We start from the raw sequence: 72,089 nt of genomic DNA, 5'->3' as shown, positions 1-72,089 counted from the left end.
GAAAGCTTTTATAAATGCATCACAAAATTTGGGGCCGGTTTGAGAGTCAGACCTGGGCTGGGATCCCAGTTCTACCGTCACAGCTGTACGGCCTTGGGCAAGTGACTCAATTTTTTTTTTCTTCAAATTTTAAGTCAATTATTATTTTTTTATTTATTTTTATTTTTTTATTTTTTTTATTTATGATAGTCACACAGAGAGAGAGAGAGAGAGAGAGGCAGAGACATAGGCAGAGGGAGAAGCAGGCTCCACGCACCGGGAGCCCGATGTGGGATTCAATCCCAGGCCTCCAGGATCGCGCCCTGGGCCAAAGGCAGGCGCCAAACCGCGCCACCCAGGGATCCCTGACTCAATACTTCTATGCAAGGGGGTCGTCTCCTGGAAAATGGAGATGGTAACGTGCCTCGGCCTGACACAAAGTAGGTCCTCTCCTACATGTTCACTGCTTCTTTTGTTGTTTGTCTTGACTTTGTAGTTTTCCCTAATTGTAGGCCCCTACTGCAAATGTCACAGATCGAGAGCACACGGGCAGAACAATAGATAAGCAGTCAGCACCGCCTTGGCGGCCGAGTTCACTGGCGATGGAACTACATTTTAGCGTCACAAACTTTGATTTGGCAAAGACCCACCACTTAAGCCCGGCGCATGACAGACACTCAGGAAGGAAAGACTCTTCCTCTTCTTTAAAGCTCTCAGGCGGTTCTACATTTCACGGCCCTCAGCAAAACAGCACTTTGAAAGCCATGTCATCCCGGATTAGCCAACATCTCCTCAGCACCCGGGAGGGACCTGCTTTGCCCTTAGTCCGAGGGCTACTCTGTGTTGTCTGTCCTCCACGGGCCTAAGGCAGGGGCCCCCCCCACTGAGGGTCCGACTGTTGGTGAGAAACCAAAAGGCTCCTTCCCCCCAAAGCAGGGGTAGATGCTGCTGAGTTCACCTGCGCAGGCTCCACCCAGCTGACACCCGCCCTGTCAACCCCAAACCCAATAGGATACTTCCGGAACACGGCTTCGACGCGAGGGGAGCAAGGCGGCCACTGCCTGCACATTCATCCAGGGGGCTGTGGAAACGTGGTGCTGTCAGGTGACGGAATACGGCTCGGCCATCTAAAGCGACCGTGACACAGGATGATGAAGAAAGATGCCCAAGATAGACTGAGACAAAAATCGGGCTAAAAATCGTTTGCACCGGGATCCCTGGGTGGCGCAGCGGTTTGGCGCCTGCCTTTGGCCCAGGGCGGGATCCTGGAGACCCGGGATCGAATCCCACGTCGGGCTCCCGGTGCATGGAGCCTGCTTCTCCCTCTGCCTGTGTCTCTGCCTCTCTCTCTCTCTCTCTCTCTATGTGACTATCATAAATAAATTAAAAAAAAAAATTTAAAAAATCGTTTGCACCGTGTAATGCGGTTTGAAAGTTTCAAAAAACCCCTTCCCACGCATATGTGTTTCCATATCTAACATCAAAAACAGACTGAAGAAGACCCACCAAGGTGTTCGCAGGGGCAATCCGTGCGTGGCGGAATTAAAGGCAAGTATCTCGTTCTAGGTTTTTCTCATCAGCGGTGTTTTCAATGACGCCCATGCATTACCCTGGGGAAGCGGAGGAAATTAAAACGCCCCCCTCCCCCCAGTCTCTCGCCGGCTGGGTCACATCTCAGAAGACATGAAGGCGCACATGCCCACCGAGTTCCTCAAACTGGTCTCTCCCCGCGCGTGCCTGTGTCCGCGCGCCTGCGTGCGTGCGGGTGTGCATAGGCTGCACGTGCCTGCGGGTGGGTGTGCGTGCGTCTGCACGTGCCTGCGTGCGGGTGTGCTCAGGTCTATGCACGTGCCTGTGGGCGGGTGTGCGTGCGTCTGCATGTGCCTGCGTGTGTGCGGGTGTGCATAGTCTGTGCGTGCGTGCGTGTGGGTGTGCGTGCGTCTGCGCGTGCGTCTGCACGTGCCTGCGGGCGGGTGTGCGTGCGTCTGCATGTGCCTGCGTGCGTGCGTGCGGGTGTGCATAGGCTGCACGTGCCTGCGGGCGGGTGTGCGTGCGTCTGCATGTGCCTGCGTGCGTGCGGGTGTGCATAGTCTGTGTGTGCGTGCGTGCGTGCGGGTGTGCGTCTGCACGTGCCTGCGGGCGGGTGTGCGGGTGTGCATAGTCTGCACGTGCCTGCGGGCGGGTGTGCGTGCGTGTGCACGTGCGTGCGTGCGGGCCCCCGGTGTTCCTTCTCAGGGACGGAGCCGACGTTTGTCGGCGGCAGAGCAGGCCCGTCGGGGCCAGGACCGTCCTGGCAGGAGTCCCTTTCTAGCACGTCCCGACATGTGTTTCCAGTAACGTTGTTTGTGGCCCCTTTTTTTCTCTTATCGCTCCTCCCGTGACCTTTGCTGGTTACAGGCTTACTGGCTGGAGCCAGGTGGATTTGTTTGATTTTTGTTGATGGTTATTAGGAAGAGGAAGTGCCAGAAGGGATTACCTCAAGTTTAAACCTATTTCCAGCAGAGTCCCCGGGCCTTTAATTACACATCTCGGGTCTGTTTGGTAAAGAAGTGGTCAAAGATGTGCTTTTTATCTCCCTCGGAATCTCCTGCGACTGGCAGCGTTCCGTTTGTGCCTGGCGTTCCTGTAAACTCAAGCCACAAGCCCCCGGTGGGAGGAGGGTGAGGGTGGAGAACGGGATATGAAGCTGAAAGCTGGCGAGAGGCATGTCTGAAGGCGCCCTGCTCGGGAGCCCTTGCGCAGGCCGCAGGCCGCGGGCCGTGCCATCCCGGAGGGCGGGGCGGCAGGGGGAGACTCGGAGCTGCAGCCCGGGCGGCCGGAGGCTTGTTTTGCGGAACAGACCACTGCAGCTCTGCCTCTCCCAAGGAAGCGTCCAGGGGCAGCCACTGCTGAACTACAAGGATGAGGACAGTGGCGTGCTAAATGCTCAGCCCATTCCAAGAGCAGGTTTTTCTCTCTTGCAGACTACCCCACCCCACCCCCCCGCCCCGCACATCTTGGTACTGAAACGCTTGGTAGCTGGAATCACTGCGTCTGGGCTGATCAACATAGCAGATCAACTGTGGGGCAGACCCAGGTCACTTTTCTGCTATGGGTGGGTCTAGTCCCACTGTCTGATTTCTCCAGGCCAGTGAAAGAAGACAGACTCCAGGACTCTGCGCCCCTCGAGGCAGGAATATGCTGCCATCCTTTGTCCTACTTGTTGGTTAGAGAGATTGCCAAATTACAAAATCTCCAAAAACCCAAGACTGGGAAGTTTGACACATAAAATGCAACTTTATTGGTGCAAAAAAATTGTGGGTGCTTGCTTACTTAGGGACTGAGCCCACTTTGGGTATATAGAGTGACGTGGGGAAATTAGGAATTTTTCTTTAGCTGCTTGTATTAAAGACACAGCAATATAGGTCAAGTGCACACACAATTTCAGACAATAAGACTCCAAATCTCCTTTTAATTTAGGCCCCAGAGGCGATGGAATTTAGGGAGGAACATTTGGTTAGGATGGAAATAGGAAGAACCAGAGTTTAGTTAGAGGTCTCTTTCATCCTCGACTGGAACCCCTTACCACCCAAATTCTGCCCAAGGCAAGGCTGTGTCTTTCATAACCCCCAGTATCCCAGCAAATCCCTTCAGCAGGAGCAGGCAGCAATGGAGTACAGATTCTTGCCCCATCCCTGGTATCCTTCAACTCCCCCAAAGCTAGCTAAATAGTAGTCGTTTTTTTGTTTTTTTTTTTTTCCCCCTGTTGCTGTCTTATTAGAGCCCTGGAAGAGAGTGTGGTCTCCACCAGAAGAGTGCCTTCTGTGAGGGTGCCCAGCCCCTTCCTGAGGCTCCCAGCACCACTCCCCATGAGGGTCTCAGGGCCTGGGCAGGAAGGCTGCCTGGGGTGGAGATGTAGAATCTATTTTTAGTTTGCCCACATTTCTGTGGCAGTAGAGACATGCAGCCTTTACATCTTACACCAGGACTGTTGAATGTACGGTACCAATACACTGATGGTGCCTTCAATGATGCTGGTGGGTCATAAATTTTTCATTTTGATGATTATGTACTTATTTTAGTGTGAACTCGAGAAAAATGAGATTAGTACATCAATGGTTATTTCATGGGTACTGTTTAGGCTGAGGCTAAGTAATAAATTTGATAACATTTAATAAAACATTTTTAATTAAATAGTAATTTAATAATATAGGCAATATACAAAAAGGGCAACATGCATGAAACTGATTTGTAGATGGGTGAAGTTTGGGACAATTCTGTGCCAGTTAGAGATAACCAACATCTACGAAAAGCTCAGACGTGTGTATTAAAACACCAGAGAAAGTTCACAGTGCTAAGATCTCTGGAATCAGAAAGCCCAGGTTCAGATGCTGGCTCTATCTTTAAGTTGGCTGTGTGACTTTGGACACACACACCTTTATGCTCAGTCTTCTCATCTGTAAAATAGAAATAACAACTCTTATGAGATTGTTCTGAGGATTAAATGAGGTAATACTTCTAAAGTGGCTAGCAGAGCACTTGGCATAGGGCAAATTCCTAGAAAGAATGATGATTATAAGTGGAAAGCACTCATTTCTTTTTTTTTTTTTTTAAGATTTTATTTATTTATTCATAGACACAGAGAGAGAGGCAGAGACACAGGCAGAGGGAGAAGCAGGCTCCATGCAGGGAACCCGACATGGGACTTGATCCGGAGTCTTCAGGATCACACCCCAGGCTGCAGGCGGCGCCAAACCGCTGTGCCGCCAGGGCTGCCCAAAACCACTCATTTCTAAAGCAGGTTGCCCATATATGTCCTGGAGATTTCCCTCCAAGAAAATTTAGCTCAACAAGTACAGGAACATATAGCCCTTTGGGTCATGGATCCGCTCCCAGACAAATGTACACACACGCCTGCAAACACCACAACTGTGTACAATTTTAGGTATTCGCAGTTGACTCCTCCTTTAATCACCTGCTGAGCTGACTACAGACCTGGGAAACAGATGGAGCCAGGGTAAAGAAGTATCTCCACTACTTCTGCTGCAGGGAGGCCTGGAGTCATCCTCTAAAGCAGGCTTTGGTTCTCTTTTGTGTCCCTTAATACACAGGCCACCACAGCTTCATTCTCTACATGGACAGAAGGCAAATAACGTTCTGAGAACCCACACAAACCCCTATACTCAGTAACTGGCTTATTCTTGTTCTCCTTGTTGTACAGCCTGGCCTTGCAATTTTTAACTCAGCGCTGATGGGGCTGGGTAAACTCAAGTGACTAGTAAATGTACATGGAAAACCATGGGCCCCGATAAGCTGCTGATACGGTGTGCCTGCGCTTCCGCCTGTTCTATTTAAACACTGATAGACCCTTCGGCAAACAAGAAACCTTTTGTGCTCTGATCATCCACAACTGCCATCCGGAGTCCGTTCTGGACGTGGCCAAGGCTTAGAGTAGGCAGGGTGGGGGTGGCAAACAGGCACACTTTCCCTGCACTTTAGCAGATAAATGCACACAGCCAGGACCACGCTGCGTTTCATCCCTGCCCCCTGCCACACCTTACAGAGACCTCTCAAAAAGTGAGATTGAGAACGTGTTTTTCTAGAAAGTTTACTGCTTATCCTTCAAGTGGGACATATGGGCTGGTTCAAGCTATGACCCCCACACACCACACTAGTGTAAGAGATGAATAACTCAGTTGACAAGCAATGAGGGGAAAGCCAGAGATTACTGCATGCGCTAATATAAACCAAAAAAGGAGTCAAGGTCAGACCCCAGAAAACTCCATGAAAATCAGAATGCTATGGAGCCTGAGGACAGGGATTGTTTCTAACCATTTGAGTTTTGGGTTATTTAGTAAACAGCTTGTAAGGCAATAAGTTGACTGAATTTCTTTCTTGAGTATTAAGTGATATTAGAGCACTATTCCTTGAAGTGCAGTTTTTCTGGACCAGCTGTGTGGGCATCACCTGGAAGCTTTTATTTTTATTTTATTTTAATTTTATTTTATTTATTAGAGAGTGAGAGAAAGCACAAGCAAGGGGAGCAGCAGAGGGAGAGGGAGAAGCAGACTCCTCACCGAGCAGGGAGCCTAATGTGGGGCTTCATCCCAGGACCCTGGGATCATGACCCGAGCTAAAGGCAGATACCCAACAGACCAAGCCGCTCAGGTGCCCCTGGAAACTTGTTATAAATGCAAAATCATAAGCCCCAGACTGGACTTCCTAAACAGAACCTGCATTTTAACAAAATCCCTAGGAATTCATGTGCATGTTACAATTTGAGAAACACTGGGTAGAGAATTTTTAAAGCCTCTATAAAGGTCTATGAAAGGATAGTCAAAGATCATAGATTGTTTCCTCTTACATTTGCAGGAGAACTTAACCTACATATCAAGTATTAAAAATTAATGTTTCATTTCAAAGGATGAGATTAATAATAGTAAACCTGTTAATAAATTTTGCTTTCAGTAATCAGTTCTCAAATCTAAGTGAAGAAATATTTCTCATAAATAACTATATATATATATATATATATATATATATATATATATATATATGACATCACTTGGGCAACTTAAGACACACTTCTCTGACAGGAAGACAGAATTATTCTTAGCAGTCCAAGACTACATATTCTTCTCATTAAGGTTCACAGCCATACACCTGAGAAATAGTGCCACTTTTTTTTTTAAAGATTTTATTTATTTACTCATGAGAGACACAGAGAGAGAGAGAGAGATGCAGAGACACAGGCAGAGGGAGAAGCAGGCTCCAAGCAGGGAACCCAACGTGGGACTCGATCCCGGGACTCCAGGATCATGCCCTGGGCCAAAGGCAGGCGCTAAACTGCTGCACCACTCAGAGATCCCAAATAGTGCCACTTTTAAGAGGTTAAAAAGTACTCCAGATTTAGCACTATTGACAGAAGGCAAATTTTTAAAAATCAACATTGAAATAGTTCCATAATGAACAAGGATTACCTTTGGAGGGGGGAAGAAGAAAGGGGAAGAAGTATCAAATAGTGGTTAAGAGTGTCTTGCACTATCTATTGTGTGACAATACCCAAGTTACTGGACCTCCCTGAGTCAGCTCAGTCAGTATAAAATGGAGGTAAAATCTGTTGAATTTTTGTAGGATTAAAGGATGTAATATGTGACAAGCACTATAGCAGCATTGACACAAAAATGCTGAATAAATGTAAGCTATTGATAGGAAATTCGTAATGAAATATTGTCTCAAGATGTCATTTTGCCTAATTGGAGAGAGAAAAGACCCCTGGATCTTGTTATAAGAGCCTGCAAAATCATTTCATTTGAGGTATGGCTAGAAAGATTCATATCCTCAGCTAGGCCTGCTTCATTGGCTTAAATGGAGAATAAAAATGTCTCTGTTACAAGCTGGGGAGGCTGAGGTCAAGGTCAGCATGGGGGATCAGTGGATATCTCAGGCAGCTGTGGAAGGGTGGATGTTCTGTGCCTCCAGGCCAGAATCCCTCCATTGCCACCTCCAATAAAGTGGAAGTTGGCAGACTAGGAGCCCTGGGGAAAAAGAAAGGAATAGTGGATCAAAAAGGAGCAGGAAAATAAAAAGAGGGGACAGAGAAGCAGGTGCACTCACAAGAGGAGCAGGTTTTTTTTTTGTTGTTGTTGTTGTTTGTTTTTTTGAGGAGCAGGTTTTACATCACCATTTGGAGTTCATGCTCTGACAGCACAAACCAAATTAGTCTCAGCCTCCCTACTTAGGAGCTCTAAGGGGCATGTCCATTAACCTCCCTGAGTCTCCTTTTTTAAAAGTAGAAAATAAAAATAAGGATAATAGTACTATACCTCAAAGGTTTAGGATGGCAATTAAATGAGGTAATGTGCATAAAGAATGAAGCAGCATACTCTGCACATGGTAAATGCGCAATACATGATACCCGTTACTGTGTGTCTGTGGTAGGCACCTGTGGCACAACAATATGCATATTTACTGTAAGTTTAATCCCCGGAAAAAAAGAATTTGATTTGATGTGAATTTCAGATGTACAGAGAACTAGATCTCTTTTAGACACCCTATCAATGAAAGACAATTAAGTGTATAGGAAGCCTTTATTTTAGTTGTTGCAAAAGCCTGGTTACTTTCCTTAGCAACAGAACAGTGGAAAGAAGTATTAGAAGCTGGCTTAAAAAACACTGTCATGTAGGATTCATTAGAACTAGTTGAAAGGGACGCCTGGGTGGCTCAGTGGTTGAGCGTCTGTCTCTGGCTCAGGGCATGATCCCGGGATCCAGGATTGAGTCCTGCATTGGGCTCCTTGTGTGGAGCCTGCTTCTCCCTCTGCCTGTGTCTCTGCCTCTCTCTTTCTCTCTCATGAGTAAATAAATAAAATCTTAAAAAAAAAAAACAAAAAACAACAAACCCTAGTTGAAAAGCAGGAAAAGGCAAGAGAATCTTCAGGACAGCAAAAATTTAATGTATGACATAAGCAGAATGGCTTAATAAGTGACTTCATCTCACTGGACTGTACTAGGCTAGAACTATACACTATGTCAAAGTGATAAATATACAAAAACAAGACTGAAAAAGAAAAAACAGTTGATTTGTGGGGGGAGGGTAGTGGAATAGAGGTGACTTTTAGATTTTTTTTTTTTGGCTCTTTTTTGCAAAATCAAGGTTTTCTGAAACCCCTGTACAATCAAGGGAGAAAAAAAACAGTATTGTGGTCCAACAGCTTCAGGCAAAGTGAGAGATGAGCTGGGGTGCTCATCTAGGGCAGTGGTTTTCCAACCTTTTCTTTCAGCTAGAGAACCTTTTTGTAAACAAAATCTTATTGATGATCCCTGGGTGGTGCCGTGGTTTGGCGCCTGCCTTTGGCCCAGGGCACGATCCTGGAGACCCGGGATCGAATCCCATGTCGGGCTCCTGGTGCATGGAGCCTGCTTTTCCCTCTGCCTATGTCTCTGCCTCTCTCTCTCTCTCTCTCTGTGTGACTGTCATAAATAAATAAAAATTTAAAAAAAATCTTATTGATACTCCAATCAATAAAGCAGATAAAATAGTTGCTTTTATTCAGTTCATTTATAAGTTCAATTTTAATCCTTGCTCCACTTAGGTCTGCAAATGAAAGCATAAATATCTACACAGGTTGAAGACACATTTGAGTAAGGATGTTTTATTATTTTTTTAATGGTTAAAGGTATTTTTAGAAGATAAAATTCCAATTAGAAGCTTGCAGGTGTTTCCTATGAGGTAGTTCAGAAACATCGACAGGATTCTGAAAATTGGGGCTAGCCAACTATCAGGTGCTTTTCCATACGGACCTAAAGCTCACCACAGATTCCCACAGAAGTCATTTCTGTTCCTGCAAAATGAGGAAGAACAGTGAGCAGAGGACATCTCATTGTCTCCTATTTAGTGACAACCCAAACTCAAACAGAAGGGATAGGAGAGTTGAGCCCATAGTTATTGTGACCTGGGCCACATCTGTGAGAAGCTCCCCAAATCCCAAATAAGAGGAAAAGACGGGTTGTACCTCTGCTGCCCAGGGGCGTTCAGGAGGGAAATTAAAGCCTGTGACTGTCTGGTTATGTGGGGCACGGGGGGGTGCGGTGGGGGGGTGGGGGGGTAGGTGGGGGAGGTAGGGTGGGGGGGTGGGGGGAGTGAGGGCCAAGGAAGGCAAAAAGCAACTAGCGTTGCTGTGGCCCAGGCGAGATGCAGAGAAAAGGAGGCAGGAGATAGCTACAGAGAAAATGGCCCTATCTATGGTTGTAGAAAAGAGATATGTAGGAATCCAGGGCCGGAAAAAGCCAAGAAGTACTAGAAAGCTTGTTGGGGGAGGTGCAGGGAAGCAGGCAGAGAATATGTAGAGTGGGGAAAGTAGCGAAGAATTTAAGGCAAGTGCAGAAAGAAACAAGGAGAAGGATAAGAAGTTCAAAGGACACTTTGAAGACCCAAATCCACACAAAGATAATGAATGGGAAATCTTGAAATATAATACAAATGGCCCAAGAAGAAAGGAGGCCAGAATCTCAGCCTGTAGAACTCAAGAAAGAAAATGAGAATCAGAGTTTATTGGATTTATAGAGCGTTTTGACGTGACTGTTGAAAGATTATTTGCCAGGAGGAGGGAGGTTTTGGTTGCTTGGTGGTAAAGAACACCCTTTTATGGTAATCTGTGAGGATCAAATGAACATGTATACAAATAGAACGTCCTACATAAACACATGATGGTTATTACCAGAAAAGCAAGGCTAAGTCATATTCTCATCTGGGCAGCAGGAATTTAGGAGGAAGAGTGGTCTGAATTATCAGGGATGGTCTAATGACAGCCTTGAGGAAAGAAAGAGTGAGGAAAAGCAGAACTTAGGGAAGCCACGTGGCCCTGAGAAGAGAATGAATGCCCTTGGTTTGAATTATAGGTTTGGGTTTTCCATGTCCTGCTCTTGGTTCCAGTGCCGTATCTGGGTACAGAGCTGCCAGGCATTTTACTACATTATCCCATTTAAATCTAAAAAGAGCTCCTTGAGAAAATACTCCAGAACGCAGGTTAGGAAAAAAAAAGCTTGGCTAGGGCAACCGAATGACCTAGGTTACACAGCTAGAAAATGGGGAGTAAGGGTTCAAGCCATGGCCCGGTGGATTCAAGCCTGCACCTCCCTTTGCAGCTGGTTTTCCAGGCCTCTGAGATGCACCCCTCACCCCTCCATCCTTGTCAGTTCTTTGGGCATCAGGGCTTCCACGGTGGCAGTAATCTCTCTTTCCTTGGAGAACATTTGGTTTTGTGAAGATCTTTAATGCCCTACTGTAAAAAGAAAACTAGAGGCAGGTTAATGTAATTGAAAAGTATAGGAAACTTCTTCCACCACTATACAAGTAAGGCAGAGAAACTTATGATGTATTGAGATTCCTGGACAGGAAAGCACTGTCTTATGTCCTGCCCAGCCCTTGCCCTCAACCAGAAGTTCCTAGCAGCTAGGGGCTCTCTTCTACAGAACTTGCACATGTGACAGCCAGTCATACGCATCATAATCAGCTAATAACTTCTTTTTTAAAGATTTTATTTATTCATGAGAGACAGAGAGACAGAGAGACAGAGAGAGAGAGAGAGAGAGAGGCAGAGACACAGGCAGAGGGAGAAGCAGGCTCCATGCAGGGAGCCCGATGTGGGACTCGATCCCGGGACTCCAGGATCACACGCAGGGCTGAAGGCGACACTAAACCGCTGAGCCACCTGGGCTGCCCCAGTTAATAACTTTTTACCAAATGAAGCCTGAAAACATCTATATCCAAGAAGCCAGAGCAGTTCAGCTATGCAAGATGAGTAAGTCCTAGCAATCCATTATACAGCATAGTGCCCAGAGTTAACAACACTGTATTGTGCACTTGAAATTTTGGGAAGAAGGGAAGTCTTGGGATCCCTGGATGGCTCAGTGGTTGGGCGCCTGCCTTTGGCTCAGGGCGTGATTCCGGAGTCCTAGGATCAAGTCCCACATCGGGCTTCCTGCATGGAGCCTGCTTCTCCCTCTGTCCGTGTCTCTGCCTCTGTGTGTCTCTCTCTCATGAATAAATAAAAATCTTAAAAATATATATTTAAAAAAAGGTCTTATGTTAAGTGTTATCACCAAAAACAAAACGAGACCAAAAATCCTCACTCCAAAACCAAAAGATGATGATGATGATGATGATGAGGGCAAGAAGAAACTTTGGGAGATGTTGGATATATTTAGATATAGATTAAAATAATAGTCGGGCAGGAAGAAACTTCTGGAAGTAGCGGATGTTTACGGCATCTGAATGACCCCTCTCCAAACACTAGTTGCATACATTAAATATGTACAGCTTTTTGTATGTCCATCATATCTCAGTAAAGTGGTTTACAACAAAAAAGTAAGGGCACAAGTATTTATGGAATATAAAAGTAGAATTCTTCTTTCCAAATGCAGCTTTATTACTTCAGACACAGGTGACTATCTGAATTTCATCCATCATTCTCTGAGAGGGGAAGAGAACACTGTAGACGGAGGTGAAGCCAAGGCTGCTTGGAAAGTGAAGACGCAGGGAGGGTGTCTTGGCTTCTCTTCAGCTCTCTCATGTCACCCAAAGCAGAAGGCCAGCTTACAGAAACTTATGACCTCTGTTTGGCCTTGTGTTCCTAAAAATTTTATGGGAAGGTCACTAATAAACTAAGTGTGTAAATGCTTCACCATCTAGTTAAAAAATAATAACTGCTACTGGGACTGACTTACACTACATATTTTTCGCCGAACACATTTATTTACCTTTCCTTCTAATAAAATACACTTGGCAATAAATAAAAGGCAGTAAAAGTATCCACGGCTTGCTATTAAAACTTGATATGTTTTAATGACAATTTTTAGTATACTGTTTTTGGATGGATAGGTATTACTTGAAAAAAAAAGTACCTAATGAGGAAATGATTGAGATTGGCACCAAGATGCAAACACAATAATTTGTCCTAAGTACAGTGTCTGTAACTTAAATTCTCTGACATTTAAATTGTCTCCCCCTGTAAGATCAGATTGCACTTTAAAATGGTCAATATACTTCTACCAATGAGTCACCTGCATAAAAATGCCACCATAAAACACATTAGTCTTTTTTTTTTTTTTAAATGTAAACTACAGCCTAGTGAATTTAGTTCATCACACTCTTAAAAAGAAGACTACAGTGAGGGGGGAAAGAGTCTCTGGAATTTCAGGGCCTTTCTTCTTTTTTGTAAAGAAAACCTCTCAAGAAGGGTATCCAACCACTTGAAGACATAATCATATGTAAAAAAAAAAAAAAAGTGACCCGAATAAAGGAGGAATTTAAAAAAATCCTTAGTCACTCTTTAAGTTTATTCTTCAATTTAGGCCAATCTTCTTTTATAGGGGGCTCCTAGCAAATTAGCTAGCAATTTTATCCTGTGAGTCTAAAGGATTAAAGCAGGACCAAAGGACAAAAGGAACTGATTTGCCACCCTCTTCCATCAGTCCTTTCTTAACAAATCAGACTTCATTTCCTCTAGGGACCTCCTTACCCACCTAATCTGCTTTCTTTCTTCCTCCAGTGGTCCCTTAGGGGCAGGATTCAGAAAGGTAACATTAGCTAATGCCACCTAAACAAGATTCCTTCAGAATATACAGAGGTTTGAAAACAGCTTCAGAAACTAGAGGGTGCTTTGTTTTCTCATTTTGGAATTCTGAGTGAAGTGTGACTTTTTTTGATCACTGGATCTTAAAATAAATGTAGTAGTAGGTAATAAGCCTCCCAAATGAGGTTTACCAGAGGTTGACACATTCCTTTGCCTCTTGCAGACTATTCAGGACAATGCTCCCATAAGATCATCACATTAAAATGAGCACGGCCTGGGAGTGGCAGATGTGACATCTGCCGAACTTACCGTTGCATCTGTCACTGATGTGGGCCACGTACAAACCTCTAGAGCTCTTGGGGATTTCAAGGGGCCTGTTAATCCATTCCTTTCCCTTTATCCTTAAACCATTTCAAACAGATGAGGATCCACTCTATTTTTAAAGACCTCCAAGGAAGAGGCCACTCATTCTTAGTCAAATATTTAGAAATTAATTTCCCTATGGCCTTTCCCTGTTGCTCTGCAAACACACTCGTTCCCATAGCCCTGCTCTAAAGAAGTATGGTAGCCATGAGCTTTGAGAAGACCTACAGACCTGTTTTGAAGACAAAATAATTCGTAATTTTACCCAGCAAACAATGCCCTGAAAATACTCTAATGGAAAAAAAAAAATCACCTCTTCATTTTAAATGTAAATATACAACTCTGCAAATTTCTTGTATCCAAACTTCCACGGAAAGTGAAGACTAGTGACGAGAAATTACCCATTACCCTTATTTAGAAGCTCCGAGGAACTGCTGCAGGAACCAAGTTTGACTATTTATAATTCTACAAAATGGATGTTAGAAAAACATTGTTTCAATGCTACATCTTGGGAACTGCTAAATCACAGAAGGGCTTAAAACCAAATACAGGTGGGACACCTACATACAGATTAAAACCCATTTCACACATATAGCCTCAGGGAAAATATATATAACCCCCCAAAAAGGTTTTTCTCCTACACATGATGGAAACACAGATCCAGAGTTTGAGAGTCAAACCTAGAAAAACATGGACTAATTTTCTTTAGGCTACCAGTCTCCACTTTTTAAAAACTACATAGTACCAAATGATGTAGCAATAAAAGGGTTTGTGAAGATATTGATACAATATACCAAGTGGCTCACTTACTAATTTATTATCTGCAAATCCAGTTAAAATGTGAACTGGAAATAAATCATTGCTGTAAAAATCCTTAAAGTTGATACTCAGAGAATGAATGTGCTCAAACGACCAGAATGATGTCTAAACCTAGCGCCTGCCAAATACAGCCTATGAAATGTCTCTTCAAAATAAAGACGTAAAATCAGAAAGCAGAGGGCAAAATTCTAAAACTTCACATAAAGGGACATTTTAGGCATTTCTAACTGTTGTGCAAAAGAAGGATGTTTCATCAAGTGTAACTCTAGCCAAGTTATGATAATAGGTTGCTCCAATCCTCTACTTGGCTCAGGAAGTAACTGGCTTAAATGGGGGAAGCAGCTCTCAGTAGGGGACATGAATGCAAACCCTAACTCTGCAAGGTGGAAAATCACTGTGGCTCTGGATGAATTTCAGAAAAGAGTCAGTCTGTTTCATGGTCAGAAGGCAGCACTTCCTTTGTTGTAGTTTAGTTGATAATGCTTTGTGTCAGGAAATCACATTTCCTATTTGAGATTTCTCATAGGTTTTTGACCCATTTTCTTGTTTCCCAGGCTGTATATACCATACCGCTCTTGAACTTCCCAAACAATGAATAACAATGAATACTGTCTTCTCAGAGCCTCTGCACTAATCTTTGTTAAGACTTGAAGGACACCACTTTTCTGATTTTTGTTGTCTAAAACCAGCAATCACATACGGAAAGGGAAAAGTTTGTGAAATGTTTCATTTTCCATATAAATAGTAAAAACTAATCCCTTTTAGAGCACGTTGAACAACACACACAGCAGGGTTGGGAGAGCTATTTTACGTAAATGCTTCTCAGTTTCTGACCTGGATGAAATTCTGCAAAATGCAAGAGAATTCTGTTTCACATATTCTATATTCAGGTTTAACAGATGTGCATTTAAGTTTACATCTTACTAATTTACTACTTGACCTTAAAGCCATCAAAACTAAGAAAACAGGGATCCCTGGGTGGCACAGCGGTTTGGCGCCTGCCTTTGGCCCAGGGCGCGATCCTGGGGATCCGGGATCGAATCCCACGTCGGGCTCCCTGCATGGAGCCTGCTTCTCCCTCTGCCTATGTCTCTGCCTCTCTCTCTCTCACTGTGTGCCTATCATAAATAAATAAAAATTAAAAAAAAAAACTAAGAAAACAATGTTTGTGAAGAAAGACTTTTTTTTAAAGATTTTATTTATTTATTCATGAGAGACACACAGAGAGAGGCAGAGACACAGGCAGAGGGAGAAGCAGGCTCCCTGCAGGGAGCCCCGATGTGGGACTCTGATCTGGATTGCGCCCTGGGCCAAAGGCAGGTGCTAAACCACTGAGCCACCCAGAGATCCCCAAGAAAGACTTTTAAGTAGAAACAGGTATTGAATGAAAACTTGAATAATACATTCTACAAGTTTCAAATTCTGAGAATAACTGGAGGGTTGAGGGGATCAAGATGCCATGCATTAGATGGTATTTCAAACTTATAGATAGGGAAACTGTCCTGGGAGGATAGCTTTCCATTCAGATTTCTGTTAAGAGCAGGTCTTTCTATAGACCATCAAGTTGTAGGTGAGACAGTGAACTGGCTTGTCAAAAAGGTTTTCTTTTTTTTTTTTTTTTTTAGTATCAGAGGATACAAAATCAGTTTCTGCAACTCTTTTCCTCCTGAAAACCTTTTACTGTCAACCTAAACCTTCTCTCCCCTTCGGGAGTTCCTGGTATATTTCTAAATAGCTGAAAAACAAGAGAAGATTCTGAAAATTACTAGAATACATTCTACATATGACTTACCGGTGTTCATCATTGGGATTTCACCAAGAACTAGATTCACATAGTACACAGGGATCCCAGGTCCTTGTTCACAAAATATTCCCACATACTTTACATAAATGTACAGTTCTGTGTCTAGTCTTGGCATGTTTGAAGTTAAAATTTGATTATCAATATTTAATGGAATCGGGGTCAAGTGCTTTTCCAGTATCTACCATGTTAACTGTCAAGGTTGGACATAGAGAAGAGATAATATGGTTGGATTCAAAGCTAAAAACACTCCATTTTGTGGGGTACATTTTTGTTGATTCTGACCTCAGAATCTTGCCACCTCAGCAACTACTTAAACTGAATTATCACTTTTATTAGCCCTGAAACTCCCTTTCAGTAGTTCTTTCTTCCTTTAAGCAATTTATAACTAAGTGGAATATATTCTAGTTTAAAAATATAGTGAAGGTCAAAAGACACTTCCTAGGTGCTACCAATGTCTCATGGTGGGCCATAGCCCAAGTGAGATAACTTACATTAACAAGAAAGTGAACAAAAAATTAAAAATACAATCATTTACTTCATTAAAATTCTTCTTTAAAACCCAAAACAAAATTGATCTTATTAGTAAAGATATTCACTCTTCTAATTTTTCTCGTTAGTAAAGATATTCACTCTTCTAATTTTTCACAAGTTTTAATAACATCTTATTCCCACACAAAGCAATCTAATTTTCTGAAAAAAGAAACTGCTACACAGAATCTTTTAAACATAGCTTGTATGATTCCACATGAACAGGCATGAGGTGTGAGGGGCCTCTGTGGTCATAGGTAAGCCCTAGTTGTTCCTTAGCTCAGGATCAAGGCCAGTTTATTCCGTAATGTTCAGTGAGTAACAGTGGTTCCTCAGTATATCCTTTCAAACAAACAATTATTCTTACTAATGAACCTACCAAAGGGAAACAGAAAATGAGAGAAAAATGAAAAATAACAGTATAGTGTAAATATTTCCATCCAAATAATAGTTAAGGACTCCAGCTAACAAATGAGACCAACTTTACACATCTGAGAAGACTTCACTATTCCAATTATTTTTATTATCTTTATTCCTAATATTTTAAAGGAAAAAGGAGAAATCACCCTTCAAAGTACTTAGCATGTCAGACTATAGGTTTACATGTGAGAAAGCCTTTAAGAACCACCAAATATGTAGAAATAGGAATTCTAAGTATTTCATTCTCTGAATATACAAAACCAAATCTAAAGAATAAACACAAAGTGAGTTTATAATGTTTCAGTTTATGTTATTAGGGCCCTTCTATTTTGTCCTGTAAGATAATATAAATAATTTTCTGTTGCATGTGTCCAAATTTATTCAGACTATTACTGGTCTTTAAATTTAGCACAACTGGGACAAGAATAGAAATCAGGAGGAACAAGTAATCTTTCACCTCAGCCAGGTGCTCATAGGACCTAAACCAATGGACTGTGTTTGAATGAGAAAAAGAGCAAAGGCAAGTAATATGCAGAAAATACTGGAAATAAATTAAGATTATGTCTAAAAAATGAAGCATAATTGGGAATTCTGGAATGATTTAAAATCTCTAAAACTCCTCTTTATTTAATCCATTATCTTTTGCAGAAGCAATTTTCACATGCATCTTTAGGAATGTACTGAGTATAAGAGAAGGGAACTTTTTGTGCTGAAAAAGAAAAAAAAAACTGGCTTCAAACCAATTTTTTTGTACTTCGTGAATGATTCTGCATGAATCTGTATGAATAAGGAGTAGAAAAAATTGCCCTGGCAATGAACAAATGCAAACCAAGAAATTAAACACTAATCTACAGCAAAAGTTGCTACACAAGAGACGTTTATTAATGTTCTGTTGTATTTACAGTTTTAACATAGCAAACCAAGGTGAATTACCACTTGGCAGAAAGCACATCATTCTACGTTTATAACTCATCGGTTCTGCTAACACATTGTAAAAGCAAGTAGTACTACTACAGTATGTTAGGGATCATCTCAAAAGTTCCAAACTAATTCTTTCTTTGCACCTTCGTACCTAATTTCCCTCCCTACTCCAGCCCCTGGCCTAACTATTAGGAGACCTAAAAAAAAGGGGGGGGGAGGGGTATGGATTCTAATCATACAGAATGTCAAGAATTGCATTTTAGTAATTAAGTTGGATTTGTCCTTGCCCTTTTTATTTTATACAGTGACACCACCTTTACAATTTTTTAGGTATATAACACAGAATAAGGTACTGCAAAATTTGGAATGCAGACTATAAAAAATTAATGCTTGTTATTTACCAATTCAGAACATATTCTTGAACACACTTTAAATGTATTTTGCACTATGATTTTGCTTCCAGGTGTTCACAGTACAAATGAATAAATTTCTAGATTAATTTCAACAGCAAGTCTGGATTATGTGCAGAAATGCAGTCATAACAAAAGTTTCAACTTTTGAGAAAACCCCTTTAAAATGGCCAGCATTATACATATCTTACACTAAAATACTTAATTCCAAGTTCATTTTGAGATGGAGGATGAATAAAGCAAGACTGCCCCCTACTGACTACAGGGACAAGGCTCATGCTATTTAAAATAACTACAAACCATAGATAAGGCATTATTAATACATCACATACTTGATTGAGAGAGCTTTTTCAAACATTAATCACTAATGATTCAATGATTACAGAATTTTGCATTAACTATTAAAATTTTACACCTAGTAACAAATAAAGAGAAATGATCTTTTTCAACAGTACTTTTTTTTTTTTTTTTAAAGCAGGTGATTATTCTTGTGTTCTGCATCTTGATTCACTTCCTGCAGGTGTTCCCTTGCTTCTTGAGAGAGAATTCATAAACGCAGGAAGGCCTTTGCCAGAAAACATCTGCCAGAGAAGGATATTGAATATTGAAACTCTAGTTAGCTTTTTATTTTGGCCAAGAGAAGGATGTAGTCACAAAAGGAGGCAGGATGTTTGGAGACACAAGAAGTACATTTTAACATAGCTTTAAGATTACTATACACTGACATCATACTATTCAATAAACATTAAAATTTTGGTTCCTAAAGTTACCAGGGACTCCAGAACTAGAAAGAACTTGACCACTTTCTCTAAAGCCCATGAGGTCCGGGGTTCCTCTAAACTTCCTCACAAAAGAATGAAATGCAAAGACCTCTTCCTTCACCCTGCACTTAGCCCCACAGTGATGACTGTAACGTGGAGGCCAAGACCCCGCAGAACCCAGTGCACAGGCCATTTTCTGACCCACCTGAAGCTACGATTTACTCTGCCAATTTTGCTAGATACCACACAAAGAAGATTTCCAATAAGGATGCCAATGATGTCATGCTGTACTCAGAGCACGGTAAAGATAAAGGACAACAAGATGAGGAAGGTATGTAATCCCCTAATTGATTAAAAACACATACTCGTTTTTAACCAATTAGGGAAAAAGTCTATTTATTTTAGTCAAAAACAAGTAAAAAAAAAGTCAATTTATCTCTGAAAAAAACTGATAAAACTATTATTTTTAAAATTTACTTATTTTTTAAAAAAGATTTACTTATTCTAGAGAGAGAGAGCGAGAGAGACAGAGAGACAGAGAGAGGCAGAGACACAGGCAGAGGGAGAAGAAGCAGGCTCCAATGTAGGGAGCCTGATGTGGGACTGGATCCTAGGTCTCCAGGATCACACCCTGGGCCGAAGGCAGATGCTCAACCACTGAGCCACCCAGGCATCCCAGTAAAACTAATTTTTAAAAAGGAACAGATGTGACTGAAATACTCAAAATAATGTCCATATGTTATATATTTTTTAAGTCCAATTTTCATCTAATACTCTGAGGCATTTCTATATTGGTGTAATTGTTTTGGTTTTCATGGAAATACTGGGGAAAAGCATAAGGAACTTCAGATATTTGTGCTAAAAAAAAAAAAAAAAAAACACTAAAGAAGGACCCCTGGGTGGCTCAGCGGTTGAGCACCTGTCTTCAGCTCAGGTCATGATGCTGAGGTCCTGGGATCGAGTCCCATATCGGTCTCCCTGCATGGAGCCTGCTTCTCCCTCCGCCTATGTCTCTGCCCCTCTGTGTCTCTCATGAATAAATAAAATCTTAAAAAAAAAAAAAAAAACAGTAAAGAGATATACACTTAAGTATTTGAGAAAGTACCTTGGGTACACCCTGCACCAAGGACAGTTGGACAGGCTCATATGCTGGCCCTAAGCTAAGCTCCCTTTTCACCTTTCAAAATTCCTGTAAAAGCTACAAGCACCCTTTTCTATCTCTTCTGACTAGACAACTGCATCAATCTTCAAAAGGCTGACATGACATGATGCACAGGAGCTACAACAATAGCAGAAATCAACATATGAAAAAAAACTTTTAAAAAATCAACATATGGTTTTTAAACTGTTAATACTCTCCCATATTCCAAATTCAGCTGGTATCCAAGGAAACCAGCACTACTGACACAAGAGCAACTTTTGTTTAGGTTGAAAGGCCTCAGGATGTGCAGGGACAAAGACATGCAAACATAAAGAACTCAAAAAACCAAGTAGCAAAAGGAGTATCAGCAGACCCATGTCAAAAGGAGGTTATCGCCAGGGGGCTGGACTTATTACAAACTGAAGTAACTTCAGTTTTATCAGTTTCCTTTAACAGATGAAAACTAATGTAATTGTTCCGATTCACCAAAACACTAGAATCTGCAGGAACATATGATACAGCCCAGATAACTATCTGGCCACTTTCCTTAGACCATGCTGCCTCCAGAGGTAAATTAGCTTTAGTAGATCCCTCAAAGTCAGAGCCACCCAGCAAACATTAAAATCCCATACACCTCGCTAGGTTAGTAACGGGTAATCTCAATTACCGTACAGACTCCAGATGAAAATGACTGCTAGAGAGGTGCTCACTGCTCTCTTAAGACTCAGAGGCCTGTTCACATGGACCTGATTCACAAGTTGTTACAAAAACTATGCTGTAACACAACTGGAGGAAAGAAAGGTTTTAGGGACTACAGACTTCATTACTGAATTGTAGATGAGATCACTTCAGAAACAAAAGGAGCCAAGAACCTACAGATCATTTACTTTCAAGAGGAAGACAACCCTTTTTTTCCTGAACATTATACAATTGTTTTAAGCAAAAATTCCACTAGAAACATTTTTACTATCTCGCTACTTTATAACACAGTCAATAAATCAAACTTTAACTTGAGGTGAACTTCCTTTAATAAATTAAGAGAGATATTAAGGAGGAGGAGGGGAAACTAGAAAGGGAAAAATCAAAGCATTTATCATCACAGGGGGGAAAAAATTAAATATCTGGTGTCTAACGTGTACAGCTCACCAGATCACAGGAATCATCTAAATATGAAGGGTCCTATTTCATTAATGTCAGGGCTTACAAAACTTTCTTTCCTGCCAGCACCTGACTGGCTCAGTCAGTTGACCCTTTGCCTTGGGATCAGGTCATGATCTCAGTATCCTGTGATGGAGCTCTGCATCAGGATCCCTGCTCAGTAGGGAGTCTGCTTATCAGACTCAGTAGGGAGTCTGCTTATCAGACTCAGTAGGGAGTCTTCCTATGCTTCTCCCCCACAGCTCATGCAGGTGCCTGTGTGTGCTCTCTCTCTCTCAAAAAAACAAAACAAAACACCAAAACTCTTTCCTGTTTCCTTTTTTTTTTTTTAAGATTTTATTTATTTATTGAGAGAGAGCAAGAGTGAGAGGAGGAGAGGTAGACTCCTCACTGAGCAGGGCGCCCAACTGGTGGTGGTAGTGGGGGCGTGATCCCAGGACCCCAGGATCATGACCCGAGCCGAAGGCAGATGCTGTTATAACCAAATGAGCCACTCAACTCAGGTGCTCCTCTTTCCTATTTCAAAAGTGGTTAAAATATTAGAATTTAAAGTCTATTGTGCTACCTATGAGCCAGTACTTTCAGAGTAGTGTTGGATACCAGTTAACTGTGTTACCATGTCCCAGCTCCTGTAGCTAAGCCCTCAACCACTTGACAGCATCAGATCAAGTGGTACTCCATATAAATTTATTTTCCAGTTAGCTGATAAATAAGAAAAAGCATAAACATTTTACATTTTGACCATTTTAGATAAAGAAGTTTCTTTTTTTTTTATTAAAGATTTTTATTTATTCATGAGAGACACAGAGAGAGGCAGAGACATAGGCAGAGGGAGAAGCAGGCTCCCTGCAGGGACTCGATCCCAGGACCCTGGGGTCGCGACCTGAGCCAAAGGCAGATGCTCAACCACTGAGCCACCCAGGTGCTCTAGATAAAGAGATTTCTTTTTTTTTTTAATTTTTTTTTAAATTTTTTTTTTTTTTTTGATAAAGAGATTTCTAAAAGGTATCTGTTTCTTTTTAAACAATATAGAAAGAGTATTTACATTTTATTCTTCTGCTTCCTGTACTCAAATACTTCTTGATGCCTCTGGGCCCACCTCTAACAGCTTCATTTGGCTTTTCTCACTGTGGCGTAGGAAACCAGATTTCCTTTTTAAGCTTAAATGAGCTCCCAAAAGGGAACCTGAAAGCAGCTCCTAAGATAGAAGTACATGAACTTTAGTGTGTGGCTTTTAACAACTGCTTTAACTGATTAGAAAGAGGCCTTCTGGGGTCATTTCAAGGTTTGTGTGTATTATATTTTGCGTCACCTGAAAAGTCACTATTCTTACACCTTTTTCTAGTAAAACGCCAGATCTTAGGACTTAATGGGCATTAAGTTATTTTTCTGTTATGGCAAAGCTATTTTCAAAGTCCCTACCCATGTCTTTCTGGCAAAAAGTAAGCCTACAGCTAGCTTTTAACCAGCCAACTACATTAAATGAAGTAATAAGAAGTCTCAATGAAAGAAAATCTTAATACCTTACAAGATGGTTTGCTAGCACAACTTCAAATTAAATAAATTTCCTCTGAACTAGAGAAACATTCTACATTTGGATCCATATGAACAGTTCTTACCCCTGTAATGGACAAAGGAAATTCAGTCCCAAGAGATATTATGGCTTTTCAGATTCACTCTAGGGATACTGACAATTATTAGGAAGTCATTAGAATTCTAAATGCTATTCTAAGTCCCCTAATTTAGAGCTCTGAATCCTCTGGGCATGTCAGAAATGATTTCAAATACTAGAATAGCAAAGTCAGATAGAAAAGTGAAGAAACCTTTTATGCCCTCCACTGGGGGATGCTTGAAGTTTCTGACAACTCAAAAAGCATGCTAAGGCTTCTGACTCCAAAATACAGAGAACAGTAGGCCTAATGTCCCTCACAGCTTTATCAGCATTAATACTAATGACTGTCAACTTCAATTCAGAACCTCAAATAAAGACACTTCACTTTACATTTAGAATACTCCTAATAAAGCACTTCAGAGTTGGGGGCCTGGGTGGCTTAGTTGGTTAAGCCTCTGCCTTGGGCTCAGGTCATGAGCTCAGAGTCCTAGGATCGAGCCCTGCACATCGGGCTCCCTGCTCAGCAGGGAGTCTGCTTCTCCCTCTCCCTCTGTCCTCACTTGTGTTCTGTCAAATAAATAAATGAAATCTTTAAAAAAAATTTTCAGAATTTTTAAGAATCCAAAGAAAACAGTAACAATTTTTATAAATAAAAACTCTTCTATCAGTCTCTAGCAATACAGGAAAACTGAGAAGTTCAAGCTTTCTCCCAATCTGGCTGATATCTGTTATGTATCAGAAACAAGATGAGGAAGGTATGTAATCCCCTAATAAATACCAAAACTTCCTTCTAAGTGAAGAATGAAGAGAAGAGACAGAGGTGCTATCTCAGTCCATTCAGAAATTCAAAGCTATCTTTTCTTTTAAAGATTTTATTTATTTATTCATGAGAGACACACACACTCACAGGCAGAGGGAGAAGCAGGATCCATGCAAGGAGCCCGATGTGGGACTCAATCCCGGGTCTCCAGGATCACACCCCGGGCCGATGGCGGCACTAAACCGCTGAGCCACTGGGGCTGCCCAAAAGCTACCATTTGACTAGACTGATGGAATCTATTATTTTTAAAAGAAAAAGAAGGGGCGCCTGGCTGGCTCAGTTGGTAGAGCATGCAACTCTTGATCTCAGAGTTATAAGTTTGAGCCCATCATTGTGTGCAGAGATTACTTTAAAATAAAATCTTTAAAAAAACCCCAAAAACTAAAAAACAAAGTCTTGCCTCATCTTCAACTAGCCTAGCCCCCTAGATGTAACTCAAAGTTCTCTTCCACAACCCACTCATCCCCAAAAGTCTTAAGGAGCAAAGAGAGAAGTCTAACAAGTCCTATTAGATCTTGTTACCAGGGATCCCTGGGTGGCGCAGCGGTTTGGCGCCTGCCTTTGGCCCAGGGCGCGATCCTGGAGACCCGGGATCGAATCCCACATCGGGCTCCCGGTGCATGGAGCCTGCTTCTCCCTCTGCCTGTCTCTCTTTCTCTCCCTCTCTCTGTGACTATCATAAAAAAAAAAAAAAAAAAAAAAAAAAAAAAAAAAAAAAAAAGATCTTGTTACCAGAGAGGTCTCTCTCTGGTGTACTCTTTCTCAAGATTCTACAGTTCTTCCTTTTTTTGCAGCTACTGATCTAAGAATCAGCTCTGGGGAAAACCACATAGGAATCAAAGAGGAGCCTCAACACGACCTAGACCTTTTATTCAAGGCAGGGGAATAGGCTCTTTCTCCTTCCTTAAGTTTGACCCTCCTTACCAGCAGAGTGTAATATCAGGGTATGTATGAACTTAAAGAAGGGCACCAGGAAAGTCTCCCTAATTTTAAGTGATGGAAGCCTTGGCGGGCTTGTAAGTAAACCAGGCAAAAGGAGATCCTGATACAGCCAAAGGTTTCTTCACACTGGAGCTCTGGGGCTTAGGGAATCTAATTAAAGCTCAGTGATTAGGCCTGAAAGTCTCCTTCCCAGTACTTTCCTCTAGAACAGTACAACATAAGCAGTGGCTTTAGGATTCAAGATTTAAAGATCTAGGACCTCATAGAGCCAAATATCCTAGCTCCCTGATGACTAAAGACCCCTGACTCTTTTGTATTGTCAGAACATGAGATAATGTTTTCTCCTGTGGTAGTTTTTCTAACTTGCCCTTTTCAACAGTTTTTTATGAAAACATCCTTACTATACTAGAAACTGCTAAAAGGCAAGGACTGTGGCTTCCTTACCTTCTCTGTATTTCCTACCATAGGGGGTAGACTCTACTCTGAACCTGAATAGAAATCTGCAATGTATCACATGATTATACTGGGTCTAGAATAAAGTTTTGTTTAATACCTTTAATAAATAAAGAGAACTCTGGTCCTGGGGAGATTTGAGAAAGTTTCTGGCATCTTCCGAACTTTTGCGTAATTGATAAATCCTCTGAGAAACAGGAGAAAGCCTGATTTAAAAAAGAAAAGAATGAGTTTATAATTTCTGTATTAAGTCCCTTCCCCAGAAATATCCGTCCTGATAGCACTACTTCATCATTTTTCCGCTAAAAGCTATGAAAACATAAGCAATTTTCTCCAAAATTTCCTAAGGATTTCCATTAAAACATTTCCAGTTCTCAACAGGAAAACAAAAATCTCAAGAGCCCAAATGAAAGGCTTTGCACATTAAGAATGCGATTGGTCTAAAAGGGAAATAAAATATAAGATGGAGTTAAATATGTACACGTGGCAACCTGAGAAGCATTATCAAAACCTACCTTCTGGGTTCAAAAAAAGTATTTCAAGATAATTAACTCCAAAAAAAAAGAGAGGGGTTATAAAATATTTTTCTCAAGTTAAAAAAACCATCCCTTGGCATGGCATTTTTTCCCTATCAACTATACACATGCTGTCCACTAGATGTCAGGATCCCCTTACCTATTACAATTCTTTTTTTTTTTTTTTTCCCTCCACACCAATTCTTATATTCTTAATTCTAAACTCTATTTCTCCATTCTTAAAAAATATATACAAGTAGGATACACTTGGCCATTTATTTACGAGGCACTAAGGGAGTAAGACTGATTCTGTGTGTCTACACCAGAAGCTAGCCGTTCACAGTTGACACCTGTTAGAACAATCCATGGGAAAGGTGATGTGCCCCCTAATTAGAAATAGCTCACACACTCCTGGGCCCTCCTCCTTTAGGGCTGGTCCCTGAATCTTAAGACACTTTTTAAAAACACTTTCATGGTGATATAATTCACATACCATGAAGTCCACTCATTTGATGTGTACAGTTTACTGGCTTTAATTTTAGTAGTTATGGAGCTGTACAACCAAAACTATTATCTTTATTTTGGAACATTTTTATCACCCCTAAAAAAAAAAATGTGTACCCATTCAGCAATCACTCCTCATTCCCTTTCTGTTTGGCACCAAAAGCAGTAAGTGACTACAGAGCAGAGGTCACCCCATGAAGAGCTGCGTCAGAGAATCCTAGTAAAGTGGAAAGCACACAGCCTAATAGGAGGGGACACCTGCAACAGCTCCCACCAAAAGGTGGGTGCCTTGGGGAAATATAGGCCTGTTCTGCTAGATATCCCAATTTTAAGAAAAGCAAACAAAATTCAGACATTTTATGTGGAAACTCTAGGTTTTTAAATGATGGCGGCTAATAAAAAAAACCTCTGAAAATAACTATGGAACAAACAGACTACAATTACAGGCTGGTTGTAGTTCATAGACTGTCAGCTTGAGAGCTCTGTGTGGGCCTGTTCCTTGCAACAAAACACAACCCCCAAAATTGGTTCTTTCCGCAAGAAAAATTCTAAAAATGACCCAAACACTGTGTCCAAACGCACAAATGATATCCAAAGCCTCACTGTTTTTCTGCTTACTAGTGAACAGTAAGATAGACAGAATGATCAATTAATTACAAGTATTATAAATTCATCTTCCATGAAACTTTAATATAGGAAGATAATTAAGTTTCTTTAAATTATCTATGCTGTCAACGATCAACCTGAAAATATGCTTAGTGGCTCTTTTTTCGGTCCATTCAGTATTTGGCTTGGGGGAAAAAGGAGAGGTAGCCTTTTTCTTAAAGATACAATTTTGTGAATAAGCAACCCAGAAACTATTCCTTAAAGTAACTCTTCTCTGGGCATTTTTATTATTAAGCATCTTAATAATTAAGGGTGGGGGGAAATCATGACTTCTCTTTCCGTGAAATTTCAATGACCATTATTAGCAGAGTAGATGATGCTGTTGGAGAGGTGGGGGCTGATATGATGTAAGACTTGTATTTTCCAATTAAATTTTATGTTCAGCAATGCATGGTCTATCACCACAGGCAAAGCAGGTAAGTCCTGAGTGTATTAAGCAACTACTGGACAGGGGTGTACACTGTACTAACCAGATCCATCAGCAGCATTGCCACCAGGGATCTTAATTAAGGAGGCAATAAGAAGGCCCTAAACAGGACACGGGAAAAGTGATATCAAAGAAGCAGGTGAGGCCATTATACCATCTTAAACAGCTACAGGATGGCTCTGCTATAATTCTGTAGAATACAGAATTACATACATATATGTATTCTATAGGCCTCATTGCAAAATCATTCTTATTCTCACCAAAGAATTCTGGAAACCCAATACTGATTCCTCCGGAAGTTCTGTCAAGCAAAGCTATACATTTTGTTTCCTGCTGACAGAGTCAACTGAAAATTGGCCACATAGACTCCTGAGTAGTTCAACTGGTTACAATCTTTTGTGAACCCTTTTATGGCAGTAATTATCCAGGAGAAAATAACCGATAGACTATAAAGTCATCTTATTAGTATGTCCACCGGTCACATGGGAAATCTGAGAAATATGTATGAATGGGTTAGGAAAAAAAAAAAAATCGACCACCAAGAGACGCTTTATTAATATAATAATGGTGATGGCAACCTAATCTTTAAGAAATATTTTTAAAAATTATTTATTAGGGTTGGAAGGAAGATGAGGGTTTACTAAAAGTAATTTTACTTCTAAAATTTAACACTATCTTTTCTCTCCACTGTCTATGTTAAAAGCACTTACCTAAAACCAGGAACACCCACCAGAGCCAGTACTGACCATCAAAATATCCAGGGAAATAGGTGGAAAACTGAAAAATAAAGCAAATAAGTTTGTTTGTTTATTTTTATAATGAGGTTAAAACCTCATTTTCTTTTTTAAAGATTTTCATTTATTCATGAGAGAGAGAGAGAGAGAGAGGCAGAGATACAGTCAGAGGGAGAAGCAGGCCCCACGCAGAGAGCCTAATGTGGAACTTGATCCCGGGACGCCAGGATCACACCCCAGGCCAAAGGCAGGCGCTAAACCTCTGAGCCACCCAGGGATCTCCCTAGAAATATGTTTTGATGAAACTTTTACTTTGCTTACTCAGTCCCAAAACTATTTGTTCTTGGTATGCCTCAACCTTGGAAGCTTTACTATGAATATCATAATAATCCCCCATTCCTTTGCCAAATAATGGCACATTCTGGTCATTGGGAAGTGAGGGTTGCTGAGGTTTTCTTGCACTTAGAAAAGAAAGAGAAGAAATAAGTTTTCTTTCTTCTGCTGAACACAGCTGTGCTTCTGATGTGATGCCTGAAACTGCCATAGCCATTTGAATCCTGAGGGAGGAGCACCTCTACCAATAGGACAGCAATCGTCCCTAATGATGTCACTGAATAAGCAAAACAGATATGGTGATCCTCCATGTCAGGACTTGTTTTCATGGGAAATAAATTTTTCCCACTGTTTTCTAAGCCATTTTGAGCTCAGTTTTCTATTACTCAGACAAAGCCATCCTGATACAAGTTGATTCATTCAATTCAGTTTTAACATTTTAGTCAGCTTAGTGAAACTTCTGGTTAAAAAAAAAAGACTGCTAACTAATGTTATCTGTTTTCTATTGGGGGCTTTATTATCTGAAAATTTAATGCAGTTTGAGCATTAAAATACAGTATTTGGGCAGCCCGGGTGACTCAGCGGTTTAGCACCGCCTTGTCGGGCTCCCCTCCATGGAGCCTGCTTCTCCTGTCTCTGCCTCTCTCTCTCTCTCTGTCATGAATAAATAAATAAATAAATCTTTTTTAAAAATCCTTTAAAAAAATACAGTATTTTATTTCTTAATAGGAATAACAATTTAAGATTTAGGGAGGGAATGAAAAAGCTCTTTAGTGCTTGGGTTCTTCACCTAAGTCCATGTCTTAGATGAGTATGTATTAGCTGCTTGGGGGAAAAAGTTCCTAACTCCTAAAAGATTCTCAAAGGAACTCAGAATCCTAAAAATGTTAACAACTGGTCAGAATAAATACATATGAAAAAGTCCAGTGTCCAGTCAATACCCAATAATTAGTTAATAATGACAATTAATGATGAATACATTGATTTTATCTATTAAGTTGACAAAAGCAATAAACTTACCTGAAATCACAATATATTTTAAGAGATTAGATCTTTTAAAGTATAAATTACTTCAGTAATTTGGACTACCTGATAACTCCCAAATCACTGAAGATTTCTAATATATTTTAGAGATAAGGCCCCCCCAATGGAGTAGCACTTGTAAACAATTTCAGTTCCAAAACATTTTGGCAGAACCAACGATGCTGCTAATAAACAACCCTGGAAGGGAGGGAGAAAGGAGAGAGAAGCAAAGAGCAGGAAAGAGGGAAGAAGAAAAACCAAAACTTCAGTAGAATTAATGTGAGGAATGCCTGCTTTTGATGAGACACCAAAGAAGTGGTATTTTCTTTTTATTACAAAAACTAATTTCAGAACAAACACACATTATAGACATTAACAGCAGAGAAAGCAAATTGTGAACATCCTATAGGATGTTGCCTTGGGACACCAATATTCACTAGATTTAACTATAAAACTTACACGCATGAACCATCTGCAACTGATTTAGGTTCAACTTCATGAAACCAGAACAAAGACAAACCTAAAATCATTTTAAATGTAGAAATAATGTGAAAAGAAAAAAATCAAATAATCAGTTATTCTACTGATTGTTTCTCTACAGGGTCTATATTTTCTGGTATAAACTTACCCTGACAATCAGGATCCACTTAATTAGAGAGAGACCAAATCCTGAAATGGCCCCATACCTTCCTGCAGCTGAGGTGGTCAGGCAAAAAGACAGAAAAAATCCAATCCAGTTAAAGAGGAATGCCACTGTAAGAGAGAAGAAAAAAAACCCTGTGAGACACACATCCTGTTACCCAAGAAGCAAGAGTGCCCTCTACATGTGCTTTTGCTTCAATGGGTTTTCCAGGGATAAAAGACAGCCCAGCCCACCCACCATAACCCTTGCCTTATCTCCCCCCAAAAATCTATTCTCTGTCCTCTTCCCCAAAACAAACAAGAAATCGTCTGCTCTGAATATCAGGTAATTACATTATGTCTACTGCTATTCACTTTCAAAAATGCCTTAACATTCACCAAACTGTATACTTAGGACTTGTACACTTCAGTAAATAAAATCTGATTCAGGTTTTTCATCTTTCTATGAATTCTGACAGCTTCATAACACACCACCTTTAAAAGCACTGCATTTCCTTTATATCTTATCTTTTTAATATAGCAAATAAAAAATAGTCACTCACTTCTAAGTGACACATGGAAAGATGAATGCAAAAATAACATGAAGGAGGGGCAGCCCGGTTGGCTCAGCTGTTTAGCGCCACCTTCAGCCCAGGGCCTGATCCTGGAGACCCGGGATCAAGTCCCGCATCGGGCTCCCTGCGTGGAGCCTGCTTCTGCTTCTGCCTGTGTCCCTGCCTCTCTTTCTCTTTCTCTATCTCTGTGTCTCTCATGAATAAATAAATAAAATCTTAAAACAAAACAAAAAACAACAAAAATAACATGAAGGAGGCAAAAAAAAGTTCAGTTGACTTTGATCTGTCAGAAAATAGAAGCATGCAAAAAAATCCATCAGATTAATAATAATAAGGCCTTTAATTCCTACTCTACAGGTCAGGTACGAGTCAGAGCAATGCTAAGGGTCTTTGCGGACCTAAAAGATGAGGCTTAGTTCATAAAAAAATATAGCATTCCCCAAACTGCTTCAGTTATATTTTCTATATTCATAGAAATAGAAGATAAACAGAATATTAAGATAAAAGTGAACTAAGCTCTGAACATCTTAGTAAAAGGCATCAAATAAACATATATATTAAAATAATAGTTCAACTAGTCATTTTAATTCAGTCATATTCACCCATAATTCAAAGCACTCTGATTTGTGGGAAGTGGTTCTGCTATGTGTATTTACTTACTGAAAAAAGTTAACATGAAAATCCCATCATTTCCTATCCTCAGCTGGTCAGCATCATCAAAGTCATCCCGACCCACAAAATCCTCATCCTAAATGAAAAGAGAAAGAGTAAGGTAAATTCCCAATGAATTATTCATAAGCAAATGAAAGGCATCACAAAAAGGGGATAAAAATGAGTACAAAGAGAAAATTTACTGAGTTGGCTCAATTTAAAACTATGAACATTAAAAGGCTCATTATGTGTTAAAAATTTCATTTTGTCTTTTAAGACAATTAGAGAAGAAACAAAACTTTCTTCTATTTCTATAGGTTTTTTTTTTTTTTTAAAGATTTTATTTATTTATTCATGGGAGACACAGAGAGAGAGAGAAAGAGGCAGAGACAGAGGCAGAGGGAGAAGCAGGCTCCATGCAGGGAGCCCTATGTGGGACTCGATCCTGGGACCCCAGGATCATGCCCTGAGCCAAAGGCAGACGCCCAAGCACTGAGCCACCCAGGCATCCCTATCTTTATAGTTTTCTAAATGAATTGTTCATTTTATAACCCAAGTTCTTTAACAATGAGGTTCAAAAATTATAAAGTTCAACGAGAAGTATTCACTCATATTTATCTAAAGAAAAGATATCTATTTGGCTTAAATTTGGCTTACGTTCTAGAATTAGTAATCCAGGGCCTGCTGGGGGGCCCAGAATATTAGTAATCCAGAACCTATTAAGAAACTGAAATGCTTTGTGAGACATGGGAGAAAAAGGATAGAATGATCACATATGAAGAGGCTCAGGGCTGCCCACAGCTCAACTCCATGACCCATCTGTTCACATTAGCAGATAGGTCTGAAACAACCACACTTCCAAGCTTATTGGCAAATAGCATCTTTTCCATCCTAACTTGAAATCAAAATACTCCAAGTCTAGAAGGAACATGATCCTCACCAACATTAACATCAACTATGTGTCCCACCTTTTCAACTGATGTACATTATATGTTGAGATACTGAAAAACGTATGAATACATACTTAAAAGTTACATGTATACACAGTTCAATTCAATAAAAGTTCCCCAAATGAGGGCAGCCCCAGTGGCTCAGCAGTGTAGCGCCGCCTTCGGCCTAAGGTGTGATCCTGGAGACCCGGGATTGAGTCACATGTTGGGCTCCCTGAATGGAGCCTGCTTTCTCCCTCTGTCTGTGTCTGTGCCCCTCTCTCTGTGTCTCTCATGAATAAATAAAATCTTAAAAAATAAATAAATAAAATAAAGGTTCCCCAAATGAAAAAAAAGAAACAACAAATCTTTAGGACAATCCAAACTCTCCCTACGCAGATAAAAAGGGGGTGGGAAGCCCATAACAAGCTGTGGTTTGCCTAGGTAGGGGGTTACTGGAGAACGAAGTGTCAGTGGCAGCTTCCATTTCTAATAACACATTACTTCTGTTAGAAATTCTTACAATAATGTATTTGGCTTATATTTTTTTTAAATATTAAATACCCAGTTTCTGACTTCCTATTAAGAAAAATAATGCTTTGCCTAATTATTAGACACTAATTAGTTTTTTTGCATCAATACTCAAAGATATACTACAAAAGGACATGGAAGTAATTTCTAGTAATAATAATATTACAGGTGCCTTCTAACTGTTCTTGCTGTCCTGGGTATCTCTACTACTAGACTCCTACAAATTGTTGCTGACTTAATGTTTCCTAAAACACCATTCTTGTCTTACCACATTCCTGCTAAAAAACTGAAACAGTCTGTGTGACCTCTATGTAAGTCTAAATGCCTCAGCATAGCATTCAGAACACTCCACAACCTATAGTCTGGTCATAAATTCTTTGCTCAAGCAAAATCAATTTCTACATTCACAGACCCTACCCCCTACCAGGCTCAATTCACATCTGCTTTCTGCCCTTTCCCCTCTGGAATGTTCTTATCCATTAAAACTCAGTGTCCATTTCAAATTCCATCTTCCCCATAATCACACAGTAAAAAGTCACAGCTCTTAAAGCTCACTATATCCTTGTACTACTGCTTAGATACCAGTATTTGTGGGCCTTTTCCCCAGCTATATTTAAGTGCTTGTACAGCAGGAATATCGCCTTATTCAAAGTTACATAGCACACTGTATAAAGTTCTCTACACATTTGCTAAATAATGTTTGAAAAATTCCTAATTATGTATACTTGCCAAATAAAAGTATTCTAAGGAGTTCAGTTATTAATCAGAGCTAATATCCCGATGTATTTCCATCGGACAGTTACCATACAGTCTAAAAGGACTACAGAATACACATAGGCCTTTGGAGTCTAGAGTATCTGGGTGTGACCCTCACTTATGCTACTTATTAACTACATTACTTTGGGCAAATTACTTAATCTCTCTGGGCCTCAATTTTTGCATCTGTACATGGGGACAATATAATATCTACCTCACAAGTTACTGTGAGGACTAGAAACAATACATTGGAAACTGAACACAGTATCAAGCATGTTATTTGCTTCCAATACATGGTTATTATATTAAGACTGTTTTGCCCTTAGACCATAAGCTCCTTGAAGATTGCTAGTTTCTCCTTACAGCCTACACTGGGCTTACATTATTATTTTTGTCAAGCAGTGGTTTCAGAAGCCCCATCACTCATAGTAGTTGTGGTCTGTAAACAGTTCACTACCCTAAGGCCTGAACTTCTGGGGCCTATGCCACTGCACTGCCCAGGCTAAACTGCTGTTTTTGTTCTCATTGTTCATGTTAGTTTCCTGTCAGGACTAGAGTCTGCAACCCTGACTGCCCCACATTCCAATGGATTCCCAATGGATCTTACCCCATCTTTTCCCAGTATCTGGCCTAAGGCCCCTATCTTCCATCAGCTTCAATTTAGATGAGTATTTATGAAATCACATCTAGCTATTTGCAGATCTGACATTAAAAACAAAGAATCCCTCAAAGTTTTCTCTTGGTTTTCATCATACCCAGCCCCCACTCCCATGAATCAACATCAGGCTAGATGGGATCTGAATTCACTATGTACTCACAGAGGAGCCATCTGGACTGCTGCTGGCTCATCGACATTATGGCAGGGGGCCTTTCTACAAGCTTAATTCTATAAAGTTGAACTTATTCTCTCTCTAGATCTCCCTAGCAGCTATCTACCTCATACCAAAATATGAAATGTGCAGGATCAAGGTCAAGTCAGTGTATTTCCTAAATCAGCCCCTGCTCTAAGACAGGGGCTTTCGTGGCAGAAAAGTTGAGAAAATGGTGGTAATAGTACAGACAGAAAAAATAAGCTGGCCTGACTAGTGATCTTCTGTTGATTTATACCTTTTACTGCATCATTTTCAGGAAGAATTAAGAGTTTATTACCCCAAAAGAAAATGTACCTGTTTTTAAAAATTAGCTGTACCTGGGGCACCTGGGTGGCTCAGCTGGTTAAGTCTCTGCCTTTGGCTCAAGTCATGGTCCAAGGGTCCTAGGATCAAGCCCTGTGGTGGGCTCTGTGCTCAACAAGGAGTCTAGTTTTCCCTCTCCCTCTAACCCTTCCCCCACTCATTCTCTCTCTCTCTCTGTCTCTCTCTCTCTCTGTCTCTCTCGTTCTCAAATAAATGAAATCTTTAAAAACCCAACTAGCTATACTTTTACTAATCAGTACAATCATAAATAATATATCAAAAGTGGGTAATGAAAAGAACCTAATTCCCATTTAGCAGCCAGCAAATGACATGGTAAATTGGACTTACTCTTCCAGGAACCAAGGGGATAGTAGCTTCAGCCTTGGTTCTCTCAGCTTCATCGTAGGTGGGCAGTGTTGTTGCCACATTGTAAGATGGAGGCTTTGGAAATCCACACTCATCTTTGTAGTCAAAATATGCTGCAGAATAAAAAGGAAGTCACAATTATATGACCATTAGCTAAACTGAGGAAAAAGATTTTCACTAACTCCTGGCATACAAAAACCAGCCATTCCTTTAAGAGTACATATAGAATAATGAATCAAATGTTTTGTATGAATGTAAGAGATCAAGAATTATTTTTAAACTTATTCACCTTTCAATTATTACATTTATTCACTTAAATCACTTTGCCCTCTCTTCCAAATGCTTTTGGACACTTTTTTCCAACTGTTACATAGTATGTTCACAATTTTAATAGTGGCATAAAGACAACATGTAAGCCAAAAATACCTCACCGGTATGTCTGTAAACTGTACCATGGTTTCCCTCCCATTTATAAATAGGAAAACCAACTTAATAAAAAAGTTAAAATTCATTTCTCACAGGTTTGCTTTAGCACTTTGACTCTTACACATTAGTTTTACCAGGTACTGTTTTGTATGATGTGCCTAAGGTAACTAATTCAGTTACAGAGGCATTATTTATTTGAATTAAATATTTCATTTCCTCTTTTTAATGTTACATCTTCATTCTCATTAACTCCTATTATAAGAAGTTCGATATTTATTAGAAAAGAGCTATTCAGGGCAGCCCCGGTGGCCTAGCGGTTTAGCGCCTGCCTTCAGTCCAGGGTGTGATCCTGAGGCCCCAGGATCGAGTCCCACATCGGGACTTAATCTGGTCATAAATTTCTATAAAAATCTAGAGTAAGTATTATAATTAATTGTAAATTTTTAAAAGTTTTCTTCCCTAAGATTAGAGAATTGGGACAAAAATGCCTACTCTCAGTACTTCTTATCAAACATTACCTCAAAGGTCCTACTAGTTGATGTAATATGGCAAGAAAAGGAAAAGTAAGACATTAAGTATAAGAAGGGAAGAAAATAATTGTCCTTAATCATGGAGAACATGATTGTAGATGTATCAAACCCAAGAGTATCTACAAACTGTTAGAATATATTATTTAAGCAAGTCTCTGCATACAAAGTCTCTAGATGGGTGTAAACCATCAACTGTATTTCCATATACCAGCAACAAATAGAAAATAAAACTACATATGGAACATTTTTTTACATTATGAGGAATAAGTCTACTAATAAATATTCAAGTTCTCCATACTGAAACCTACAAAATACTACTGAGAGGATTAAAGATCTTAATTAGATTGAGAGATATGTCATGTTTATAAACTGGAAGCATTATTATAAAGATGTTAATTCTCTTCAAACTGACCCCCCAGATTCAGCGCAATTCCAACTACAATTCCAGTTTTTGTTTTGTTACACTTTATGGAAATTGACAAGCTAATTGTAACACTTTTATGGAAATACAAAAGGCCAAGAAAAGCCAAAGCAATCTTGAAAAACAAAATGTCTGAATGACCTGCATTACCAGATATCAGATTATAAAACTTTATAATTAAAACAGTAAAAGATGGGCATAAATATAAATAACAGACCAAAGAACAGTATATTGAGTCCAAAAACATCCACATAGACATGGTCACCTGATTTACAACAAAGGTGACAGTGCAGAGCAGTGGAGAAAGAATGGCCTTTTTTATAAATGGCACTGTACCAACTGGCTATCTATATGGAAAAACAAATTAATCTTGACTGCTACCTTACACTACACAGGAAAAAAATACCAGATGGGATAGAAATCTAATTATGAAAAATAAATATCATAGCTTTTAGGAGAAAATATATGAAAATGTGTTATTGAAACTAAAGTTGCCACCTAATCCAATCTAAAGAACTTGGTTTTTGCCAGCCCGGATGGCTGAGTGGTTTAGTGCCGCCTTCGGCCCAATGTGATCCTGGAGACCTAGGGTAGAGTCTCACGTTGGGCTCCCTACATGGAGCTTGCTTCTCCCTCTGCCTGTGCCTCTGCCTCTCTCTCTCTCTCTCTCTTTCTGCCTCTCTCTCTCTCTCTCTCTCTCTCTCTCTGTCTCTCATGAATAAATACATCTTAAAAAAAAAACTTTTTTTTCCATGCCAAAATCACTATTTAAGATACATGCATAGACATGTATATATACATATGCGTTACAAATCACTGCATAATTTCCTATCAAGTTTCATTTTTCACCAAATCAAACTAAGTCATTAGAACTTGAAAAGTACAATATGAGTTAGCCCATCACCTTACTAATTCTGAATAAATGAATAAAACTGGTATCTACTACTGCCTTAAGTTGAAGAAAACCAACATGTTTATTTCCCTATTTCAAATGATTTTTTAAATGGGATTCATCAATATAGATAGTCATATAATTTTAAGTTTCCATGAAAAGTCTAATGACAATCTTTCAAGTTTATTTAATACATTTAGAACAAAAAAACTCCAATATTTCTTAGACTGTTCAATTTATATACCACAAATTAAAACAGGTAAAGTATGCAAAATAATTTGTGCTCATTTTTTTCCTACCAATATGCATATGCCATTTTGTTTCTAACCACTTTTTCTCGTAAGTGGACTAGAAGGTACATACATAGTCAGCATTTATCTTAAAAAAAAAAAAAAAAGTAATGCTAATTTAACAACAAAGGAGGGAAAGGCCATTTAAGCCATTTTAGAGGTTTCCTTAAAAAAAAAAAAAAGTAATAATGCAAAATCCCAGTTCATACACAATAAAAAGATTAATGTTCTTGAGTAACTTATGATCTCTAAAAACATCTCTCTGAAACTTCTTCACTTATCTGAAACTCAAAGAGCTCAACAGAGACCCAGGAAGTTAAAAGTCTGGTTTATAGGGTGCCTGGGTGGCTCTTAGTCAGTAGAGCATGAGACTCTTGATCTCAGGGTTGTGAGTCAAGCCCCACATTGGGTGTAAAGCCTACATAAAATAAAAATTAAAAAATAAATTAAAAGTTTGGTTGTCTATTTTATTTTTAAGGCCTCCGTGTAGTTATATGAAATGCCATAAAACTCAAAGACTATTTGAGAGAGCATTGTTCAGGCTCTATTCTAGAAATAGTTCACCTCTACCTTATACTCAATCTTAAAACGTCTGTTATTTGCTGTTGAGGCCCATGGCAAGATTAACAAAAATAAAAAAGAAAGAGGTTAAAGAGATTTCATAAGGACAATATAGAAAATACCATCTGACAGCAAAGGGAAATTTGATTCTTTAATCAAAGTTCTACAAATCTCAATGAATAAAGGAATCACTACAGCATGGAATAGAATACCTTCCAGAGAATGTTTCTGATTGTAACCTAAATTGTAAGAGAAAAAAAAATTTTTTTTAAGGATTTTATTTATTCATGAACACAGAGAGAGAGAGGTGGAGACACAGGCAGAGGGAGAAGCAGGCTCCTCACAGGGAGCCCGATGCAGGACTTGATCCCCAGGCCCCAGGATCACGCCCTGAGTCAAAGGCAGATGCCCAACCACTAGCCACCCAAGCTTCCCATAAGGAAAAATTTAAACAAAGAATATGAATGGTAAGTGAATAAGGGAGAGAAGTGTTTGAGACAAGGATTTCTATCAAAAATGGTTATAAGACTTTTCAATTACAGAAGGTAGAAACTCAGATATTTGGGGAAAAATTACCTCCAAATGATTCTGGGTACTTAAAGGACTTTTATCATTACTGAAACAGGATCCCAAATTTCTTATTAACCAGTTAGAATTTTCACTGGATATATTATTAATGGAAAATCAGTACTTATAGTCTGGGTAGAAATGACTGAATTTGGCATGGCACTGCAACTCTTTCCCAAGTCTTGGTGTTCTCATTCAATTCCATGAGACACCCTAGAATTCTGCAAAAAACCTTAAGTTAGCATTATTAGTTTTAGATGTTTATAAATAAAATTAATACAAGGAGACAGTCATGAATAAATAATAAAATCTTGAAAAAAGAAAAAAGAGGCCCTAGGCAGCTCAGTGGTTAAGCATCTGCTTTTGGCTCAGGTCGTGATCCTGGGGTCCTGGAATCAAGTCCTGCAACAGGCTCCCCTCGGGGAGGCTCCTTCTTCCTCAGTCTATGTCTCTTCTCTCTCTGTGTGTCCCTCATGAATGAATGAATGAATGAATGAATGAACGAACGAATAAATAAATAAATAAATAAAATCTTAAAAAAAAAATTGAAGCCAGAGTGGAGGTAAAGAACTATCTGACCCATGTTTTTTTTTATTTTTTTTTTTTTTAAGATTTTATTTATTTATTCATGAGAGGCACAGAGAGAGAGGCAGAGACACAGGCAGAGGGAGAAGCAGGCTCCACGCAGGGAGCCTGACGTGGGACTCAATCCCAGGTCTCCAGGATCACACCCTGGGCTGAAGGCAGCGCTAAACCACTAAGCCATCCAGGGATCCCCTGACCTATGTTCTTCTTCATTATAAAGGCAGCCTCTGGGTCACAGAGACCAACAAATTTAACCCCAAATCAACTCACAATAGCTGCCCCAAGCGCTGTACTGAAAAGGATTCTGAAGCTGTGTTTTGGAGAGATGCTATCTTCAACTTCCCTATCTACCCTGGGAGTAGGATGGGTTCAGTGGTGGCACCATGGGCCAAATATTTACCACTCTGCCACACTTCTTTTTTAGAGAAAATGGAAGATGTTCCACCAAAACTAGTCAACCTTCCACAACTAAAGTAGAACTGCTTATCAGGCAGCTTTAAACTACCAGAAGTCCTCAACTGTTGAGATTTTCTTTCTCTTCCCCATCCTTTCTACATAAATATGTGAAAATTTAAAAATCTTGCAGAAGATGTGAGGGTGAAAGATTATTTGAGGAGGGCTTAAACTATGAGGAACATTATGGAAGAGCTGAGAGACTTCCAGTTTGTTTTTTGTTTTTTTTTTTTATCAAGAATTTACCAGCACAAAAGAAATCAAACATACTCTGTTCCAGGTTGCAGGCACTAGAATCGCAAAGAACCAAATAATTGAGGAAACTACAGACAGAATAAAAATCAGGGGCAGCCCGGGTGGCTCAGCAGTTTAGTGCTGCCTTCAGCCCAGGGTGTGATCTTGGAGACCCTGGATCGAGTCCCATATCAGGCTCCCTGCCTGGAGTCTGTTTCTCCCTCTGCCTGTGTCTCTGCGCCTCTCTCTCTCTCTCTCTCATGAATGAATGAGTGAATGAATAAATAAATAAATAAATAAATAAATAAATAAATAAATAAATAAATAAAATCTTAAAAAAAAAAGAATAAAAATCAGGTAATCATCTGTTGCTAAATTTCTATTTCCTTCATGTTTTATTGGAATGAAATTGAATTCCATAAAAAAGCCATACCAAAATGGAGTTTTAAGTGTTTTTCAGAACAGTAATTAAGAGTTTTTTTCACTTTTGACAACAAACTACAAATCATGTCAGACTTCTTTGGGAAAGCTGAAGCAAAGGCAAAGATGAACAAACACATACCAGATAAGCCTCTGGCTAAGTGCACTTCAAGAGTTCAAGAGTCATCTTGCACAGTTACATACCTGCACTTTCTGCAGAGATGCTGCTGTAAGGTGGAGGTGCGTCACCTACAGCCTGTTCTGGTTCTCCAGGCTCTTCCTCATTCTGCAACTAAATAAAAATTCCACATTTTAATCCAAGTATAAAAGCCAATTAGAGAAGAACTTGAAAACTGGAACAGCCCTTCTGGAAAGCTAGCTATTTGGCAACATGTTTCAAAAGCCTTAAAATGTGTAAATCCATTACAAAGTATTCTGCTCTGGGGAATTTATCCTAAGGAAATAGTCAAAAAGGTAGATATAAAAGTTATTGCAGCAAAAAAAGAGAAACAACCTAAACTCTACCCATAGGAGACTTATTAAAGAAATTTTAGTTCATCTCACAAAGGATCACTAAAGCATCCATAAAAATGAAAATAAAGAAAATCTGATGGCTTAACAGACATTTTAATCTGTTACATGAAAAAAGCAAAATTTAACAAACAGCATGCATAATAGAATCTAGTTGTGAAAGACATCTTTTTTTTTTTTTTTTTTTTTTTAAGATTTTATTTATTCACGAGAGACAGAGAGAGAGGCAGAGACATAGGCAGAGGAAGAAGTCTCCTCACAGGGAACCTGATGCAGGACTCGATCCCAGGACTCCAGGATCACACCCCGAGCCGAAGGCAGGCATTCAACCACTGAGCCACGCAGCCATCTTAATGATGAGAGAAATCTATAGTTCACAACGTTTATCCTTAGATGATACAATCATAAGGGAATTTTTCCTTTTTGTTTATGTGTATATCTCAATTTTTTTGTAATGAACATTTAGCACTTGTATAACTTTTTGAGTTAAAAAGAATAATCTGGGCAGCACCGTTTTCAGCCCAGGATGTGATCCTGGAGACCTCGGATGGAGTCCCACATCAGGTTCCCTGCATGGAGCCTGCTTCTCCCTCTGCCTGTGTCTCTGCCTCTCTGTGTGTCTCTCATGAATAAATAAATAAAATAAATCTTAAATAAATAAATCTTTAAAAAAAATAATAATCTAGGGGTGCCTGGGTAGCTCAGTCAACCAAGAGTCTGCCTTTGGCTCAGGTCATGATGTCCTGGTCTGGGGATGGAGCTCTTCATTGGGCTTCCTGCTCAGCAGGGAATCTGCTTCTCTCTCCCTCTGCCCCTCCCCACTGACCGTTTTCTCTCTCTCTCTCTCTCTCTCAAATAAATAAATAAAATCTTAAAAAAAGAAAAATAATAATCCGTTAATAATCACAGAAAACCAAGGTTTACCACTATATTGTTTGCACAGAGAAATTAAATCAATATTTGAGACATTTACAAAAAATAAAATTTTATGTAATTCTACATATATAACCTCTTAATAAATCTCCCTCTTCCCTATCTCAGCCACTTTCTTGATCAAATCTACAGCCCTAGTTACCTTAAATAACTCACACTGAAAAGTGTGTCCTTCTGCCACTGCCAACTCATCTTCATAGAACAAAGACATTTAATTTTTCTAGTGTAATAATAAACTACAGCTCATTTAAAAAAATTAAGAACTGGAGTCAATCTATAAAGTAGCAGAGTATTTACCAATGTAAATGATTTAGGGGTCTGAGTCTTGCCATATGTCATCATAATATATGGAGTCACCTCAGCTACTTGTAAAATACACATCTCTCTAAACCAACTGCTATAGAGAATTTATCTTGAATTGAGACAGGAAAACAGAGAGCCTGATCTCCAGTAACATGAAGCAGAGCTTCCTAATTCCTTAAATTTTAATTAACCATCTCAGTCTCTAATCCCTATGCTATTCAAAATCAGAAGCCAACAACACTTTTCTGATTAATACTGCAATGTATTCAATTTCAAAGGAATTCTTGTGCCAAATTATTACCAACATCTACCATCTGGGTACATTTTTTTGAACCCTAGTACTCTAATGTTAAACTTAAGGCACTACCCAAAGAATTGTAACCGAAGATCAATTTTTCTTTTAAAGATGGCTAATAAGGAAAATAGTACAGTAAAGCCACATGTTCCTGAGACACCATATCAGTTAATTATTGAAACAGAGTTCCTGGGGCCATGATTCACTTGTAATTCTTTTAACATCATAAGAAGCTCTAGACAGAGTATTCTCAGCCTACTCCCACCTAACCACTTTTTTTTTTTAAAGATTTTGTTTATTTATTCATAAGAGACACACAGAGAGAGAGGCAGACACACAAGCAGAGGGAGAAGCAGGCTCCACGCAGGGAGCCCGATGTGGGACTCGATCCCGGGTCTCCAAGGATCATGTCCTGGGCCGAAGGCGGTGCCTAACCACTGAGACACCCAGGCTGCCCCCACCTAACCACTTTTGTGCCCTGAGAATGTCACAGAAGAGTCAACAGCAAAAATAGAGGCAAATATGGACTTTACAGGAATGTTGCCTCGATATACTGTAGCCAATAATGCTCTTTATCTAAACTAAGCTTGGAATTTTTTACCCGTTTTAGATTTCTTGAGCTTGGTCAAATAATCATGTTACCTCTGCATAATTTAGGGTTTAGAAAGGAAGCTTGACAATTCTGAGAAATATAGAAGTCCAAAGAATAAAGAGGTCTTATGTGTCAGTATCTATGAGATAGGTTGCTTGTCTCCTAGCAACCCCGAGATGTGAAATTTGATCATCCCACATCAAGGTTAGAGACAACAGGGGAAAGAAATTCCAACTGTCTTAGAAATCCCCATTTTCTCTTTGGTGAGAGAAAAACACAAACATTTCCAGGTGAAGTTTTTTTTCTCCATTAAACTTCACCACTTTAGAATCATGTACTAATACTCCTTCCAACTGAAAACAAAACTAGAAATGACAAAAAAAAAAAAAAAAAAAAACCCTCCACTATGACCCTGTAGGCTCCACATGCTGAGATGATCCCGACTTCACTGCACAGACTTTCCAACACTGGCCTATTTTCTATACGCTGGTGATAAGTTTGGGCTCTACCAAGAAATGTGTTTAAAATAAAATACTACCAGGTAGGGTGGAAAAAAGAGGCAACCATGTGCAGCAAGTACCTAGTGACCACCATCTGTGTGAAAAATAACTTGTGAAACAACAGAATCCCTAAGTATCTTTTTTACATTTTGTGGACTTCTATGGCCATTAATTTGGCTCTGCCAGCCAAACAAACTAGACACTCACTAACATGGGGGGGGGGGGGGGCTGGGGGGAATCCGTACTAGAACTGCAGTGGGACATATGTAGTTGGTTACTTGGTTCCAAAATGTATTTTTAATGCTCCCTTTTCTGTCCCTGGGAATCTTTCCTGTGCAGCTCTTCCTGCCACATCCCTGAGGCTCAGGGATCTTCAGGCTCTCTCCTGAGACTCTCTCAGAGAATTAGGGTCATTGCCACTTTGGGGCTGGTGTTGGAAAGATGCCCAGTCTCTTCTATCAACAAGGTCAGTGGGAGCCTGAGTCCAACCTGTTCCAGAACTCTTGCTGCAGGCGACACTGTGAGGGGCAGGGCTACAAAGTGGTGGGGCCTCCACCGCTGCTCTCCCTGCTGTGCTATTAGATGTGGTGGGTGGGGGAATCCTTTGATTGTATCTCCGACAGATAACAAATACTCTGTTGGGGACTTATTTTTTTTGTCATATCACTTTCTTTTTTTTTTTTTTTTGTCATATCACTTTTCTTAATAATTCTATCAATTTCACTTATCTCTAAGTAAGATTTAAATGGCGTTTTCTCTCCCAAACAGAATTACACAATTACCTATGCATGCCATATAAAGTACTGAGTTTAGTACAAAACTACCTAAAATTACCCAGGTCTCAGTCCCTGAAAAGAATAATCCAATCATCTGAAAATCCAGAAGGCCTTTCTCTTTATCACACCCTCACTGTGCCCACGCCCTCCACTGTTCTGATGACCCATGTTCCACTCTACACTCCAAGTAGACCCTGTCATGGCTCCCTAAAAGAACTCTAAAATGCTCCCATGTTCCCACTTTGCATATCACAATCTGCTGTGGTATCTCTTGGCCTTGATCACTTTCTATTTTTATTATTTACCTACAAACAGATGTTAATAATACTTTATCCTCTGGATTCAGCTGGTCAAATACAGTACATCTAAAATAAAGAAAGAGGGATCCCTGGGTGGCTCAGCGGTTTAGCACCCCTTCAGCCTAGGGGGTGTGATCCTGGAGTTCCTGGATCCAGTCCCACATCAGGCTCCCTGCATGAAGCCTGCTTCTCCCTCTGCCTGTGTCTGTGTCTCTCTCCCTCTCTCTGTCTCTCTCTCTCCCTCTCATGAATAAATAAATAAAATCTTTACAAAAAATAAAATAAAATAAAATAAAATAAAATAAAATAAAATAAAGGATGTGACTCCTTACTACATTCCTCCATGTCCTATCTCTACTGTTGCTACTAGAAATAAATATATGAAGGGCATCTGCCTTTAGCTCAGGTCATGATCCCACGGTCCTGGGATCAAGCCTGTGTGGAGCTCCCTGCTCACCGCGGAGTCTGATTCTCCCTCTCCCTCTTCCCTGTCCCCTGCTTGTACTCTCTCTCGTTATTTCTCTCTCTCAAATAAATAAAATCTTTAAAAAAGAAGAAATACATGACATTTTACCTAAACAATAGTTTAACAAATCTCCCATACAGAAGTAGCTCATTTCTAATAAAAGCAAACTATAATATAACGAGTTTAAAGACACTTATACCCTGCAGGTTTAAATTCTTAAATTTGAGTTCCCACCCCAGCAAGAAGGCCTCATCATGGCCCCCACTCAGTAGTTCTAAATATGGTCTTCCATTTAGAAATGAGCTGTTTTTAAGCCACAGCAGAGCCAAGAACAGGATTAGGCTAAGTATGGGCCAACATTTAACAACTGTTAGGTGGCAGTATCTAAAGGCACTTAAAAGTCATTCTTGGATTCTATTTACTAAGAATAGGAGAACAAAAAACCCTACTAAACAACAAAGAGAAAAACAAAAAGCCCATAAAGCCTTATACATGACAAGAGGTACCAAAATATACCTCATAATTCTCACAAACACAACAAGCATGTGGAATATAATGCTGAACTAACCAATAAATCCATAGTTATAAGTATTCACACCACTCATTTTTTTCTTGGTTGGGTCCTATTTAAATAGCAAGAGATCTTGCAAGTTTTAAATCCATTCTTTAGTTATTAATAATAAGTCTCAAAAAATCCTGGATCTCTAGCTTTTTTTTTATTTTTAAGATTTTATTTATTTATTCATGAAATAGCAGGAGGCAGAGACACAGGCAGAGGGAGAAGCAGGCTCCATGCAGGGAGCCCGACATGGGACTCGATCCTGAGGCTCCAGGATCCGGCCCTGGGCTGAAGGCGGCTCTAAACCGCTGAGCCACCTGGGCTGCCCCTAAACTCTAGCTTTAAATGTTATTCACCACTTATAATTTTAGAGTTAAATCCTAAATCTTTTACCTTACAATGCAATTTCTAAACCTCTCATTACCAACCCACTACTTCTGCATACTCTTTAAATCCTACCAAATGAGACAGTATAATTACCAGAAAGTAAACAAGCACATTTCCTTAGGTATACAACTGAGTGTTCATTTTACTCTACTCAGAAATAGCTGAAGTTTGTGACAACTGTGTATTTTCTATTGTATATAACCTGTAGATTTTTAATTGTATATTGACTATATATTGTGTTATTCAACATGTCACCAAACTCTTTATATTCAAAAACGATTCTCTATTAGATTGCTATTAGAGGATGACATTTAAAAAAAAGGTAAATAATTCTGAGAGAAACTCACCAATAAAAAAAAATCTAATTAAAAAACGTGCAAACAATTACAAAAGACATTCTCCAAAGAAGATATACAAATGGGTAGTATACACCAGATGGTAAACATCAGTAGTCATTACAGAAATGCAAAATCAAACCAGGAGATATCACCGCAAACTTACTAATATGGCCATAAAAAAACAAAAAAGGAAATTAACAAGTGTTTTTGAGTATACAGAGAAATTAGAATCCTCATGCATTGCCAGCAGGAATGTAAAACTGTGCGACTGTGGAAAAATTTGGCAGTTCCTCAAAAACAAGTTAAACAGAGAGTTATAAAAACATTCAGCAATTCCACTCCTAAGTATATACTCAAGAGAACCAAAACCAGTTTCACAGAAAAACGTGTATGTGAATGTTCATGGCAGCATTACTTATAATATTGAAAATTCTCATCAACTGATGAATGGATAAACAAAATATGGTATATCCATACAAAAGGATGGCTAGGAATAATCCATCCTGTCAAAAAAAAAAAAAAAAAGGAATACTGATACATGCTACAGTGCAGATGAAGCTTGAAAACAATATGCTAAGTGAAAGAAAACAGTCACAAAAGACCACATACTTTATGATTCTGTTTATACAAAATAACCAGAAATAGCAAATCCAAGAGACACAGAAAGATGAGCAGTTGCCAGGTGCTAGGGAAGGGAAGAGAAAGTGACTGCTAAGGGATCCGGTTTCTTTTTGGGATGATAAAATGTTCTCCAGTTAGATGGAGGTAATGTTTCCAAAGCTTGTGAAGATACTAAAAATTACTAAGTTGTATACTTTAAAAGGGTGAATTTTATGGTATGTGAATTGTATCTCAAAAACATATTTTCTCATTTTGAAAGCAAAAATCTTTATAATGTAAATTTTCCTTAAAAAAAAAACAAAACAAAACTGAAGAGGAGCACCTGGATGACTCAGCTGGTTAAGAGTAGGGCTCTTGGGCAGCCTGGGTGGCTCAGCGGTCTAGCGCCGTCTTTGGCCAAGGGTTTGATCCTGGGGACCCCGGATCGAGTCCCACGTTGGGCTCCTTGCAGGGGGCCTGCTTCTTCCTGTGCCCGTATCTCTGCCTTCTCTCTCTGTATCTCTCATGAATAGATAAATAAAATCTTAAAAAAAAAAAAAAATAGAAAAAAAAGAGTGGGACTCTTGATCTCAGGGTCGTTAGTCCAAGCCCTGTGTTGGGCTCCATGCTGGGTGTGGAGTCTACTTGGAAAAACAAAACAGGGGCACCTGGGTAGCTCAGTGGCTGAGCATCTGCCTTTGGCTCAGGTTGTGATTCCAGGATCCTGGGATCGAGTTCCACATCTGGCTCCCCATAGGGAGCCTGCTTCTCTCTCTGCCTACATCTCTGCCTTTCTTTTTTTTTTTTTTTTTGTAATATTTTATTTATTTATTCATGAGAGAGAGAGAGAGAGAGAGAGAGAGGCAGAGGGAGAAGCAGGCTCCATGCAGGGAGTCCGACGTGGGACTCGATCCCGGGACTCCAGGATCACACCCTGCGCCGAAGGCAGATGCTCAACCGCTGAGCCACCCAGGCGTCCCATCTCTGCCTTTCTCTATCATGAATAAATAAATACAATCTTAAAAAATACACAAACTGAAAAGCACTCTGTGCACCCGCTCCTCAGCTCTTGCCTTGGCCTTTCCTTCCGCACATGCTACCACCACCACCACTACCACCATCACCGACCGCTGCTGTGAGAGAGATTGTGCACTTGCGGGCCAGCCAGTGCAGCCACCAGATTGTCACCAAGTTCTCAGGCCATCAGACTAGCAGGGCATTGCCCCTACAGGCACTTACCACAGCAACAGTGACCTGCAGCTGGAGCAGATCAATGTGTACTACAACCAGGCCACTGGTGGCAAGTACATTCCCTATGCGGTGCCATAGGCCTGGAGCTGGGCACCATGGACTATATGCATTCAGGACACTTTGGGCAAATCTTTAGTCCAGAAAACTTTGTCTTATGTCAGAGTGGTGCTGGGAACAACTGGGCCAAGGAGCACTACACAGAAGGTTCAGGGCTGGTTGACTTGGTGCTGGATATTTTGAGGAAGGAAGCTGAAAGCTGTGACTGCCTGCAAGGCTTCCAGCTGACTCACTCCCTGGGTGGGTGGCCTGGGTCTGGATGGGTACCCTCTTCATCAGCAAGATCCAGGGAGTAGTGAGGCAGGATCATGAACACATTCAGTGTGGTGCCTTCGCCTAAGGTGTCAGACACCATGGTGGAACCCTACAATGTCACCCTCTCCACTAGCTGGTAAAAATCACAGATGAAACCTACTGAATTGATAACGAGGCCCTCTATGACATCTGCTTCAAAACCTTAAAAACCCCACCTATGGGGACCTCACCCACCTGGTGTCAGCCATCATGAGTGAAGTCACCACCTGCTGTGCTTTCCTGGCCAGCTCAATGCTGACCTGTGCAAGCTGGCCATCAACATGGTCTCCACCTGTACTTCTTCATGCCCAGCTTGGCCCCACTGACCAGTGAGGGCTGCCATGGTACTGGGCCCGGACAGTGCCAGACCTCACGCAGACGTTCAATGCCAAGAACACGATGGCTGCCTGGGACTCCTGCCACAGCCACTGACTGTGGCCCCACTGTTCAGGGGCCTCACGTCCATAAAGGAGGTGAACAAACAGATACTTAACATCCAAAACAAGAAGAGCAGCTACTCTGTGGAGTGGATCTCCCACAACATAAAAATGGCTGACATCCCATCCCCGGAGCTAAAAATGTCTGCCACCTTCATCGGCAACAGCACGGCCATTCAGGAGCCGTTCGAGCATATGTGAGAGCAGTTCTGTGCACATTCTGCGCAAGGCCTTCCTGACTGGTAGGCAGTCAGCGAGGGCATGGACAAGACGGACGTCACCAAGGCTGAGAGCAACATGAACCACCTGCTGTCCCAGGACCCAGGCCGCCACAGGCAAGGAGGAGGGCGAGTCTGAGGAGGCAGAGAAGAGATGGCCTTGCTGACATGTAGTAAAGCACGGAACTTGTGTGAACTCTACGGACTCACAACCTGTTCTCTGATAGCCGTGTCTCTATGGCACTTGATCTTTTTCTTGTTGTGACATCACACACTGTACATAATGCCACCTTTAACGCATTTTCATAGTGGGGGGGAACCCCCGAAAAATTAATTGCTCCAAATCATCATTCTCTTACTAAATCAACGTCTATGCCCCTTCATGAGAGACAAGGGTCCTGATTCCATCAGTATCCTCACGGCTTAACATGAAATACGTTAATTGCCAATGAACAAAAATAAAAAAAACACAATGAATTGCAAACTAATTGTGGTAAAAAAAATTCCTTAACATTCTCCCCTCCTGACAAGAAAAATATTAGGATCAAGAAATCCAAAGAGGGAAGCCCGGGTGGCTCAGCAGTTTAGCTCCTGCCTTCAGCCCGGGGCATGACCCTGGAGACCTGGGATCAAGTCCCACATCAGGCTCCCTGCGTGAAGCCTGCTTCTCCCTCTGCCTGTGTCTCTGCTTCTCTCTCGCTCTGTGTCTCTCATGAATAAATAAATTAAAAAAAAAAAAAGAAATCAAAAGAGTTTGCTAACAACCTACTTTAAGAGCTGAGGATGAGCAGCATTAATTTATTTTTTTCTACTTCAAGAGCTTCCCTAAAGAGAATTTAAAAAAGTAAACCACCAGAATTAGACTATCACCAACATGGTTAATGTCAGAAGAAAAAAATAAATGCAAATCCTCTTAATACCAAAATAAAAACACAATTAAAAGTCAAAATTCATCAAAGCAAGAGAAATCAGAATAATGCCTTAAAAATTCAATGCAGTAACGGATTTAAATTAAATTCTAATACCACAGTAAATCCCCTCTGAAAGGCCATCAGTTTATAAAGCTTTTCAAAGATTTTTGTGGTTATCACTGTTACATACATAAATACAACTGATGAATAAAATTTGGTTTGGAAGGAGAGAAAATACTCTCAGTGTTTACCTTAGTCCTCAGAAATGAGAGCAATGCTATAAACTATTACCAACTTGATGTATTTTCATATTTCTTCACTTGAGATCCAAGTAATAATACGATCCAAAGAGAAAAAAGGAAGGCAAGACAGTAGCCACTTATCTCCAACTTCAACTTTCCTAAGAAGATAAGGGGCTAGAAGAAATCACTCCTCATCCACAGAGAAACTAAATTAGCCAACCATGGTATGACAGTGGCACTATAAGATTTGTGGGTGGAACCAGAAAATTGTCATCAACCTGCCAACTCCTAGGAACCATGTCTTATGTTCAAGTATTTCCACCACTGATAATTTCACCAAGATAGCATCAAGTAAATAGCGCCTAGTGTTTTCTGGCACTTAACTTCAGCAAAATCTGTAGCCAAGAACCTTCCAAGTTAATGATAAGCCCCACCTTCCCTATGCTTCATGATTTTATAAAGATTGGGGAAAGAAGGAGGGACAATCATGCAACATTTTCAAGTAAGTCTCTCTGCTTCTGAACTATCTTTTGAGAAGTAGCAAACTATTTACTAACCAATCCACGTCCTCAGTAACATTGAGTCCTACTTCTCCACTACATGGTTCCATAAGAAAATTCAGGCTTCAGAGCTCTAAGGCCTACTTGGGAGAAGTAATTAAAAGTCCTAACAAAGACAAGCTGAAATGGAAGAGTAAGCACTTGGCTTGTTCCCTTTCCTTTCAAAAGGATTAGAAACCATTCATCTTTTGTTCATAGAATAAACAGCATAAAAATAGTAGCTGGATCAGACTCACTTTTTTTTTTTTTAAGATTTTATTTATTTATTTATTTATTTATTTATTTATTTATTTATTTGAGAGAGAGAGAGAGCGCGCATAAGCAGGGAGAATAGCAGAGGAAAAAGGAGGAGCAGGCTCTCCACTGAGCAGCGAGCCCAATATGGGGCTCCATCCCAGGACCCTGGAATCATGACCTGAGCTGAAGGCAGATGCTGAGCCACCCAGGAGCCCCATCATTTTTAAGTTTTATATACATATAAAACTTAATATATAAATAAATATATATATATATAAATCTAGTCTATAATTTAAATCGAGAGTGGTAAATACTGTTTGTGCTTTTTTAAGATTAAAAAAAAATTTTTTTTTAATTTATTCATGAGAGACACAGGGAGAGAGAGAGGCAGAGACACAGGCAGAGGGAGAAGCAGGCTCCAGGCAGGAAGCCTGATGTGAGACTCGATCCTGGGACTCCAGGATCATGCCCTGGGCTGAAGGCAGGTGCCAAACTGCTGAGCCACCCAGGGATCCCTATTTGTGTTTTTTTTTAAAAAAAAAAAAACCCTGTATGTTGTGTTCATCTAAGATATGTTAAAGTTATAAAATATCAACATGGAAGCAAAAATGAACTCTTAACTATTCATTATTCAAAATGATATATTAGGCAATACTTTCTCTGAAGGAAAAAAAAAAGGAATTTGTCCAAAAGAACATGGACTACAACTGGAATCATCTATTCCAGGATTCTTTTAGAAGTCAAGAACAAGTTTAAGTTCTGGACTTGGAATAGAAAACACTTTTAGGGGATCCCTGGGTGGCTGAGCGGTTTAACGCCTGCTTTCGGCCCAGGGCATGATCCTGGAGTCCCGGGATCAAGTCCCGCATCCGGCTCCCTGCATGGAACCTGCTTCTCCCTCTGCCTGTGTCTCTGCCTCTCTCTCTCTCTCTTTCTCTCTCTGTGTGTCTCTCATGAATGAATAAATAAAATCTTTAAAAAAAGTAAACACTTTTAGCCTCTATTAAGATTTTATACATACACATATACATTAATACACACACGTGTGTATATAAAGATGTAAACTATTAAGATACACACATTAAGGATATGTGTAACATACATATGTCTCCCCAAATCCTAACTAAAACAATTATATGATATAATATTAAAATTACAAAAGAATCCTTTTAAATCAGTCTACTGCAAAGTTATTATTAAAACTGCATGCCTATCAGGATATCAGGGTAGCTCAATCAGGTAAGCAACTGACTCTTGGTTCCGGCTAAGGTCATGATCTCTGCATCATGGGATGGGGCTCTTCGTGCTAAGCGTGGAGTCTGCCTGAGATTTTTCCTCTCCCATTGCTCATGTTCTCTCTCTCAAAAAAACAACAAAACCCTACATGCCTCGAGTAATATATTTAAATTAGTTTGATTCGTATACCTTTTCTGTAAAACAGCTAAATCACACACACAGTACTTAAAACTGTAAACACAATTGGGACACCTCAGCAGGCTGGCTCAGTCCATAGAGTATGAGGCTCTTGTATCATGTACTTCCTAACAAAAATTAAAAGAACATTATGATTCTATGATCACCAATTTTGAAAAAAATGGCACAAGAGCTTACCAAACACAAAGGAGAAACAGACATCTTCAACCTTTATCTCCTAAGAAATAAGAAACGTTAGCACAATACACTAGGTATAAATATGTTCAATAAAGGTTTGTGGTACGAGGATGGCTGGGTGGCTCAGCGGTGGAGTATCTGTCTGTCTTGGGCTCAGGGCATGATCCCACGGTCCGGGGACCAAGTCCTACATCAGGCTCCCTGTGAGGAGCCTGCTTTTCCCTCTGCCTGTGTCTCTGCCTCTCTCTTTCTTTCTGTGTCATAAATAAATAAATAAGTAAATAAAATCTTAAAAAAGATTCAACACATTTACTTCTTATCCCTTCCAAAACCACCTTAAATGTAAATGTCAGCAGAGTTTTGTTAATTTTAAGGCAAAAAACTATAGAGTGAAGTACTGGTAAAGAAAGCAGCGGTAAAATTGTAAAAGCCAAAAGCAGGATGACAGGTGGCAACTACCACAGTAGACCCAAGAAAACTGAAGCCTAAACCAGAAAGCAGAAAAGCAACCTGTCTGGCACTATATCCTCAAAAGACTCAAGAACTGGTGGCAGCAGGTACTAGTGGAAGTAGGAATGACAACAAGATTGAAAAGCAGAAAGGTTGTAGATGTGTCAGACACACATGGCTCCCAAGATCCCCTTTAGAAAACCAGAGATTTATTCTCTGGAGACTGTCAAATACAGGGTTTTGGACTGGAGACAGAGTTCATGAGAAAGGGTTGCATACCAGAAAAGAGTGATTAGTGAGAAGTTTATGAACTAAATGTTGAGATCTCCCAGCCTCCTTCCCCCCAATTCAGCTCCCTTCTTACTAGCAGCCAGGCATGATCTCTGAGGGAAATGCACCCCAAGAGAAGACTAAAGACACTGTCACTCAGCCTCTAAAGACACTGTCACTCAGCCTCGTAGGTTCAACAAGAAACTCCATCAAGCATACTAAAGCTCCAAACTGCTTTACTAATTGTGCACTCTGAATCAAGCAGGTAAAGATCACCACACACCTAATGAAAGCTTCTAATGGTCATAAAAACACAAAGCAAAGAGAATACATGCAATGTGGAGGAAACAATAGGCAGGAAGATGCAAACTTAAAAGGAAAAAGTTTTCAATAATCTCAGAGAAGAGAAATTAGAACCATAAAACAAGGACAGTGTGCTATAAAGAAAAAAAGGGAGGATTAAAGAGTTTTTGAAAATTAAAAATAACAAATTAAAATTGTATCAAAGGCTTAGAATCTAAAATTGAGAAATCTTGGGGCACATGGCTGGCTCAGTTGGAAGAGCACGCCAACTCTTGATATCTCAAGATATCCTTGATATCTCAGGATCATGAGTTTGAGCTCCATATTAGGCACAGAGATCATTTAAATAAATAAAACTTAAAGATTTAAAATTGAGAAATCTTATGGAAAGTAGAAAAAAAGACAAAGATGAAAAATATGAGAAGAGGATAAAAAAATTTTTTCAAAGAATCAGTAGCAGAGGTTCTAGATCCAAAGAGTAGAGAAAAAAAAAATACCAAAGTAGAGAAAAAACAAACAAACAAAAACTTTTATTTTCAAATTTTTATTTAAGTTCTAGTGAGTCAATATACAGCGCAATGTTAGTTCCAGGAGTAGAAATCAGTGATTCACCACTAACATACATTACCCAGTGCTCATGACAAGTATCCTCCTTAATACTCATCCCTCATCTAGCCCACTCCCCACCCATCCCCTTCCATCAACCTTTAATTTGTTCTCTATCTTTAAGAGTCTCTTCTGGTTTGTTCCCTAATCCCTTACCAGCCCCCTAATACATTCATCTGTTTTGCTTCTTAAATTCTACATATGAGTGAAATCATATGGTACTTGTCTTTCTCTGATTGACTTATTTCACTTAGCATAATACACTGTAGTTTCATCCATGTCTTTGCAAATGCCAAGATTTCATTATTTTTGATGGCTGAGTAATATTCCAGCGTGCATATGTATACCATATCTTCTTTACCAATTTGTCAGTTGATGGACACCTGAGCTCTTTCCATAGCTTAGAAATAAGAACTTTAAAAAAAATTAACCAGGGCAGCCTGGGTGGCTCAGCGGTTTAGCACTGCCTTCAGCCCAGGGCCTTATCCTGGAGACGTGGGATCGAGTCCCACATCAGGCTCCCTGCAAGGAGCCTGCTTCTCCCTCTACCTGTCTCTGCCAATCTCTCTCTCTCTCTGTCTCTCATGAATAAATAAAATCTTAAAAAAAAAAATTAACCAGAACCGACAGACATGAGCTTCTAGACCAAAAGGGCCCTCTGGATGCCTGGCACAATGGATGAAAGTAGATCTCAAGGTACAACACAATGAAATTTAAGAACACTGGGGACAAAAAGAAGCTCCTAAAAGCTTCTAGAAAGTAAAAGACAGCTAGAGAAAAGTAGGTCCCATCTGAAGAATCAGATCTCAAAACTGGCTTTGTGCTTCCTAAGAGCAACAGTGGAACTTAGAAGACAACTGACTTAATGCCTTCAAAATTCTAAAGGAAAATATTTCATTGGACACCTGGGTGGCTCAGCGGTTAAGCGTCTGCCTTTGGCTCAGGGTGTGACACTGGAGTCCTGGGATCAAGTCCCATGTCGGGCTCCCTGCATGGACCCTGCTTCTCCCTCTGCCTCTGCCTCTCTCTGTGAGTCTCCCATGAATAAATAAATAAAAAAGAAAGAAAATGTTTCAGGACCAAAAGTCTAAGTGTGAAGATAACATAAAAGAGTATTTGATGTGCAAAGTCTCAAAGGCAAGGGGGGGGGGGGGGCGGTGCTTAACTTCTCATGCATTCTTTCTCAGAAATATAGTAGAGGCTGTGTAGTAGGAAAATGAGGCAGTAAATCAACAAAGAAAGAACTGAATCAAGAAAAGGGGCTTTAGGGCAGTCTGGGTGGCTCAGCGGTTTAGCGCCGCCTTCAGCCCAGGGTGTGATCCTGGAGACCCGGGATCGAGTCCCACGTCAGGCTCCCTGCATGGAGCCTGCTTCTCCCTCTGCCTGTGTCTCTGCCTCTGTGTCTCTCATGAATAAATAAAATATTTTTAAAAAAAAAGAAAGAAAGAAAAGAAAAGGGGCTTCAATTAAAAACCCTGGGAAAGGAATCCCCCAGAATGATAACTAAACAGCAGACCTTGGGGGCAACCTACTAGAATAGGTCAAAAGGCCAGTAAAGATCCCTCTCCACCTTCAGTAGTATCAATAAAATACCTGACGTACCTGAACATATCAAAAAAATACCTATGAGGTTGTATTAGTTAAGAGCCTAAGGAGGAATTAGTGCTATTAGCAAATTATTCTGTGTACACAGAAATGAAGCGAACAAAAAAATACTTTTGAAAATTTATTTTAATTCCAGTAAAGATACAGTATAATATTAGTTTCAGGTGTATAATACACTGATTCAAAACTTCCATACAGGGATCTCTGAGTGGCGCAGCGGTTTGGCGCCTGCCTTTGGCCCAGGGCGCGATCCTGGAGACCCAGGATCGAATCCCACATCAGGCTCCCGGTGCATGGAGCCTGCTTCTCCCTCTGCCTGTGTCTCTGCCTCTCTCTCTCTGTGACTATCATAAATAAATAAAAATTAAAAAATAAATTAAAAAAAAAAAAAAAACTTCCATACATTCCAGGTGCTCATCACAAGTGTACTCTTTAATCCCCATCACCTATTCTATGCATCCCCTTCACCCCGAAAATAACTATTAACTTCAAGGAAAATAAAGTACTATTCAGGCAAAGACAAGTAATCACAGTATACCAAATATCTCAGCTGTGAAACAGTGTCTATTATTTTCAATTACTGTAAATGCTGAATATTGATCTAACCACAAAATGGATACAACCATATCAGAAAAATGAAGAGACAGGAAGTAGGAGTATATGCAGCTGTGGGAAGGAGGTAAAAGACCAAATCTTATACCTCAGAGCAGTTAAGTCAATTTTTTAAACAGTGAAAACTGAAAAATCAAGAAGTAGCACACTATAAAATTTCTTTAACTACAAGGATAATAACAAGATGATGGCAAAAGAAGCAGCTGAAAGAAAAAAAAAAGGCTAAAAGAGCTAAGAAGCAGAGGCAAGTAAACAGAAGATTACTGTTTTTTAGTAACAAGCTCATAAGATTTGACTCTTATCTGCGTGTATAACTTTGATATAAAAACTAAATGAGGGACAGTTCGGGTGGCTCAGTGGTTTAGCACCGCCTTCAGTCCAGGGCGTGATCCTGGGAAACCTGGGATTGAGTCCCATGTCGGGCTCCCTGCGTGGAGCCTGCTTCTCCCTCTGCCTGTGTCTCTGCCTCTCTCTCTGTGTGTCTCATGAATAAATAAATAAAACCTTAAAAAAAAAAAAAAAGTGATCATAAACTATGTCACAAAAGGGGAACCTCTCTGTTCAAGGGAAACTAACCTAATTGGGGGGGAGCTCCTCAAACTCCCCTTAGGACAGACTACCTAACTAAAATAGGGGCTAGGAGGAAGGGAGCAATCCAGGGAGAGGACAGAGTGAGAAGAGGCCTCCAGACCAGAGTGGGCGATGCACTCTAGGACCTGAAACACGTTTCCCGTTGGAAACCACAAATCATGAGTGCCACCTCTTCTCCCAAATCCTTGTCTCTCCTATCTACATCTTGCTCATCCTTTTCAAGGCCAAGTTGTTTCATCTTCTCAGAAGCTTCTTACCTGAAACCAGATGAGCTCTTCCATCTTAAAATGATGATCTCACTCGCTGAATGTAATTAATATTATGTCAAGACCACAATACATTCTCTTGAATCACTCACGAAGCAAAAATATAGAGAAGAAAATAAAAACCACCATAATCCCATCTTTTGGATATCCTTCTAGCCTTATGAGTGAATACAAATAATCGAATAACCTTTTTACTCACTGCATGGTGGAATTTCTCTTCATTAAATTACTTTTCTGTAGTATCAGGGTAGTATCTGAAAATCAGTCTTTATTTTTTAAAGGGAAAAGCAAAGTTCCTTTCCACAAATAACTACAGCATTAACCAGAGACAGTTAAATAATAAAGCAATCTGCTAAGATAAATACAAAATCAGTGTTAGAAGGTATGCCCTGGTAATTGTTGAAATCCTGTTAAACACAATTATAGATTCTCACTTTAATGTTTCACAAAAATGTGAAGTCAAACTTAAAATGGCATTTGGATTACATTAAACCTGATACATAAAAAGAGATTTTAACCTTCCAAATAATAGCAGATGCTAAAAGCCAATGAATACCTTACATGCCCCCCATAAACTTTCTCCCCATCTACTCAGCTAGTCCTTTCGGCCACAGCCAAAAGGTGGCAAAATAGCTGTGAAACTCACAAGATCACTTAACGCTGGTCATCTCACTTAGTCACCTAAAATGAAACTGGGCAAACATGTCTAAGAGAATTAACGCAGCCTACCCTCACATACATGATTTTAAGCACACATTAAAATACTACATCTGAAAACACAATCACCTACACAAGGACAAACTGTTGAAAACAACCTAATATTAACCATCAATCATGTATAAGATCCTCAACTAAAAATTACCCTCAAATCATAGTTCTGTTTCAAGAATAACATGAGAATTTTAAAACTTCTGAAAATGCAACTACTAAAGGCAATCAATGAGAATACTAGAGCTCAGCCAGCTTCTTAAAAAAAAAAAAGTTACAGAATTTTAAAAATTACTATTTTTCTCACATTTACAAGGACTTTATTAAAACATCTAAGCAGGGGAACCTGGCTGGTTCAAATGGTGAAATGTGTGAGTCTGGATCTTGAGGTTGTAAATTCCAGCCCCATATTGGATGTAGAGGTTACTTGAAAATAAAATCTTTAAAACAAACAAACAAAAACCCCCATCTAACTGGTAATAATAAAGTCCAGCTTCTGTCATGAAGTAATAAACTTGTATGACAGTGGGTGATGCTTTTATGGTGAACCTAAAATTGCTCTTAAAAAAATTAAGTTTATTGGGGTCCCTGGTGGCTTAGTCAGTTAAGCATTCCACTCTTGATTTTGGATCGAGTCATAATCTCAAGGTCATGTGATGGAGCCCCCCCCTTCCCCATCAGGCTCTGTGTTGGGCATGGAGCCTACTTGGGATTCTCTCTCTCCCTCTGCCTCACACCCCCCCAACAAAAAAAGTTTATTTGAAAAAGTCATAATTATTAATTACTTCTCCTAATTTCTAAAAGCATTATTAATTTTTTTGCTATGATATACAATGTTTGACAGTGACCAGAAGACTTAAAATTAGTACTATAAAATTATGAAATGGTATTCTTTACTGAGTGACCCTTTTTGAAAATATATTGAGATATTTTCTGTATTTTTATCTTTATTTTTTTTAAGATTTTATTTATTTACTCATGAGAGACACAGACAGAGAGAGGCAGAGACACAGGCAGGGGGAGAAGCAGGCTCTATGCTGGGAGTCCAACGTGGGACTCGATCCCGGGTCTTCAGGATCACACCTGACGTATGCCTGAGCCACCTGGGCTGCCCTATTTTCTATATTTTTAAACAATGTATAATTTCTTTTATCTTTTAGCATAAACTCAACAACCATTTATATTTACTGACATCACTTTTAAAAATAATTACTCGGGGCCCTGGGTGGCTCAGTGGTTTAGCACCTGCCTTCCGCCCAGGGTGTGATCCTGGGGTCCCGGGATCGGTCCCACGTTGGGCTCCCTGCATGGAGCCTGCTTCTCCCTCTGCCTGTGTCTCTGCCTCTCATGAATAAATAAATAAAGTCTTTTAAAAAATAATTAATTACTGATCACAAAAGAAGTTTCCTGAATCATCAATAGAATGCCATCTCTTAGGATCAAAGCCACCAGTTTCTACACACACAAAAAAATCAATTATAAAGCTGGAAGGAATCAAAGTGATATGGTCCAACTATTTCATTTTTCAAAAGACCAAATAAGGCTAAAAAGAGGTTAAAATTCTCACCCACAGTCACATTATCTCTTACTTCATGACAGAGGCTGGACTATTATTACTGATTAGATGTTTTAATAAAGTCTTTTAAGTTCTCCTGAATCAGTCTCTACTTTGTGTCCAAAATGAACCTTCCAGATACTAAAGTCTACATTATAAGCTTCAAAAACTGCTTATTGGGGCTCCTGGCTGGCTCAGTTGGTAAAACATGCAACTCTTGATCTCCGAGTCATGAGTTCCAGCTCCATGCTGGGTACAGAGATTACTGTAAACAGGGTGTGCCTGGGTAGCTCAGTCCATGAAGTGTCTGCCTTTGGCTTGGGTCATAATCCTGGGTCCTGGGACTGAGCCCTATGTCAGCTCCCCACTGACCAGGGAGCCAGCCACTCCCTCTCCCTCTTGTGCTCTCTATCAAATGAAAAAAAAAATAAAAAAATATTTTAAAAACCCTCTGCTTATTAATGCAAAATTATATGAAAAGTTTGGATGCTATAACATAAAACTACTAAAATGAAAGCTTCAAAATACTAAGAACACTCTATTCCTGATTCCCCAGTCCACAATATTTCATCTAAATTTCAAAAGGACAAAATAAGTTAAAAATAATTTAATAAAAAAGTAAATCGCAAAAGCAGCACAGAATTCTATAGAGAAAGGATTATGAAGCTAAAGGGACTTGGGTTTTACCTACAGTGTGCTTTCAATTTCTATAGCACTGTATTCATAGTTAATCATACCTTAACATTTAAGGTGAATGTGAGCAATAAATATATAGGTATTATTTTATTTTTATTTTAATTTTTTTAAAGATGTCATTTCTTTTTTTATAGATCTTTATAAATCTTTTTTTTATTTTTTTAAAGATTTTATTTATTTATTCATGAGAGACATAGAGAGAGAGAAAGGCAGAGACACAGGCAGAGGGAGAAGCAGGCTCCATGCAGGAAGCCCGACGTGGGACTTGATCCAGGATCTCCCGGATCATGCCCCGGGTTGAACGCGGCGCTAAACCACTGAGCCACCGGCACTGCCCTATAGGTATAATTTTATACTATTCTTGCAACTTGTAAGTTGAAACTATTTCCAAGTAAGGAAATTTCTTGTTAAAGGAATTTTTTAAAAAGCAAATCGTGATTATTAACAAAAACTTTGGGGAAAAAAAGAGAAATTACTCCTATTATTTTTCTTAGCAATCTATTATAAATGTATCAAACAACCCACCAAAGGTGAAGGGAAAGGTGCTGACCAAAGTACCTCAGGAACTTTGGAAATGAGTACAGTCTGTAAGACTAAATGCAAAAGAAACTGTATATACAGCCTTGTCCTCTAGTTGATAAAAGTGTTTACCACAGAGGTGTAGGTTAACAATTCTGACACCACTGCACACATTTGTTAGAATTGAAGAGTTAAGTAAATGGATGGTGGGTGGTGGGAGCAAAGTTTCTCACTGCTGAAGTGGGAGTTTACAGACAGGCCAGGGCAGGAGTCTAGAGTGGTCCATGTAGCAATGGATTAGAGTTAGTTAGTTAGTTTAATATAGATACAGCTTACATATTGATATGCTTACAGATATGTATACACACATGTATTTCTTTACTCTGTTAACTTCGAAGGCAAAGAAGCAATGACACCCTAGTAGCAATGAGCACAGATCTTGGTTTCTAGTACCATTCTCCAATAAAAAGAGCAAGGCCTCCTTAGAAAAATGGCTGATTCCAGGATAGCACAGAAAATATACACAATACTAATGCCAAAAGTGAGGAAGTGCTTCAAAAAACCCAAAATGATGGAACCACGTCAGAGAGACACAAGTGCCAACTGAAAGAGTCCCAATGGCCAAAACTGCAAAAACCTAAGCCACAAAATAAATCAGTATTGGATTATAACCCAAAGGAAAAAAAAAGAGTCCATTCTGAAATGACTAAATCAATGGGAAGAGACAAACATCCCATGCAGAAAAATTCTGAGTAATTCTCTGCCCTCCACAAGGTGGAACATAACTCTTCAATCCTAAAGTGTATATTGTACATAGTGACTTCCTTTCAAAGAGCACAGTATGAAAAGGTGGGGAGTGGGGAAGAGTAATTTTACAGCAGAGGAACTTCACAAATACTATGTCAGCCAGGTGATCAAGGTCAACATCAACAGTGTTAAGTCATGCTGGTTGTGCATATTCTTGGTATGATGTGATGGAAATGCCACTTTACCTCTGTGGTCTTCCTCACCAAAACCCACAAACCCAGTTTGATCATGAAAAGATTCAGACAAATCCAATCAACTATATGAGCAGATGGATGTTAGGTAAACCTATTTTAATTGGCTCACAATATATGTAAAACCAAACCACCATGCTGTAAGCCTTAAACTTATATAGTGATGTATGTCAATTATTTCTCAATAAATCTGAAAAAAAAATCCCATTTAAGGGACAGTCTATATAAACACTTGACCAAAACTCCTCAAAATTGTCAAGGTCATCAAAAACAAGGAAAATGTGAGAAACTATTACAGCCAAGAGGACCCTAAAGTAACATGACAACCAAATGTAATGTGGTAACCTGTATGGGACTGTGAAACACAAAAAAAGGTCCTTAGATTAAAAAACAAAAATCCGGATAACTGCATACTTTTATGGAGTTTAGTTAATACCGTGTCAGTAAAAAAAAAAAAAATAACGTGTCAGTATTGGTTCATTAATGCCACAAACATATCATGCTAACGTGGGAAAACTGGGTCTGGGGTACATGGAAACTACTGTCTTTTCAATGTTTCTGAAAATCTAAAAACATTACAAAAATTAAAGGTTATTTTTAAACATTTTTTTAAAACTTGTTTTAAAAAGCAAAGGGAAAAAAATTATTAATGCCTGAAGAATGCACACCAACTTAAGCAGACCTCAGAAGAGACTGGAAGGGAAGGGAAATCAAGCTTTCCTTTACAAGTGTACTGTTTGACTCTAGTATATGAAGAGTATCTATGTACTATTGCATAACAAGAAGTGTTTAATTTTATTTATTTTTAAATATTGTATTTATTTATTCATGAGAGACACAGAGAAAGAGAGAGAGGCAGAGATACAGGCAGAGGGAGAATCAGGCTCCATGCAGGGAGCCCAATATGGGACTCGATCCCGGGACTCCAGGATCACGCCCTGGGCTGAAGGCAGACGCTCAACCGCTGAGCCACCCAGGCGTCCCAGTGTTTAATTTTAAATGCCACATTTAAACACCGAATAACAAATAAAATCAAACCGTTGTTGAACAGACACCACTCGCTAAGCCTGGGTATTTCTATTCATAAACTATCAATTTCCAGAAAAACCTCCAAGCCACATTCAAGCAGCTCATTAACTAGGAACTGATATTAGTGCAACATGTGAATTTAAAAGAAAATATGTTAATATGAAAAATCGTTAAGGTGGATAAGAAACATACATGTGACAGGAACTGTTTTAACCAGTAAGAAAATATTTCACTAGAAACATTGTTAAATTTGATTAGTATTTAGACCTAGTATTTATAACTTTCAATAGAATAAATTGTGTTACTCAGAAAAAAATGAGTCATTTTAACAGCAGAAGTGCTAAGTGAGGTCTAATAACACTCACTTTATTACTATACTTGCTGAAGGCAACAACACATAGTGCTCTTCTATCTAGACAGCCACTAGAAGCAATTACAATTGGAGTATATAAGGCTCAACAGATTCAATATATGGTATTTACCAACTGCCTATATTGTATAAAATGATTTGAGAACAAAGATAAGACCATTAAGCTTATCATCAGCATCAGTCTCTAATCAAAGTGTTTGAGGCTGCTTTATCTAAACGGGCACCATCTACTACCACAAGAATATGGTGCCACTCAACAGCTGTACTTGTTCAACGACAATAAGAGTAAATTATTAAGAAACCAAATAATTATTTTAAAGCCCCGAGAACAGATAAATCACAAGATGGCACTTGAACCTCTTCAAGCCTTCCCTTTTTTTTTAAGCCTTCCCTTTTTTATTAATAAGAGTACAAATTCACTCTCATATAGTAGGATTTATTTTATAATATAATTTTATGTAAAGTAATGTGATACCATCTGTGTCTAGCATAAAGTAATTTGAAGTCATGTGCAGGCAAACCAGCAGGTGGTATCAGCTGAGATGATGCCAGGATTTCCTCAGCTGGGCCTTAGTCCCTACCCACACTAAGGAGTTCTGCCGTTTCCAGTGCAAAGAGAGAATGATAAAACCAATTAAATCTCCCCTAACAAGTGGTCACCAGCAGGTGCAGGCAAGAAAATTAAGAATGGGTCAGCAAGATTCAAGAATCCATCACTGCTACAAAAAAACACTCACTGCTTACCAAGAGGGAGTCACATACGAATCACAGTTGTAGATCTACAGATCCTGACACAAATCCTGTTTCTCTACTCTTAATAGATTACAAAAGAGCTCTCATAATTCATTTTTAATGTGATACTAACTGCTTACATCTTTTATTAGAGTCACACACAAAAACATTTATGACTATAATGACATGATTTCTAGGTTTTGTCTCAAAATAATGGTGGGGAGTATAAATGAAACATTACCCATTTGTTGATGACTGCGGGAGCTGGGTGATGACTGCATTAGATTTATTACACCATGTTTTAGTATACGTGTGGAATTTTCATAGTAAAAAGTTGAAATGTAAACAAACGTTATTAAGAAATGACTCTACTTGGCACCCAGGAGGCTCAGTCCATTTAAGTGTCTGCCCTTGGCTCAGGTGGTTATCCGAGGGTCCCCGGATTGAGCCCCTCATTGGGCTCCCTGCTCAGTGGGGAGTCTGCCTCTCCCTCTGCCCTTACCCCTGTTCGTGATCATTCTCTCTCAAATAAATAAATAAAATCTGTTTAAAAAGGGGAAAAAAAAGAAAAAAAGAAATGACTCTACTCCTACAACTGAATAAAAAAGCAAACAGCCCAATTCAAAAATGGGTAAAGGACTTGAACATGTATTTCTCCAAAGAAGATACACAAACTGCCAATAAGCACATAAAAAAATTCTCAGTATCACTAATCATTAGGGAAATGTAAATCAAAACTACACTGAAAGACTTCATGACCATTAGGATGGCTTTATCAAAAGGGCAGTCCTGGTGGCTCAGCGGTTTAGCGCCGCCTTCAGCCCAGGGCCTGGTCTTGGAGACCCAGGATCGAGTCCCATATCAGGCTCCCTGCATGGAGCCTGCTTCTCCCTCTGCCTATGTCTCTGCCTCTCTCTCTGTCTCATAAATAAATAAAATCTTTAAAAAATAATATAACAAGGGTTGATGAAGATATTTAAAATTGGAAACCCTTCCACTCCCACCCAAAAATATTGGAACTCTGGGGCACCCCGGGTGGCTCAGCGGTTTAGCGCTGCCTTCAGCCCAGGGTGTGATCCTGGAGACCCGGGATCGAGTCCTACGTCCGGCTCCCTGCATGGAGCCTGCTTCTCCCTCTGCCTGTGTCTCTGCCTCTCCCTTTCTGTGTGTCTCTCATGAATAAATAAATAAAATCCTTAAAAGAAAAAAAAATTGGAACTCTGATGCACTGCTGGTAGGAATGTAAAATGGTGTCTGTACTACAGAAAACTGTATTTTTTAAATAAAGAATTTAAAAATAGCATTACCATTGAACCAGTAATTCTACTTGAGCATATAAACCAAAAGGACTGAAAGCTGAGCCTCAAAAGAACACCTGTATACCTATATTCACAGCAGCATTATTTACAATGGCCAAAAGGCAGAACCACTGCAACTGTGCACCAATGGATGAAAAAAAAAAAAAAAGGGTAAACAAAATATGCTACATGCATATAGTACTAGTCAGCCTTAAAATGGGAGGAAATTCTGACAGGTGGTACAACTTGGGTAAACCTGGAGGCTATGAAGCTAAGTGAAATAAGCCAGTCACAAAAGGACAAATACCATATAATTTCATTTATCTGAGGTAGAGTAATTAAGTTCATAGAAAATAGAATGATGGCTATGGGGGCTAGGAAAGGGGAAAAGGGGAGTTATTGTTTAATGGGTATGGAGTTTCAGCAGGGGAAGGTGAAATAGTTCTGAAAATGGGTGGTGGTGAGGGCTGCCCAATAATGTGAATGTATTTAATGCCAATGAACTGTACACTTAAAAATGGCCAAAATGGTAAATTTTATATATTTTTATGACAATTTTTTAAAGTTCAAAAAAAACAATTCTACTCATCTCAATATTTTTGGAAAAGTCTTCTTTGATCATTGGAATAGGCCACAAATACAGCAAAATAATCTCAAAATCTTGACATAACACTCTAAGGGGCATTCCTAGATATAATTACAACTTTTCAAACTAAAAAGATGAAACCACATGGGTGCTTTTCACTCCTTCCTCCAGGATCGTGATCTAACACTTCTGCATAAATATGGTTTGGCCTGGCAGAAAAGAAATTCTTTCCCTGATCTATGAAAACCTTCCTCCACAATCCTGAGAATTTATCTAAAAAGGTAGCATTCCCAGCGCAGCTCTACAAGGTCATCAGACTACATTACAAACTTATTAATGATGCTTACAAGTGGGTAACTTCTTCAGCAAGCAGTAAGCCTAAAACAAAACATCCTAGTCTATTTTGAAGCCTATATGGCAGTGTCATCGTGGCCTCCTTAGATTAGATTCAAATCCAAAGATCTCAAAACATTTCAGGAAGTATTTGGCAAAATTCATAAAATAGGCAAAGACATATTCCAGTGAGGCAGAGGGCTTGGAACGGTTGAACAGGAATAAATGTCTGGAGAGACGGTGACGTATTACAGATTTCTCAACATGGGGCCTGCCTACACACACACCTTTCTGAAACAGTGCTTCTGAATATCTGAATATAAAAATCTCAGCTGCAAAAAACGAGAAAAAATAAAGCCACAGGAACCTATGAGCCCAGGCTTTCTGTGCAGTCTGTCACAATGCTAAATTCAAGTTGTGCGTAGTGCACTACCAATAAAAGAAATCATAAAGGCAAAACTGTGTTTGCATTTAGTAATGAATCACACAGTCTTCCACTGCATTTATTTACTAGAGAACCAGCTCTATTTGATGAACCAGATCAAGAAGTCAGAACTGCCTTTTGTGACTAGAGTATCATGCTCCTATCAAGTTGCCTGAACAATTCATCAACATTCTATAATGCAAAAGCCTTTTAAATATGTATGTATACTCTCTGACCAAGCATTTCCACATCTAAAAATTTATAGGGAACCCTGGGTGGCGCAGCGGTTTGGCGCCTGCCTTTGGCCCAGGGCGCGATCCTGGAGACCCGGGATCGAGTCCCACGTCGGGCTCCCGGTGCATGGAGCCTGCTTCTCCCTCTGCCTATGTCTCTGCCTCTCTCTCTCTCTGTGTGACTATCATAAATAAATAAAAATTTTTAAAAAAATGGTTCATTAAAAAAAATAAAAATAAATAAAAATTTATACTCAGGAAAAGAGATATAGATGTACACAAAAGAAACTTCAGTGAATAAAAAAATTATGAACACACTTAGTGGCCAACAATAGGCAACTGACTTGAACTATGTACAACCAGTTACATGCAATGCAGACATGAAAATACTACCCTATTTTATACATCTATATGCCTCTGTACATACATGTGAACAAATACATGTACATGCAAACTTGTGAATGCACATGTGTCTGAGAACATGACACATATGGGCACAGTGGATGTATAAATGTATACATGTGCACATATGCACAAAATGTGTACAAGTAAAACCAGGGGGCTCGTGGAATGGTACATGTGTACAAAGATGTGCCTGTATATATATCCATGGATACATGAGAAAATATATATGCACATATATATATGCTAATGCACATGCCTATATTTGGAACATGAGCCTGTGTTTTAAGTAGGTGAGTGTGTATTTATCCTTGTAATCACTACTTAGAGGCTGTGACCTTGAGCAAGTTAATGAGCCTCTTGGAGTCTTGACTTTGTCATCTATACAATAATACCAAACCTTGCCTCATGGGAGTTCCATGAGGATTAGGGAAATAATGGATGTAAAGTCCTCAGTACCGTGATTGGCACATAGTAAATGCTCAGTCAATATTAGCTTTCCTTATCTGTACACATGTATACTGATTTATATTTATGTATATTTACATACCTATAAGTCCACAAAGATACACATCAAAATACTAATTTTGGTTACCTATGGGTGATAAATTTTTACTGTGGGTTTTTTTTTGGGGGGGGTAGCTTTCATATTTTGCAATTTTTCTAGGAAGATTATTTTTTTCATGCTGTTTTTTGGAGGTTATTTCTTCAACATAATGATTTTCAAAAATAAAATAAAGATGACCTGTCCCTGACACACCTCAATTCTGCATATTTAAAGCTGTTAAATATAAATATTACACCAAGGAATACATAGTTTTGATACTCCACCAAATTTTTTGTATTCCAGCAATATGTCAGCATTACCTAATAGCTCAAGAAGATGGCAGTACAAAGAAAAGCCACAGCTTTTTCCTTGTTTGCCTTTTACAAAACAGGATGAAAAGAATGAATTAGATCACAGTGTGGGGTACAAGTGATTTTTGAACACTCTGGTGACAGTTAAGTGACATCTGTCATTTGTATTTTATTAAAGCAGGGAGAAACCCTCACCCAAGGTCATACAAAAAAAAAAAAAAAAAAAGCATGTGCCAGACCACAGGCTGTGAGAGATCTGAGGACTAAACTGCATTGCCACGGTCTGGGCATGTTTATGAAACCAAGAAGCTAAATTCTTAACCAGTCATTTCAGAAGTCCGGCTGGAGGAGGGAGGAAATTACTACACAGGGCTGATGACAGCAAAACAAACTGGTAACTGGCTGCACTGAGTTAATCTAGATGTTTTAATCAGACTGGTTTTCGTTATTTCTGAAATACAAAGCTGTAGATCATCAATGATAGGGCATCTAATTTCATAAAAGCACGACTGATATTTGTATGCAAATTATACCAAGAAACATCTGATAGGACAAAACGCAAACAGTTATCAGCGGTTCCAATCAACACCAGTTCCTACCTGGCTTAATTCCCACAATTAAGATGTGTTAGGTTAAACAGCACTAAAAATCCTGCAGATGGTCTCTGAATTTCCGAGGGGAGCCCAGCTAGTAGAACAAGCAGCTCTTTTCCCTAGGGCCTCAATTTATAAATTATAACCGGGATAATACTCCAATCAATCCCTATACATTTCCTCCCCAGCCATGCTATTAAATCTCCTTAAACGTCATTTCCAAGCTTTTAAAACACACACCCAGGCACACGCCCTGCAGCCTTCAGCGAGCTCACGACGTTCCGGGGCACTGCCCCAGCTAAACAGCGCCTTTCCCAGACCTACTGCAAACTGCAGACTTGCCTCTCGTCTCATTTTTGACTTTTGTCTTAAAACAGAGGCGCGGGGGAGGGGAGGAGGGGGATGGGTTTCGACAAACAGACTAGGCTCTGAAACCCCCGAGCAATCGCATCTCGTCACGGGGAGCTGTCGGCCGCAGTGGCAGCGATTTTAATCTTTTCTCTCCACCCAGTTTCCTTTTCCATCTCACGCTTCATCGCCTTCTTTCTCTTCTTCCCCATGACATCAAACCAGAGGTGCAGAAAGGGAAACTGCATGCCCCCGCGTGGGCGCCGCCCCGAGGGTCGCGGGCTCCGACTCGGCGGCCCGCCCGCCGCGAGAAGTGCGGGGCGACGCCGCGGGCCGGAGGTTTTCCGCCGCCCGGGTGCCGCCCCGGGTCGCGGAGGGCCGGGCCGGGCCGGGCCCGCGGCGGCCTCGACTCCGAGCCCGCGGCCCGCCCAGGCCCGCCAAGCCGCGGCGTCGCGTCGGCCACAGGCCGGGCCGGAGACGCCAGAAGTGGCCGGCGGGCAGGGGGGCGGGCCGGGGGCGGCGGGGGCCGGGGGGCCGGGGGGCCGGGGGCCGGGGGCCGGGCCGGACTCGGCGCTGCTCACCTGCTGGTACCGGCTGCCGCAGGCCGGCTCCACCGCCGCCAGCGCCGCCAACGCCAACGCCATGGCGCAGCCGGCCGCAGAGGAGGAAGGCGGGCGAGCGGGCGAGCGAGCTCTAGGGGCGCGGGCGCTGCGGCCTGGGAGCGCGGGGAGGCCGAGGGGACGCGCCTCGCGTGGGTCTCGGTGGCCGCCGCCGCTTCCAGGCAAGCCGCCCTCCTCGGGTTGTGAGCGCCGCCGCCGCCGAGGCTCCGACGCGGCCCCTGGGGAGGAGGCGGGGACGCCGCCGACGACGCTGCGCCGCCGCCCCGCCCCGCCCCCGCCGCGCGCCCGGGCCCGGCCTCGGCCTCGCCCCGCCGAGCCGCCGCCCGGGGTGGGGTCCGGCCGGCGTCCCGCGCGCCGAGCTGCGGCCCGAGCGAGCCCCGCGCCTTCCCCGAGCGCTCTCCTCTAGCCCTCCCCACACCGCGACGTGGGGCCGCGGCCCGGCGGAGGAGGCCGTCGGCGCCCGGGGAGGCTGACACCCCGGCACGGCCGCGACCGGGGCTCCCTGGGACCGCTGCACCCGCTCGGTTCTCGTCCAAGCCCCGGCTTGTCTGCCGTCGTCCTAGATCAGGGGACTGCCAACCGGTCCGGTGGCGGTGGAAAGCAGAAGAAATTCATGTTTCATTGTGCATAAATGAAGTCTTACCGGAGCACAGCCGTTCGTTCCCATGTTGGGTACGGCCAGCAATCCCTAAAATACTTACTCTCTGACCCATTACAGAAGAGTTTCCTGACACTACACCCTCCAGAACTCCTTTGGTAAAGATCTCAAACAAGCACTACTTAGGATGGATGATGATAACAGCATTCTCCTTTTTGTGCAGCCCTTTAGTATTCTAACAGCCTCATCTGTGGATAAGACATGTTATTTCCATGTATGCATGCATGTAAATAAATCCACCCGGCCTGGAGCCCAACTCGGCTTGAACTCACAACCCTGAGATCAAGATCGCAGCTGAAATCAGGAGTTGGGCTCTTAACCCACCGAGCCACCGAGGAGCCAGGACATGATACTTTTCTGAACCAAAAGCTCTCTGAGGAGGTGACATGGAAGGCCAGACTCCAAAGATTCAGCCCTGCTGAGAGCTGAGAACACGTGCAAAGGCTGTGAGGGAGCCACAGGTTGCTTTGCGGAAGGACTGGAAGAGGCAGGCAGGACTGCCCTAGGGGAGATACAATAACCAATGTTTCCCAAAAGAGGAAATTAAGCTTGAAGAAATTAAATATCTTGCCCAAGAACACAGAGCTAGGGAGGGGAAACCTGGAATGTAAACCAATGAAACCAGCATTGTTAACTATTATCGTGCAACTAAATTATAAACTCTGTGAGGAGGAAAGTATGTCTCTCTTAAATATTTTTATATATCCCGCAGCATCCAGCGCAGCATGGCTATACAGCAGGCATGTGAGGTCTGCTGTTTCCTTCTGTCATACCCAGCCACCTGGAATTGCTTCTACCCACATGTCCAACCCAGAAAAACCTGAGTTTTTGAAGCTTGTTGCAATTCCTCTTTCTTCTTGATTGCCTTTCCGAGTGAATAGTCTAGGGTTGGCATTAGTATGATTATTGTTTTAGCTTCTAATTTTCAAGCTTAGGTGACTACATATTTTTGAACAGAGCTGTGTTTTTAAACTACCCTGAGGTTTCTACATGTACGAGCCAACTGTAATCCATAAAGATTCTAGATCTTTATCTTCCTCACTTTAAGATCTCTACCGGTTTCCAATCTCCTACAGGTCTGTCCCAATATCCAAGTGTTAACCTCTCATATTCACACTTTGGGGGAGTGGGCAAATCCAGCAAGATGCCAGTCTGAGAATCTCAAAGTGGTACACTCCTTACTCTGTCTCATAGCTGTTTTTAATTCAGAGAAACAACTTTTAGGTGTAATAAGGTACAGTGAATCATTCTATACAAAATGTCCTACTTCATGGTCTTACATAAGGAAAAAAGTGTTTCATTTGAAATGCTTTAAAATCTCACCAACAGAAAGTAGAAATCCAGATTTCTTTGCCCAGATTATCTAAATTTACACGTAAGAAGGAATAAAAAAGATGTCTGTGCTGCCGCATATGGCTATTGGTGCAACAGCTGCCATCTTTACGCATGTCTACGGCGTGGTGACGTTTGTGGAAAAGATGTTGCTACCCTGCCCGTCTACTTCTTTCCTAAATTATTTTCTCCCTCAACAGCGATACACTCCCTGGATATGAACATAATATAAATACTGGGCTTTCTCACTGAAATATTTTCTCTCAAAAGAAAAAAAAAAAGTCCAGCTTCCAATCTCCCTTTCCTAATCCTTTTGCTGGTACCCTG

The 72,089-nt window shown here is 40.4% G+C and overlaps 1 protein-coding gene and 1 pseudogene across 2 annotated transcripts; one reads left to right on the top strand and one right to left on the bottom strand.

Annotated features, from left to right (window-relative positions):
- Nucleotides 1-17,827: 17,827 nt before the first annotated feature.
- On the bottom strand, nucleotides 17,828-69,992 carry NDFIP1 (Nedd4 family interacting protein 1). 2 transcript variants are annotated; one of them, XM_025445053.3, is made up of 8 exons: nucleotides 69,734-69,992; nucleotides 40,575-40,662; nucleotides 34,974-35,104; nucleotides 31,244-31,331; nucleotides 30,016-30,140; nucleotides 28,008-28,074; nucleotides 25,286-25,391; nucleotides 17,828-18,879 (listed from the first exon to the last, which is right to left on the bottom strand). In XM_025445053.3, the coding sequence occupies exons 1-7, from the start codon at nucleotides 69,794-69,796 to the stop codon at nucleotides 25,288-25,290; spliced, it is 666 nt and encodes a 221-aa protein (XP_025300838.1). In that variant the 5' UTR covers nucleotides 69,797-69,992; the 3' UTR covers nucleotides 17,828-18,879; nucleotides 25,286-25,287. The 2 variants fall into 2 exon arrangements, with proteins under 2 accessions (XP_025300838.1, XP_035569789.1); XM_035713896.2 differs by having other exon boundaries at nucleotides 18,778-22,556; nucleotides 69,734-69,912.
- LOC112658807 (tubulin beta-4 chain-like) lies at nucleotides 48,043-49,540 on the top strand (annotated as a pseudogene).
- Nucleotides 69,993-72,089: the final 2,097 nt, after the last annotated feature.

This window comes from Canis lupus, chromosome 2, assembly GCF_003254725.2.
Source record: "Canis lupus dingo isolate Sandy chromosome 2, ASM325472v2, whole genome shotgun sequence".
In the NCBI taxonomy this organism is placed as follows: domain Eukaryota; kingdom Metazoa; phylum Chordata; class Mammalia; order Carnivora; family Canidae; genus Canis; species Canis lupus.
Note: the sequence above shows the minus strand (reverse complement) of the source record. Positions and strands in the feature narration are given on the sequence as shown.

What these genes read in the sequence shown, in the direction of transcription:
- NDFIP1 (XM_025445053.3), bottom strand. Translation starts at nt 69,796, where the DNA reads ATGGCGTTGGCGTTGGCGGCGCTGGCGGCGGTGGAGCCGGCCTGCGGC. An exon ending in GCGGCAGCCGGTACCAGCAG is followed by an intron (nt 40,663 to 69,733) that starts GTGAGCAGCGCC and finishes ATTTTTATTTAG; the next exon opens with TTGCAGAATGAGGAAGAGCC. An exon ending in CATCTCTGCAGAAAGTGCAG is followed by an intron (nt 35,105 to 40,574) that starts GTATGTAACTGT and finishes TTTATTCTGCAG; the next exon opens with CATATTTTGACTACAAAGAT.